This window comes from Eurosta solidaginis, chromosome 4 (assembly GCF_040869045.1).
Source record: "Eurosta solidaginis isolate ZX-2024a chromosome 4, ASM4086904v1, whole genome shotgun sequence".
Taxonomy (NCBI): domain Eukaryota; kingdom Metazoa; phylum Arthropoda; class Insecta; order Diptera; family Tephritidae; genus Eurosta; species Eurosta solidaginis.
In genome coordinates this window covers 57,469,911-57,541,999 of record NC_090322.1, presented here as the reverse complement: position 1 = coordinate 57,541,999, position 72,089 = coordinate 57,469,911, and the positions used below count along the sequence as shown (strand labels likewise).

The window sequence follows — 72,089 nt, the reverse complement described above, 5'->3', positions numbered from 1 at the left end:
ACGACTTACATTTGGTTCTTTCATCCACTCAGTACCATCACGTGCAACAAATTTTTCGCCACTAGCAGATAATTCATTATTTTCTTCTACATCTTCATCGTCTTCTTCATCATCCTCATAATCAGGTAATACTTCTGCGGCACTTTGCGAAACTTCAGCATCGTCATCAGCAATTTCAATGTCATTGAATTGAATTTCTTCTTCATCTACTGAGTCAAAGTCATAGGGAGCGTCATCGTCACAAATTTCATCAAATAAAGATTGTATATATGATTCTCGCTGTTCCTCAGTTAGTCTGCATAATAAAAAAAAATTAGTATATGTTTACATTGTTGCTTATTTTACATTTTTTACCTTCTATATGCTGCTTTTGATATATATTCGTTTCTTCTTGAAGTCATTTCGTATCCAGTTATTTATAGTTTCAGTTATATTTATTTTCACTTATATTTTCACTTCTTACACTTTTGAGCACCAAAACAATAATGAATATATCAACAGGCAGCATTTATAACAACACCTCGTGTGAAAACAACCCTTGCAGCTGCATATAAAATACAAAAACCAGTTATACCAGTGTATTTGCTACCTACGTACCCATCCCTTGCGCGACCTTTTTGCACATATCTTTTGAACCAGGTAGAATATTTCAATGAAATAAAAACCAAAATGTGTATTGGTTGTTACTCTACAAGTATATTATTATAAATTATATTATTTTGTTTTGCATTTATCAGGACAACAACAAAAACAAAAATCCACTGTTGCATGTCCTGACTTTATTTGTCCATATCTCTAGAACCAGTAGGAATATTCGAATGAAACAAAAGACAAAATACTTGTTATATATTAAAATATACATTTCAAAAAATCAGAGAAATCGGTTGAATAAGCATTAAAAAAACCGCAAAATAAGGTCCCGGGTACAAACGTATCCCGGGTGTGTGTTTACGTGGTATTTTCTGGGTGTGTGTTCTAGGGTTAACTTCGCATAACGGCAATCCGTAACGGCATAAACTAATCGAGATAGATATAGACTTCTATATATCAAAATGATCTGGGCGAAAAAAGAAATTCATTTAGCCATGTCCGTCCGTCCGTCCGTCCGTAAACACGATCACTTGAGTAAATTTTGAGGTATCTTGATGAAATTTGGTATGTGAGTTCCTGGGCGCTCGTCTCAGATCGCTATTTAAAAATGAACGAAATTGAACTGCGACCACGCCCACTTTTTCGATATCGAAAATTTCGAAAAACAGAAAAAGTGCGATAATTCATTACCAAAGACGGATAGAGCGATGGATCTTGGTAGGTGGGTTGAACTTATGACGCAGAATTGAAAATAAGTAAAATTTTGGACAATGGGCGTGGCACTGCCCACTTTTAAAAGAAGGTAATTTAGAAGTTTTGCAAGCTGTAATTTGGCAGTCGTTGAAGATATCATGATGAAATTTGGCAGAAACGTTACTCCTATTACTGTTTGTGTTTTAAATAAAAATTTGCAAAATCGGATGACGAACACGCCCACTTTAAAAAAAATTTAAGTCAAATTTTAACAAAAAATTTGAGATCTTTACAGTATATAAGTAAATTGTGCCAACATTCAACTCCAGTAATGATATGGTGCAACAAAAATAAAAGAAATTTTCAAAATGGGCGTGGCTCCGCCCTTTTCCATTTAATTCGTCTAGAATACTTTTAATGCCATAAATTGAACAAAAATTTACCAATCCTTGTGAAATTTGGTAGGGTCATAGAATCTATGACGGTAACTGTTTTCTGTGAAAATGGACGAAATCGGTTGAAGCCACGCCAAGTTTTTATACACAGTCCTTCCGCTCGGCCGTTAACACGATAACTTGAGCAAAAATCGATATATCTTTACTAAACTCTGTTCACGTACTTATCTGAACTCACTTTGTATTGGTTTAAAAAATGGCCGAAATCCGACTGTGACCACGCCCACTTTTTCGATATCGAAAATTACGAAAAATGTAAAAAATGCCATAATTATATACCAGATATGAAAAAAGGGAGGAAACATGGTAATTGGATTGGTTTATTGAGGCAAAATATACCTTTAGAAAAAACTTTGTAAAATGGGTGTGACGCCTACCATATTAAGTAGAAGAAAATGAAAAAGTTATGCAGGGCGAAATCAAAAGCCCTTGGAATCTTGGCAGGAATACTGTTCGTGGTATTACATATATAAATAAATTAGCGGTACCCAACAGATGATGTTCTGGGTCACCCTGGTCCAGATTTTGGTCGACATCTCGAAAACACCTTCACATATAAAATTAAGGGTCACTCCCTTTTAAAACTGTCATTAATACCTTTAATTTGATATCCATAAGGTACAAACACATTCTAGAGTCACCCCTGGTCCACCTTTATGGCGATATCTCGAAAAGGCGTCCACCTATAGAACTAAGGATCACTCTCTTTTAAAATACTCATTATCACCTTTCATTTGATACCCATATCGTACAAACACATTCTAGAGTCACCCCTGGTCCACCTTTATGGCGATATCCCGATATGGCGTCCACCTATAGAACTATGGCCCACTCCCTTTTAAAATACTCTTTAATACCTTCCATTTGATACCCATGTCATATAAACACATTCCAGGGTTACCCTAGGTTCATTTTCCTAAATGGTGATTTTCCCTTATTTTGTCTCGAAAGCTCTCAGCTGAATATGTAATGTTCGGTTATAACCGAACTTAGCCTTCTTTACTTGTTTTAGTTTACATACAAAATAAAGCGAGGAAGTTTTTCCGTTTGTAACGAAAGGTTTGCATTTTTTCGCAGCTACTGAAAAATTTTCAAGCAATACTGAGGCATTGGTTGAAACCCGCTGGATCGCATTTCAAGTCGGAATTCTCATACGACTGCTAAAACATCGAGATATTTTGCATTAAAGAATTAGTAAACACTGAGTTTGGGTTCGGTGCAAACGTAGCACAAGTGTAGGGTTATATTAACCTTAATATATGAGTCTTATCGGGGAAATCCAGAACTTAAGTGTAGGGTAAGTGTAAGCTCAATGTGTGAAGTAGTGGAAGGGAAAGAAACGGCGAAGTTATGAGAAACGAAAACCGAAACCACTAGCGTATTATCGAAGTGTTAACTGTTTGTTACCTACTTTTTATCGGGTTTTTATCAGTTTGTCATGGACAAAGTATAGGCAAGTTTCCAATGATTTGTCGGTTTTTCATGGACGGCCAATAAAATTTTTTTCGACGACTTAACTCTCGGTTTTTATTTGCATTCTGTTTATCGTTCGAATCACTGAAGTGTCGAATAAATATACTCAAATGTTCCGTATACAAAGCAGTATTTATTCAGCACTACTATGGTGGTAAACAATTTAATATATTCGTCTACTTCACTTATTATGTGTTAAAATCAAACTCATTGCCTATTCCTTAGATTGCGCTGCTTATATATCCCCAATTGGTTCCTCTGAACTTTTTCCCACGGTCTGAACTTTACGCGATCGCGAACAGCCTTCGGGAATAGTTCCTTACTTACTCCTCGTTTCTGTATCTCATATTCGCTGTGAATATATATATATGGGGTATTCCATCCCATTTGGAACAATTTTGAACCCGACCCCTTTAGAATTGGCTGAAAGTTTTTCTTCTTTTTCTAGTTTACGAAAGACGTTTTTCAGAATTTTTTCATCCAACTCAAAAAAACTTACGAATTAAAAAAAAAAAAACATACCTTTTTTGTTTCAAAATGCTATAACTTTTTCAAAAATTTACCGTTTGGAATTTTTTTTTTTTCAATTAAATAAAAAAAAAAAAATATCGGCCCACTCCGGGATTAGTGGGGATGATTGCAGAATTGATTGAAATTTTTATGAGAAAAAAAAAAAAATGGCGAAATTCGAAAAATCTCGAAAAACTGAAAAATTACAAAAAAAAAAACTTTAAAATTTTTTTTGTATTTTTTCCGAAAAGTACATTTAAAAACAAATTTAAAAAAAAAAAGATCCCAAACGGTCAATTTTTGAAAAAGTTATATCATTTTGAAAACAAAAACGGTGTGTTTTTTTTTAAATTCATAAGTTTTTTTGAGTTGGACGAAAAAATTTGAAAAAATTCTGAAAAACGTCTTTCGTAAGCTAGAAAAAGAAGAAAAACTTTCAGCCAATTCTAAAGGGGTCGGGTTCAAAATTGGTCGAAAGGGGATGGAATACCCCATATACATGTGCGTGCGTAATTGTACTGCCAGCATTTTTTACCGAGAAAGCCACTAATTAGATAGGCATCTCTGAAGAACTGATCATCGGTGATATTAACGCTATTCCGAATTCATATCAGCTTTCGCGAAGAACTGTTCTCCCAAAGCATAACATCATTTCGATTCGAAAGCGATTCAGTATGTAGAAATTACTATTATATTATTGGAAGTTATTACATCGATAGGATATTTTAAAAATCGGATATCAGATCACTGCAGTGTTTTCAGGCGGAACCGTAATGAAAGCATTCGAAATTTTGAAGGAAGCATGCTTAGGCTATATATTGATAGGGGATGGGCGTTATCAACAAATTTGAATAAGCATTGACGAAAAAATAAAAAATAAATTTTTATTCATTATTCAAGAAAACTTCAGTGATGAATAACATTTTCTCGTTATTCAAAATATTCTAATTGATGATAAACGCCCATTCTTATTTTTGCAAATTTTGAATAAAGAGTTGAGTTATTATTCATTATTTACAAAATATGGAATAACAATAAAATTTTAGTTTTTATTCAGTTATTCAAAAATAAAAAAAATAAACCATCGAGATGCCCTGAAAATATACCCATATGCGTAACCAGTTTGCGTGTAGTTCTGAAGCTTCTTAGGGTAATATTGAGATGATTTTGCGGAGTATTCGCGGGGTTTTTTGGGGGCCGTTTGGGGGCAATTTCTGGGACACCCTGCGGATCCTCCCGGGGTCTATTGGGGTCCATTCCAGGGGCTCCCTCGCGATCCTTCTAGGGTTTTGGGGTTATTTCGGAATGGCTTTTGCGACTCCCTCGGGGTCTTTTGGAGGTCATTTTGGCATGGTTTAGAGGAGTACCTCGGGGTCCTCCCAGGGTCATACCGTGACCTTTTTGGGACTCCCTCGGGGTCATTTGGGGGTCATTCCGGGATGATTTTGGGGACTTCCTCGGGGTCATTCCGGGATGATTTTGGGGACTCTCTCGGGGTCCTCCTGGGGTCATTTCGTGATGGTTTTGGGGAATCCCTCGGGGTCATTTGGGGGTCATTTGGGGGTCATTTGGGGATGGTTTTGGGGACTCCCTCGAGGTCATCTTTGATAATTTCGGGATCAGTTCGGAACCCTTCCGAGATCCTGGAATCCACACGAAATTAATGTGGACCCCTTTTATTTGCAGTAATTTTATATATACATACAAACATATGTACATATATACATTTTACTTAAAATAATAAAAATAAAAAACTGCGAACTAAATAGCAACAGTGGTAGCGATCTTAAAAATTATTTAACACTCAGTACAACACTCAGTATAAGTGAATTAAAGTGGGTTGGTGCCGAAATTCTGTATGTACAAAATTCTAAAAACAAAATTCTGCTTTCAAAATTCTGTATTAAAATGTAATGTTAACAATGTTAAAGATGTCATGCATTCACCGGCTGAGCCATGCACAGTAATTCTGCGTAGAACACTTTTCTGCATAGGCGGCCTTCGGCCGCGCTAATAAAAAATACCCCTGGGCTACGCCATGCCAAGTCCGGGTGTGTGGTATAAACGTGGCTACCGCCGCGGTGATGTCCTTCTGCGTAGTACACCCTTCTGCGTATGACGAAAATCACAAAACTTGAGTAAAGCAGAATTTTTCGCATTAGACATGTAGAATTTTGAAAAAGCAGAATTTTAGAAAGCAGAACTATAGAAAGGAGAATTTTAAAAAGCAGAATTTTAAAACAGCAGAATTTTGCTCAAGCAGAATTTTTTTGCAATTTACAGAATTTTGTCACTCAGAATTTTTTAATACAGAATAATGACACGCTCCCAATTAAAGTTATTCACCATCTATTAATTTTCTGAATGACGGCTTTTCAACTGTGGAAAGGGGACTCATACTTTCGAGCACATAGGTAACAACATTGTCTTCATATTTTTTCTGACGGCTCGAACGGTTCAATTTTTTATAGCACCAGATGTACTGTTCTCCAGCTTTTCCCGTTTTTTCTGCACATATGGCTTATATTGATTTTCATAAGCTTCTGGTTGCACTCTCTAGGAGAAAACATGCAAATTAAAACAAAAATTTTTCGTATTTCGCAGATATCGAAGTTGTGTCACTTGAGACTTTTTTAATGTTATGTAGGTCGTATCATACGGCTATCTTCAGCGGGTGATGGAGACGCAGGATGAGACCGTTATAGTACCTTTAAATTCAGGTGATCGAGTATATTTGTTATTTTTTCGTCTATGCTTAAGATGTCACATTTGTCTTATCTGCAGTGGAACAAGAGGGCAAAAGGGAAAGGATATGGAACTTCTACTGGGGAACTTCTAATATTTTTTTTACCCGAATGGGAACCGAAATATAAAATGGAACCGATAAAAAAATGATTTTATGTGTAATGCCCTGAGCCGCTAAAAAGTAATAAAGATAATACCTGCTGGTACCAACAAACATTCTACTATAAAATTTTAAACTCCTGATTGTAGCTTAGATACTTCTTTACAAATGTGCAATTCCTGGATAACGGACGCGACATTCGCACGTAGGTTTAAATCTGCATAAAAGGGAGCATAAGCAGCGCATTGAATATATATTAAAATATTTAGATAGATAAACATTTTGTGGACTTTAAACATTTAAAATACTTATACATATACGACCATATACATATAATGCGGTTTGTCGCGACAAGAAACAGAAGTAAGTTTTTAATGCTTGTGAAAGTATGCAAACAGTTATACAAAATAAAAAAAAAAAATTCAGTTTTGTTCGTAGAGTAAACCGATATAAACTTATAGGCCATTATTTGAATCAACCTATGAAATCGGGGTTACCGACGTGGTACATTTTAGACGCCAATAAAATATCCTACTTGAATTTTCCAGAAAAAATTTTTTCATTTTTTTTTAAGTCCACATAACTATTTAACATCTGAATGCTGTTTAAATTCCTCGTGCAGGTTTGCTTATAGGAAAAAGTTTTGTTGTTTTTTCTAGGGGACGCGACACTAGGGTAAAGGTAGAATCAATTTATATAGAAAATAACAAACTTACATTAAGATGGCTTATAAAATTTGATGCCGATTTTATTCTACCTCTGATGAGTTTTTCCTGAGGGCACGGTTGGCACTTAGCAATAACTGATAGTGTACAACTGCTAGCTCCAGAAAACTCTGGCACAAAAAATGTTCCATCTAAGTACGCGGTAGAGGAATATGCATCCTCTAATACTTCAATATTTCCCTGGGGTGTAGGCTCAGCAATATTCAAGTCCGACACAATATTGCTGATACTCGATCGCGAATCCTCATCGATTTGTATTGGCGTTGACATTGTAAATATTTTATATTATTATTTAATATATCCACTTGAACAATTTCACTGAAAATCAATATTACAATTAAAATGCCATTTACCCAGTCTGTCCTGTCTTCAAAAAGGAATAACAGTATTCTAATAAGAATATGTACTGTACAGCAAAATACTCGTGTAAACAAGTCGCTCATTTACTTCAATAGTGTCATAACTCAAAAACCATGACTTTTGAGTAAATAAAGTAAAAACGTAATCAATATCATGATGTATGTTGTATAAAAAAAATCTTTGTGGTCCGTTAAAAATTGATCACGTGCTATAAAAATGAAACGATGCTTTTATATGCACAACAAATGGTAGTTAAAATCTTTGAATGGCTCTCCTGAAAAATTTTGTTTTTTCAGTTAAGACACTATTGAAGTAAATGACCGAAGTGTTATCTTCGATTTAACCCAATTATGCCAAATGCTCTACATATAGGACACCTAAATTTTTACATACAAAGCAAGACATGTTTTATTATGTAGCGTTTACTTTATTTACGGATTTTATGTTTGTCAATATATAGCAGTCCAAAGTACGGTAAGTTAGTTTTTTGCGGCAATTTGTGTGATGTCAAATCATAAACTATCAACATTTTCACTGCAAGTTGAATTTTTTCCAATTGTTAACTAAAAATATTATATTATTTTCAACTTTAAATTAACAAGCATGGTTTGCTAATTGCTTGTTTTTGGTGTTGTTTTTATTGTACCGTTCCATAGGGGATCTTCTTACAAGTATAAACCCCACTGTCAATGGGAAGGCCTGTATGAAATAAATTTTTTCCAAAAAATGTTTATAAATCCATAACAACAATGGCTTTCGACTGTTGTTTTTACTAAACATCAATGCAAAGCACTTTTAAAATATTTACGTACTTTCGATGGGCGTATCTGGGTTAATGGCAATGTTGGCTGCCAAATAACGACTGCCATACAATGTTTTCATTTCGGTTCGAAATTCATCAAAAAAAAAAAAAAAAAAAATATCAAATTTGATAAAGGACCATATTTTCTTTACTTTTGGTATAGATAAAATGTCATTAGCATAAAGTTTTCAAGTAGTTTTTTCGCCCGCCATCGTATTGCCTCAATCCATGGTAATTAACAGGATGCTCAATCAAGCAAAGTCCTTTCAACGTTCCCATAGTTTGTTTTTCTCCCAAAGAAAGATAGAGAAATATACCAAAGTCGTGCCGACTTGCTAAAAAATACCAAAATTTACCAAAAAGGACCATCGGGCCAAACGGGGTTGGGAAGGACCATTTTTAGTCCAAATGGACCAAAGTGGCAACCGTTATGCATAGGTTTGCCCAACCGTTCAATAACTCCTGAGAGAGCGCTAAATACCCAGCAGCAAACTTCGAAAACGGTGTCTCCAAGTCATAAATTTGCGGATTACTTTTGGCGACATTTTTAACTGAGCACACATCCAAATTACTCCATATAAGAACTTCAGGTCAAAAGAAACTTTTTTCAAATCAAATTGGAACTTTTTTCAAATCACAAATCAAATTATACACTCAAAAACTACATATTTCAATGTTAAAAGTATGTTACTAAAGTGTATTAAACTACATATATATAACAAAACCCGAATGAAATATCACCCAATCTCGGCTGCCGATTTGAATGCACGACATCCCAGAAAACTTTTAAAACAAGGGACATTTTTCGAAGAATGTCGTACCTCATGACGAAATTAATCCCAAATGACCCCGAGGGATTCCCCAAAAAGATCCCGGAATGACCCCCAAATGACCCCGAGGGAGTCCCCAAAACCATCCCGAAATGACCCCCAAATGACTCTGAGGGAGTCCCGAAAACCAACCCGAAATGACCCCCAAATGACTCCGAGGGATTCCCCAAAACCATCCCGAAATGACCCCGAGGGAGTCCCCAAAACAATTCCGAAATGACCCCGAGGGAAGCCCCAAAAAGATCCCGGAATGACCCCAAAAAGATCCCGGAATGACCCCCGGGAGGACCCCGAGAGATTCACCAAAATCATCCCGGAATGACCACCAAATGACCCCGAGGTCACGGAATGACCCCGGGAGGACCCCGAGGGAGTCGCAAAAGCCATCCCGAAATGACCCCAAAACCCTAGAAGGATCGCGAGGGAGCCCCTGGAATGGACCCCAATAGACCCCGGGAGGATCTCCAGGGTGTCCCAGAAATTACCCTCAAACGGCCCCCAAAAAAACCCCGCTAATACTCCCCAAAATCATCTCAATATTACCCTAAGAATAGGACCCCGAGGGAGTCCCAAAAAACGACCCGAAATGACCCCGAGGGATTCCCCAAAACCATCCCATAAAGACCCCGAGAGAGTCCCCAAAAAGATCCCGGAATGACCCCGAGGGAGTCCCCAAAAAGATCCCGGAATACCCACGAATGTCCCCCAAATGACCCCGAGGGAGTCCCCAAAAAGATCCCGGAATGACCCCCAAATGACCCCGAGGGAGTCCCCAAAACCATTCCGAAATTACCCCGAGGGAGTCCCCAAAACCATCCCGAAATTACCCCCAAATGACCCCGAGGAAGTCCCCAAAATCATCCCGGAATGACCCCCAAATGACCCCGAGGGATTCCGAAAAAGTCACGGCATGACCCCGAGCGACTCCCCCAAACCAGCCAAAATGACCTCCAAAAGACCCCGAGGGAGTCGCAAAAGACATCCCGAAATGATCCCAAAACCCTAGAAGGATCGCGAGGGAGCCCCTGGAATGGACCCCAATAGACCCCGGGAGGATCCCCAGGGTGTCCCAGAAATTACCCCCAAACGGCCCCCAAAAAACCCCGCGAATACTCCCCAAAATCATCTCAAAATTACCCTAAGAAGCTTCAGAACTACACGCGAACTGGTTACGCATATGGGTATATTTTCAGGGCATCTCGATGGTTTATTTTTTTATTTTTGAATAACTGAATAAAAACTAAAATTTTATTGTTATTCCATATTTTGTAAATAATGAATAACAACTCAACTCTTTATTCAAAATTTGCAAAAATAAGAATGGGCATTTATCATCAATTAGAATATTTTGAATAACGAGAAAATGTTATTCATTATTCAAGAAATCCTTGAATAAAAAATAACTTTTTATTCATCAATCAAAAATTTAAAATGATGAATAATTTTTTATTTTTTATTTTTATTTGTTTCATTTCAAAATGACTCATCCCTGATTGATAGTCAGGCGGTGACGGTGAGGAAATGTTCTGGAATGCAAAGAAGCATTGCAGACTTCGCTCAGACCGAACCATACATTTATACTGGGCTCCAGGTCATAAAAGGATCCATCAAGCAGGAAAGGCATGACCGGAAGCGCGGAGCTGCAACATTTCTAAGATCACGTACAAATAATACGACGTTACACTTACAGAGTTGTTCATATCTCTAAGGAGAGAAGACATAAGGCTGACAATCGGCATACTAACTGGAAAATGCCTTCTGTTGTCACATGCTTATAAGTTAGGCCTCATTTGTGACAGCAGATGTAGAAAGTGCGAGCTGCAGGAAGAAACAGTTGAACACGTTTTGTGCTCGTGTCCTACGCTCGCCACGGACAAGGCTCCAGTTATTAGGGGTGGCAGAGCTGCCACCCCTTGAGGCAGCAATTTAGCTAGGTCTTAGAAAACATCTAGTATTTGCCAGGAGAACGGAGTTATTCTATAACATAAGTCCTGGCACCTGATTGGGGAAGTTCTGTTTGGTCGTCAAAAAAATTCTGGTAACAACATGGACATATTAAGTCTATGTGAGATCTTTATTATTGACCGGCCAGTTCGATTTAAGCTAACCAAATAAAAAGTTTGAAATTTTCGTAAAATTTCTTGGAATTTTCGAAAATTTTTCTGAGATTAGTTATCATAGTTTCAGTAAGGAAATTGCATACTCAATCAAATTCAGAAAACCCCCAAGAAAAGTTCGAAATTTTTGTAAAACGAATTTCGAAATGTCTTTATAAACATATTTTAGTTTTATATATTCAATTGGTGTAATATCTAGCGTTCAAGGTCGCCTTCTTCTCTTCATACATCAATTAAGTACTATTGGCACATTTTACGTGACTAACAAACAATTGGCTAAAATCGGAACGAAGCTTTTCTATAAAATATAAACGTTCGACAATTACTATTGACAGTTTGGAAAATGGCCAGTCCGATAAAAGCTCAAATCAGAACTAAAAGCCTTGTATGGCGCACTGCAGTGCATCGCTCAAGCATGCCAAAGCTTCAAATATTTCTGCCATAAAAAATACCCAAAACTTAAACGAAAAATGTCCAAGAGCGATTGTGCATTAATCAATTAAATAGTGTGCCAAATAATATTTCAAAATACTAGTAATAATTTGTTGGTACCATGAGTCAAAATACATACATTCAAATTTATTTTCGTATTCGCAAATTTTATTGAGCATAAAAAACATTAAAAAAAACGTACAATTGTTTTAATATTTGTTTATTACTTTATTGAGTGCTTAAAAAAATGTAATAAAAATCATATTAATTTTGCTGACCTGTCACATTTAACACTTTTAATAGCAAATGAAATTGACTTTCAATCAAATGAAACTTACATTTTTTCCATTTTTACATTTTTTCCATTTTAAACTAAACAACTTTTTTCGAAAGTGAATATGCAATATGATGAACATAGCAAATAAACAACGCATCATATGGCTATTTGTATAACATAAACATTAAGAAACATACACACGCACATATGTATGAGGAGTATTCCACGGTTGGCACCGTACAAATCGAACGACATTATACAGTTTTTAAGCGAATGCTGTGCATGCCTTAAGCATTATTGTTTATATATGAGGCTCTACAAATCAAAACGCAGTAAGCAACTTATAATAAGTTCCTAGATAAATGAGAAAAGTGTCAAGTCTTAAATGGAGGGACATTTTTTATTATTTTTTTCTTCTTAGCCGTTGTGGCAGTGCGTTGCCCTCAAGTGACCCAATAAAACCAGGCTAATAGTATTCATCTGAATTATTTATTTACTAGCAGACATGGCAGACGTTGTTCTGCCTTAACTTTGGTCTATCTGCAAAACTTTTAAGAAGTGTTTCTCTCTTACTCTTCCCTTCCCCCTCTCTCCCTCTTTTCCTTATCCTTTTATTCACTCTTCCCTCTGCCTTTAACTCGCTCCCTCTTCGTATTTTAACTCAATCTTTTCCGCTTCATCTATCTAACTAACTCTAGCTATTCCTCAGTCTATTTCCCTCTTTTCTTTTCTGTCTAGTTCTTCTTTTCTTCTCCATCTCTTATTCCTAGTCCCAGTTCCATCAACAGCCTCAGTCCTAGTCCCGCTCCCAGTTGAAGTTCCATTCCCACTAACAGTCTGTACCTGGCCCATTTCGCGGAAGTGTCTTACTACTAATCGAGGCACAGGGCTACCTATATACCGAAATTCGAGCAAATCGAATCATGAACAGAGTTTGTTCGGACAGTTCGGATCCTGTTATAGTTCCCGGACAGAAACTTCACAGGAACACTCTCTAGGTTTCTGTTAAGCTATCCTGCTAATTTGTATAAAATCGGCGATGTCGTTTCGGAGTCCCTAAGCTACATACAAACATACATATCGGCAGTGTATGGTCGATAAGGATGGCGCTTTTCAAATCTCATATGGAATATTGCATATAGGTATTGCAAAATTGACATGCTTTGTGAAAAAACCATGCCTATTACCGTCGGCTGCCGCCTTGGTGTGATGGTAGCATGCTTCGCCTATCACACCGAAGATCCTGGGTCATGTCCCGGGCAAAGCAACATCAAAATTTTAGAAACAAGGTTTTTCAATTAGAAGACATTTTTTCTAAGCGGGGTCGCCCTTTGGCAGTGTTTAGAAAGCAATCCGAGTGTATTTCTTCCATTAAAAGCTTCTCGGTGAAAACTCATCTTCCTTGCAGATGCCGTTCGGAGTCGTTATAAAATAAGTAGGTCTCCTCCCGCCAATTTGTAGGAAACATTAAAAGAACACGATGCAAATCGGAAAGGAAGCTTGGCATAAAATCTCTTCGGAGGTTATCGCGCCTTACATTTATTTTTATTTTCTTACCGTTATGAGGGCAAAATATAGAGCTTTGTACATTTTCGCATTATTTGGTCGTGTGATTTAGGTGTAAAGCTCCCCGTAAAGACTTCCACATTTATATATAGAGATTATTGATTTTTTTTGTCGAGCAGTTGTTGTTGTTGTACCCGAAGGTTTTGGGGAGTGGTATCGGTGTTGATGGTCCTTTGGCGGATATAGATCCGGTACGTTCAGGTAACAAGTGTCATTAAGGTGCTAGCCCGACCATCTCGAGAACGATTTATATGACCACATTGAATCTTCTAGGCCATCCCACCCCCACATTCTAATTCCATGACGAACTTGGGGTCGCCAGTATTTAAAAGCTTTACATCATCAACATACATCAGAGATTTAGAATATGGAATTGTAGTAGATATATCATTTATGTGTAGCAAAAATAGAATCGGGCCAAGGTGGCACCCGGAAGAAACGTCAATGGTATTGGAGGGCATATTTTCACTCATAGCTCTTTGAGTCCTGTCAAATGATACCTCTGACTTTGTAGCAGTTAGAAAAGGACACACATATAACAATAAATTGGCATCACAAGATTTTTAAGTAAAGACAGATAGTTTGTAATTATTCTGTTTTGGTTCGAATTGTGGGCACTTTGGTGTAAATAGAATTTGCTATTAATAAAATGAAAAGTCTGCTGCCACTATTTTAGCGACCCTGGAAAAATGGTTGGATCACGTGTATCACTGCTGTCATATTAGTATTCAGATATGAAGTACATGACGCAGCTCTAGCTTTGCTTGTGAGTAGTCCATTAAGTCATTTTTAAGGATTTTGTTTGGAAAGTTCTCGCCCGTAGATGTTGCATGGAGTCCTCTGAAGGAGTACTCCGAGATGAAAACAAAGACCCTGGCCTAGAATTATACAAAATTTTTTGTAAAAATAAGGTCAGTTGTGAAGTACTCGCTAAAATCACTTAAAGTCCTACTCGAATTGTAATTAAGGCGTACTCAACAACCCAATCATAGAAACTTAACAAAATTTTCAACTCAAAAAATTTATTTATCATATGATATTATCGCGTTTTGTTATGAACTGGCTAAATTTATCGTTTTTTACTTCTCACAGAGATTATAATATAAGTTTTAGAAAGTGAAGTTAAATCCCATCCATATCTCAAAAAAAATTAAGGGTGCACTTATCGCGATTGAAATTGAGAAATAATTACATAAATTAAAAACACATTACAAAACATGCATCAAAAGAGAGATAAACATTAGCGAAAGAGAATGCCATAACACCGCATCATCTGTTTCCAAATATATAAGCAAGCCTTAGTTAATCTGAACACGCGTTATTGATGATTAGAGATTATGAGCAATGCGGGGTATGACTTTTATCAAAGAATTTAAAAATTGTTACATTTTATCAGTTTTATAACAAACAGATGAGCCACCGATAACCAATTGGTAAAATCGATAACTTCTCGATGTAAACTCGTTAGCTTCCCGATAAATAATCGACAATATTTCAAAACTTAATCCATAACTTTTCGATAACATAACGTAAACTTTATGATAACAAATTGAAAGCTTGTCGATAACTTTCTGCTTACATATAGACAACTGTTCGATAAATAATCAATAACTTTTCGATAATTGTCGTGTGTTTTACATGCATATACATCTGCGTTTGCCACTGAAAAAACGCTCATCGGCAATTAGTCGTAGTACTAGTGCATGGGGAAATAGTGGAGACAGACACTTTTTAGTACGTATTTTATGCGCAGGTTTGTAAGTGCAGATAAAGTTATGCACTTAGCAGTCCGTATAAAGTTTAAGTGCGTATGTATATGCGCGTTAAAAAAAGACAGCCAATACATCGATAACATTTAAATAACAAAACGATAACTTGTCGACGGAATATCAGCAACTCATTCATAACCTCTGTTTTCGATTCCAAATTTACAACACTTCGATATCAAAGCGATGACTATAACACACCGATATCTTATCTACAATAAACTGGTAAAAAATGTATAACACGTAATGCGGCTTCCGTTTTGAGATCGGTTTCAGTTCCGTGTTCGGCTCTGGGATCAATTCTCGTTCTAGGTTCGGTTTTGGGTTCAGTTCCTGCTCCGGCTTCGATTTCGGGTTCGGTTCTTTTTCTTTTCTTTCATTTCCTTCCCGTTCATTGTCTTGCCTTGCCTTGATTTGGTGTCTGATTTCGCTCATATCAACTCTAACACGAACACTGTTCCCACATTACGCTACAGTGTAGTGACTATATTTACGCTTACATTCTGTAGTACTCCATACAGTATTATACCAATAGCACACACTACGCCTACGCTTACATTATGCATATACTCGTATACCTCCAAAGAGGTGTGTTCAAAAATTTATCGCGAATTTTGAATTTTCGCGGGTTACATATATTCGAATTTCGATTTTTTTGTGGCGTTATATTGGTACGCATGTCTCTCACTTATGCCGACAGGCTCGGCCATTTTGAATGATCACTTAATTGTTGACGGCTGCTTTGATTGCACGTGTTTTGGCTCGTCTTCGATTTTTACCTATTCAAAAAAATGGATCAAAGAACCTGTATAAAATTTTTTGTGACAAACCAAAATAAGTGCGCGGATGCATTCCGAATGTTGACTGTGGCATACGGAGAAGCTACCTTGGACCGAAGCAACGTTTATGGGTGGTACAAAATGTTCTCAGAAACCGAGAAGATGTGAACGACGAAGAGCGTGCCGGACGCCCGACCACTTCAACAACAGTCGAAAAAATTAATGAAGTGAAGAAAATGGTATTGGCCAATCGTCGAATCACCGTTGGAGAAGTCGCTGAGGACCTAGACATGTCGATTGGCCCGTGCCATTGGATTTTTGTCAATGATTTGGGCATGAGACGGGTCGCCAAAAACAACACACTAATGATGCCGCAGACACCGTATTCCCCAGATCTGGCCCCTTTGACTTGTTGTTGTTCCCTAAACTGAAGAGGCCGATGAAAGATCGACGCTACGCTACGATTGACGAGATAAAGACGGTATCGAAGGATGGGAGGAACTGAACAAGATAAAAAAAATGATTTTTTGAAGTGCTTCGAAGATTAGAAAACCGTTGGCACAAGTATATAATATCTAATGGGGATTACTTTGAAGGGGACAAAATAGATATTCATGAATAAATAAATAATTTTTGAAAAAACACAAAATGCGCGATACTTGTTGAACTCACCTCGTAACTAGCATACCACTTCTAAAAACTACGCTTAAGCTTACACTAGTAAAATAGTGCAAAATTGCTTACAGAATTAAGTTCAATCACACCTATTACGTCAGCACACTAGAGCTTTTGTGTTATAATAATGTTTTCTGTGCTCACGGCACATTTTCATTATCCAAGCTAAAGGCCCTCAAATGCAGATGTACAAACATTTTTTTTATGTAACACTAACAACAATGAGTAGCTACATTATAATACTTGCATTCATTTGTATCTCTAACGCACCTGAATCAAACTACTGTACATTTTATGGTTTGTCTCACCGGCAAATAAATATTTAAATATGTTTGTGTGTGCTATATAACCACTTAGATATGTACATACAACTCGAATATACTTTCAATTTCAATTTTCATTTACATCTTCGCTTTTTAGCTGCTTCTCCTTACAATCTAGCTGACCTGTTACTCGGCTGAGGTGCACAATTTGCTCTTTGTGTGAGGTTTTTGTTGGTTGTGTTTTTAGCTGCTGATTTCTTGTATGATTGTTTGTTTTTGTTATTAACTGTTTACATATATATCTAATATACAAAATTCTTCTGTCACGCTTTTAGAGGCTGAACTCCTCCGAAACGGATGAACCGATTCTCATGAAATTTTGTGAGCATATTCGGTAGGTCTGAGAATCGGCCAACGTCTACCTTTTTTTTCGCTACGTTCCTAGGGTCTTGAGATCAAAACGTGGACCCGGGTACCCCTAGCATGTGTTTATACAATATGGATATCAAATGAAAGCTGTTGATGAGTGCTATAGTACAGGATAATTGTCATACACCTGGGAGGCTATGGTCTTGAGATATAGCCCAAAACGTGGACTCGGGTACCCCTAGAATGTGTTTATACAATATGGATACCAAATGAAAGCTGTTGACGATTGCTATAGTACAGGATAATTGTCATACACCTGGGAGGCTATGGTCTTGAGATATAGCCCAAAACATGGACTCGAGTACCCCTAGAATGTGTTTATACAATATGGATACCAAATGAAAGCTGCTGATGAGTGATTTAGTACAGGATAATTTTCATACAACTGGGAGGCTAGGGTCTCAAGATATAGCCCAAAACGTGGACCCGGGTACCCCTAGCATGTGTTTATACAAGATGGATATCAAATGAAAGCGGTTGATGAGTGCTATAGTACAGGATAAGTGTCATACACCTGGGAGGCTATTGTCTTGAGATATAGCCCAAAACGTGGACTCGTGTACCCCTAGAATGTGTTTATACAATATGGATACCATATGAAAGCTGTTGACGATTGCTATAGTACAGGATAATTGTCATACACCTGGGAGGCTATGGTCTTGAGATATAGCCCAAAACGTGGACCCGGGTACCCCTAGCATGTGTTTATACAATATGGATATCAAATGAAAGATGTTGATGAGTGCTATAGTACAGGATAATTTTCATACACCTGGGAGGCTATGGTCTTGAGATATAGCCCAAAACATGGACTCGGGTACCCCTACAATGTGTTTATACAATATGGATACCAAATGAAAGCTGTTGACGAGTGCTATAGTACAGGATAATTTTCACACAACTGGGTGACTAGGGTCTCGAGATATAGGCCAAAACGTGGACCCGGTTACCCCTAGAATGTGTTTATACAATATGGATACCAAATGAAAGCTGTTGATGAGTGATTTAGTACAGGATAATTTTCATACAACTGGGAGGCTAGGGTCTCGAGATATAGCCCAAAACGTGGACCCGGGTACCCCTAGCATGTGTTTATACAATATGGATATCAAATGAAAGCTGTTGATGAGTGCTATATTACAGGATAATTGGCATACACCTGGGAGGCTATGGTCTTGAGATATAGCCCAAAACGTGGACTCGGGTACCCCTAGAATGTGTTTATACAATATGGATACCAAATGAAAGCTGCTGACGAGTGCTATAGTACAGTATAATTTTCACACAACTGGGAGGCTATGGTCTTGAGATATAGCCCAAAACGTGGACCCGGTTACCCCTAGAATGTGTTTATACAAATATGGATAACAAATGAAAGCTGTTGATGAGTGATTTAGTAGAGGATAATGTTCATACCCCTGGGTGACTAGGGTCTGGAGATATAGCCCAAAACATGGACTCGGGTACCCCTAGAATGTGTTTATACAATATGGATACCAAATGAAAGCTGCTGATGAGTGATTTAGTACAGGATAATTTTCATACAACTGGGAGGCTAGGGTCTCAAGATATAGCCCAAAACGTGGACCCGGGTACCCCTAGCATGTGTTTATACAATATGGATATCAAATGAAAGCTGTTGATGAGTGCTATAGTACAGGATAATTGTCATACACCTGGGAGGCTATGGTCTTGAGATATAGCCCAAAACGTGGACTCGGGTACCCCTAGAATGTGTTTATACAATATGGATACCAAATGAAAGCTGTTGACGATTGCTATAGTACAGGATAATTGTCATACACCTGGGAGGCTATGGTCTTGAGATATAGCCCAAAACATGGACTCGGGTACCCCTAGAATGTGTTTATACAATATGGATACCAAATGAAAGCTGCTGGTGAGTGATTTAGTACAGGATAATTTTCATACAACTGGGAGGCTAGGGTCTCAAGATATAGCCCAAAACGTGGACCCGGGTACCCCTAGCATGTGTTTATACAATATGGATATCAAATGAAAGCTGTTGATGAGTGCTATAGTACAGGATAAGTGTCATACACCTGGGAGGCTATGGTCTTGAGATATAGCCCAAAACGTGGACTCGTGTACCCCTAGAATGTGTTTATACAATATGGATACCAAATGAAAGCTGTTGACGATTGCTATAGTACAGGATAATTGTCATACACCTGGGAGGCTATGGTCTTGAGATATAGCCCAAAACGTGGACCCGGGTACCCCTAGCATGTATTTATACAATATGGATATCAAATGAAAGCTGTTGATGAGTGCTATAGTACAGGATAATTTTCATACACCTGGGAGGCTATGGTCTTGAGATATAGCCCAAAACATGGACTCGGGTACCCCTAGAATGTGTTTATACAATATGGATACCAAATGAAAGCTGTTGACGAGTGCTATAGTACAGGATAATTTTCACACAACTGGGTGACTAGGGTCTCGAGATATAGGCCAAAACGTGGACCCGGTTACCCCTAGAATGTGTTTATACAATATGGATACCAAATGAAAGCTGTTGATGAGTGATTTAGTACAGGATAATTTTCATACAACTGGGAGGCTAGGGTCTCGAGATATAGCCCAAAACGTGGACCCGGGTACCCCTAGCATGTGTTTATACAATATGGATATCAAATGAAAGCTGTTGATGAGTGCTATATTACAGGATAATTGGCATACACCTGGGAGGCTATGGTCTTGAGATATAGCCCAAAACGTGGACTCGGGTACCCCTAGAATGTGTTTATACAATATGGATACCAAATGAAAGCTGCTGACGAGTGCTATAGTACAGTATAATTTTCACACAACTGGGTGACTAGGGTCTCGAGATATAGGCCAAAACGTGGACCCGGTTACCCCTAGAATGTGTTTATACAAATATGGATAACAAATGAAAGCTGTTGATGAGTGATTTAGTAGAGGATAATGTTCATACCCCTGGGTGACTAGGGTCTGGAGATATAGGCCAAACGTGGGCCCGTAAACGCCTAGACAATGTTTTTACATTGTGGGTATCAAATTGAAGCTGTTGATGAGTGCTTTACTACAGGGTACTTTTCATACCTATTGGTGACTAGGGTCTCGAGATATATGCCAAAACGTGGATCAGGGTAACACTAGGATGTGTTTTTACATTATGGGTATCAAATTGAAGCTGTTGATGTATGCTTTAGTACAGAGTAAGTTTTATGCCGCTGGGTGAGTGGGTCTCAAGACGTAGCCCAAAACGTGGACCCGGATACACCTAGAATGTGTTTTTACATTATGGGAATCAAATTGAATCTGTTGATATATGCTTTAATACAGAGTAAGTTTTACACCGCTGGGTGATTAGTGTCTCGAGATATAGGCCAAAACATGGACCCGGATACCCCTTGAATGTGTTTTTATATTATGGGTATCAAATTGAAGGTGTTGATGTGTGCTATAATACAGAGTAAGTTTTACACCGCTGAGTGATTAGGGTTTCGAGATATAGGCCAAAACATGGACCCGGATACCCCTAGAATGTGTGTGTATTATGGATATCAAATGAAAGCTGTTGCTGAGAGCTCTAAAGTTTTTTGTGATATTTGTGATTTAGTCGCATCAACCTGGAAAAACTGATAAATATGCATGCGAAGCCGAAATAAAGGCAAGAATTAATAATACCCACATACCTATTTACATATGTCCTATTCGATTTGCCTAAAATTTCGTTTATAAATTTGCCTATATTAGTATTTACGATGCTCTTTTCCGGGAAGTATACCAGAGACGGACTGGGATTAGGACTAGGACTGGGACTGAGACTTGGAGTGGGACTGGGACTGAGACTCGGAATGGGACTGAAAAAAAAAATACATACCACCCTCTGGGACTGGCAATAAGAGATGAAGAAGAAGGAGAAAAACTTGAGAGAAGAGAAAAGAGAGAAGGAGACTGAAAAGCAGATAGAATGAGACGAAGATGGTGATGAAGCGAAAAAGACGGAGGGAGGAGTGAATAAAAAGTTTAGGAAAAAGTGTAGAGGAGTAGGGCAGAGTTAGACGGAAAAAGGTTATTAAAATGTATGCAGATAGGCCAAATTTAGGGCAGAACAACGTCTTCCGGGTCTGCTAGTACATATATAAAAATTAAATTCTGTGTGTGTCTGTGTTCCCTATGGAAACGTATTTCCCACACTTCAATCATCACCAAATTGGCTATAGGTTCATTCGAAGGGTTTTCATATTTCATAACTAAGAATTTTAAATTAAAATTTTTTTTTTCAATTTCACGTGCGCCACTGGGTGGTGCGACAAATTTTCTATGTCGGCAAAAGTTACTCATACGCCGTACTTAAGTGCATAACTTTTGTTTGGTCTAGAGCTTACGGTTTCTCGAACATGTTCGAGAAGAGATTTCTTGCAAGTTTCGCCTTCCCGCGAAATTCTCGAATCTCGGATTACTTGTAAGGCTCGCGAGATTCTCGAATCTCGAATTACTCGTAAGGCTCGCGAGCTTCTCGACATAACTTAATCGATTCATTGGCTGTTTTATATAGAGCTTACGATTTCTTCTGGAGCACAAGTCAAAATGTCCGCAAAATCACACGTAAAAACCCCGAAATGTATAGAATATTGCCAATGCAGCGACTGAATTGAGAGTCAAGAAGATCGCGAGTATTACGAGTAATTCGAGATTCGAAAATCTCGTGAGCCTTACGAGAAACTCGAGATTCGAGAATCTCGCTAGAAGCAGTGTTCTTGATGTCTCGTTGAAAAATAAGATACTGCGAACAAAATTATATGTATAATAAATATGTTTTGAGTAAAATGTCATCGAAGCAATATAATCAACAAAAAAGTCACAAGTAAAAAAAAAACAAGTGTATACATACTGTCCATACAGCGATTAAGTAAGAATGTCGAGAAGCTCCCGAGATTTACGAGTACTTCGAGACACGAGAATCTCGCGAGAAGTCGAGTTCTCGATATCTCGGGTCTCGAAAATCCCGCTTGTGTTCAAGAAGAAATCGTAAGCTCTAGTTTGGTCATAACATTGAATTCACAAAAACTAAAGCGATTCCATTCAGTAATTAAAAAGTTTTTATTAAATTTAAGCATTCCATTGTAAAAATAGCTGTCTATATGAGATGATAGACAAAAATTGTCCAGCTAAAATATTTTGATTAAGTTATGAGATTTCGAGTATGAATTGTGTGTGACAAAATAAAATTTGAAAAATAAAGCAAATAATGATAAATTAGAGGAATGAGAGATCTAAGAAAAAAGGAGAGAGGTAGAGGGTGTAAAAAAAGAAGAGGGAGAGATAAGGATATTATAAACGGTAAGAATGAGAAGAATTGGGAGATACGTTTTGAAGGAGATCAATAAAATCTTATTTGTGGCCCGGCCTATGAAAAGGTGGCTTATGACTCAAAAAATAAATTGCGAGAAACAGCTGTTAAAGATAAACAATGCATTTCTTCAGTTTCTTAATAGTTGTTCTCATGCATTATGAACAGTCATGCCCAAAAGGCAACCAAAAAAGGCAAAAGAGATAAGTTCTTGTGTCTATGAAAGCTGCTGACGAGTGCTATAGTACAGTATAATTTTCACACAACTGGGTGACTAGGGTCTCGAGATATAGGCCAAAACGTGGACCCGGTTACCCCTAGAATGTGTTTATACAAATATGGATAACAAATGAAAGCTGTTGATGAGTGATTTAGTAGAGGATAATGTTCATACCCCTGGGTGACTAGGGTCTGGAGATATAGGCCAAACGTGGGCCCGTAAACGCCTAGACAATGTTTTTACATTGTGGGTATCAAATTGAAGCTGTTGATGAGTGCTTTACTACAGGGTACTTTTCATACCTATTGGTGACTAGGGTCTCGAGATATATGCCAAAACGTGGATCAGGGTAACACTAGGATGTGTTTTTACATTATGGGTATCAAATTGAAGCTGTTGATGTATGCTTTAGTACAGAGTAAGTTTTATGCCGCTGGGTGAGTGGGTCTCAAGACGTAGCCCAAAACGTGGACCCGGATACACCTAGAATGTGTTTTTACATTATGGGAATCAAATTGAATCTGTTGATATATGCTTTAATACAGAGTAAGTTTTACACCGCTGGGTGATTAGTGTCTCGAGATATAGGCCAAAACATGGACCCGGATACCCCTTGAATGTGTTTTTATATTATGGGTATCAAATTGAAGGTGTTGATGTGTGCTATAATACAGAGTAAGTTTTACACCGCTGAGTGATTAGGGTTTCGAGATATAGGCCAAAACATGGACCCGGATACCCCTAGAATGTGTGTGTATTATGGATATCAAATGAAAGCTGTTGCTGAGAGCTCTAAAGTTTTTTGTGATATTTGTGATTTAGTCGCATCAACCTGGAAAAACTGATAAATATGCATGCGAAGCCGAAATAAAGGCAAGAATTAATAATACCCACATACCTATTTACATATGTCCTATTCGATTTGCCTAAAATTTCGTTTATAAATTTGCCTATATTAGTATTTACGATGCTCTTTTCCGGGAAGTATACCAGAGACGGACTGGGATTAGGACTAGGACTGGGACTGAGACTTGGAGTGGGACTGGGACTGAGACTCGGAATGGGACTGAAAAAAAAAATACATACCACCCTCTGGGACTGGCAATAAGAGATGAAGAAGAAGGAGAAAAACTTGAGAGAAGAGAAAAGAGAGAAGGAGACTGAAAAGCAGATAGAATGAGACGAAGATGGTGATGAAGCGAAAAAGACGGAGGGAGGAGTGAATAAAAAGTTTAGGAAAAAGTGTAGAGGAGTAGGGCAGAGTTAGACGGAAAAAGGTTATTAAAATGTATGCAGATAGGCCAAATTTAGGGCAGAACAACGTCTTCCGGGTCTGCTAGTACATATATAAAAATTAAATTCTGTGTGTGTCTGTGTTCCCTATGGAAACGTATTTCCCACACTTCAATCATCACCAAATTGGCTATAGGTTCATTCGAAGGGTTTTCATATTTCATAACTAAGAATTTTAAATTAAAATTTTTTTTTTCAATTTCACGTGCGCCACTGGGTGGTGCGACAAATTTTCTATGTCGGCAAAAGTTACTCATACGCCGTACTTAAGTGCATAACTTTTGTTTGGTCTAGAGCTTACGGTTTCTCGAACATGTTCGAGAAGAGATTTCTTGCAAGTTTCGCCTTCCCGCGAAATTCTCGAATCTCGGATTACTTGTAAGGCTCGCGAGATTCTCGAATCTCGAATTACTCGTAAGGCTCGCGAGCTTCTCGACATAACTTAATCGATTCATTGGCTGTTTTATATAGAGCTTACGATTTCTTCTGGAGCACAAGTCAAAATGTCCGCAAAATCACACGTAAAAACCCCGAAATGTATAGAATATTGCCAATGCAGCGACTGAATTGAGAGTCAAGAAGATCGCGAGTATTACGAGTAATTCGAGATTCGAAAATCTCGTGAGCCTTACGAGAAACTCGAGATTCGAGAATCTCGCTAGAAGCAGTGTTCTTGATGTCTCGTTGAAAAATAAGATACTGCGAACAAAATTATATGTATAATAAATATGTTTTGAGTAAAATGTCATCGAAGCAATATAATCAACAAAAAAGTCACAAGTAAAAAAAAAACAAGTGTATACATACTGTCCATACAGCGATTAAGTAAGAATGTCGAGAAGCTCCCGAGATTTACGAGTACTTCGAGACACGAGAATCTCGCGAGAAGTCGAGTTCTCGATATCTCGGGTCTCGAAAATCCCGCTTGTGTTCAAGAAGAAATCGTAAGCTCTAGTTTGGTCATAACATTGAATTCACAAAAACTAAAGCGATTCCATTCAGTAATTAAAAAGTTTTTATTAAATTTAAGCATTCCATTGTAAAAATAGCTGTCTATATGAGATGATAGACAAAAATTGTCCAGCTAAAATATTTTGATTAAGTTATGAGATTTCGAGTATGAATTGTGTGTGACAAAATAAAATTTGAAAAATAAAGCAAATAATGATAAATTAGAGGAATGAGAGATCTAAGAAAAAAGGAGAGAGGTAGAGGGTGTAAAAAAAGAAGAGGGAGAGATAAGGATATTATAAACGGTAAGAATGAGAAGAATTGGGAGATACGTTTTGAAGGAGATCAATAAAATCTTATTTGTGGCCCGGCCTATGAAAAGGTGGCTTATGACTCAAAAAATAAATTGCGAGAAACAGCTGTTAAAGATAAACAATGCATTTCTTCAGTTTCTTAATAGTTGTTCTCATGCATTATGAACAGTCATGCCCAAAAGGCAACCAAAAAAGGCAAAAGAGATAAGTTCTTGTGTCTATATAAAGAGCGATGTTTTTTTCAATGCACAGCACAAACCAGTTTCTGACCGAAAAAAAATCGTGTGAGTGCTCAGATTTAACAGCAATGCTGAACGAGTAGGACGTGTCGCTTGTGAATAATGTCTGTCGAAGAAGAATTTAGCGAGGTTTTTCAAACATATTTCTGTAAAAACGAAGAGAATGATGATGATTCTTTCGGTGATGTTGGTATCAATTACGAGGATGAACTGCAAGCATTGTTTCAAGCTGAAGGTCAAATGGAAGTGGATGAAAATATCATCTCCAGAACACTTCTAACCAAGATAGGACTTTCTAGTTTTCACCACGCGAAAGAGCGTCTCAAAAACTACCGAAACCAGAAAAACGTGGAAAAATTTTTTAGTCATAAGCCACCTTTTCATAGGCCGGGTCACATATACTGATTGCTTGACTTTGCGTAACGGGAAGGAATGCGTTAAAATACACCTTCTTGTTTAGATTAGTATCTGGCCAACCCGAGCAACGCCGTGTACCCTGCTAGTATCTACTAAATATCTTATGCAGAAACTGATACAATTTAAAATAAATGGGCAGATAGAAGCCTTTTTGGGATGTTAAAGCCTATGAAACCTAATATCACATGTTCATTCGCAGGACTACTTTTCCGATCACAAGTCAATTCAAATTTGATAATTCACGTCTTCGTAAAATCTCATTTAGCAGTCCCACGAGTAAAAGCCGGGACCCATACTGCATAAAGCTGGAGGAGCCGATTCCAAAAATACCTAAGATGAACTCAGTTCTACACTTCTACACTGTTATGGTAGATTAGAAGGGCTTGTAAATGGTTTTTGATTTTTCATGTCTACTCAAAACACACAGGCGAAAGCGAAAAAGATATTTAACGGCATTAAAGCTCAAGTACTACAAAGCCAGAAAGCTATCCTCAAACTATGAACTCTACAAAGTATAGTGGGCATACATATATAAATAGCTAGTTCTAACAGAGTTTCTGCCACAGCGGGAACAGCTGTTAAAGCTCTGCTTGACCCAGTTAAATCTTTTTGGGAAACTATGATATCAAAGGAGCGTATATCAATCCTAATAAAGATGTTCTAATGGTTTTTTACCCAGGTGGAACGATTGTAAAAGGGCTTAAATCAATCCTTGAGTTGCATCAAACTGGCACAATCTTAGAGGACGGCTCGATTAGTATTCTTATCGAAAGCGTATAAGGACCCTAATTGGACTAGGCCAAAGCTTGGAGGAGTACCCCTACAAGAAAAATACGTCACAAAATATCTAGGCCCTATACTAAAAACTAAGTTGTCGTGAAAAATTTATGTGAAGAATTGCATATTGTAACGAATTTTGGGGAAATTCCCAATAATTATACACCCTCTGCTAACGTTGGAATCGCTGAATTTTCGAATAAATAACTCCAATAGTCAGTATTGCAAAATTGCCTTTATTAGACTACTGTGGGAGTAGTACTTCACGATTACAATTATACTTCACTAATAGCGTGTTTAAATCAAACTGATTGCTGATTCCTCAGCTTGCGCTGCTTTTATACTCTTGGTTACCTCCTTCGACCATTTCTCCTAAGGTCTAGACGTATCACGAACATGCCTTCTAGAACAGTTGTGTCTAATGCTTGTTTGTTTAGCTATATACATTTATATCTTTAGTTTATGTGTTTCTTCTAGCCATATGCGTGTGTATGTGTGAGTAACAACTTCTGCTCTTAGCTGTCGACTACATATATGTATGTGAAATAATCTCTCCGCTTCAAGCTGCTGGTTATGTGTATGGAATATTCCTCGTTACCTTGTACATAAGTGGGCTGCTTGCTGTTTTTGTTGTTGTAATTATTTACTAACAGCATAGTAATGCTAATATTCGCCACAATATGATCCATTTACCAAGAAAGGCGTGGAAAGAAGCACGGGGCTAAAACGTCTCTAAGATCATGTGCAAATTCTGCGACGCAAGACTCACAAAGTTGTTCATATCTTTAAAGAGAGGGGAATTAAGGCTAGCAATGGGCGTCGTAAGGCTTCTTCAGTAGCGGCAGATGTGGGAGTTGCAAGCTGCAGGAAGAAACGGATAGTTCAAACCTAACCTATTAAGAAAGCCTGTATAGTCCTATAGTTGAGCCATCTCTTTTCTATACACTGCTTGTATTGTGAAGAAAGTGGAAACTGAGCATGGCATGGATCTGGTTGCAATAAGCTGCGTCCTTTGTACAATGCAAAATTTATTAATCACTGAAGGCACAACTGACTCTATGCCCTGATTGATTGCAAATTGAGACTTAACCATTATTCTTAGCAGAGTTCGAAAAAAGTTTAAAAACTTTGACCATAAAACCGCAATTCCTCACCACCACATACAATTTTTGATTTGAGTATAATTCGTCCTATGCCACAACAGAAACAGAAACAAAAAGTATCATATTTAGTTTTTTTTTTTTTTTAATCTTTACCATTGTGTAAAAGCAATATAGCAAGTCTCCCTAATTACCTACATATGATTACATTGATACAAAGTTAACATTAGATACTGTAAAAAAATCTAAAGAAATGTTAATAAGCTTTTAAAATCGCGCCTGAAAAATTCAACACCATTAGGTTAAAACAGAATATAGAATTAGATCTGCCTTCATGGTGAATAAAATGAATTATAACAAAAGGCAACACCTAGAGACCAATTGTAAGGTGAGCAGCGGGACATTCATATGGTTGAGTAGCTATAGGCATCTGCCTTTGCACTGATATGAATGTTGGAGATTCGAGTTCATTCCTCAGCTCCCGAAAAGCTAGCTGATGAAGAAGTGAAATTCAGAAACATATCCTAGTAACCATCGCCGTTTGTAAACTTTAAAATTTTTCTCTAATATCCATAACAAAACCATTGTGTAAAAGCAATAGAGCAAGTCTCGCTAAATTACCTACTTAAAATCTTTAAGCGTTAAATCCAACAAACAAATAACAAAAGCCTACATATTGCGTTAAAGTGTAATTAGAAAAATTAGCACCTGTAATAATTTTGTAATTTTTTTCAAACGAACGCTGGCTACACTAAATTGCAGCCAAAAAACGACTCAGAAACTTCATAGCTTTCCTCAGAAAAAATTGTTTTCGGTTTCAATTTTCCGCTCGTGAAAATCTTACAGTTGCAGCGAACTTTTTTATCTTTTATGAACATGTTATGGAGTAATAACTGTCGAAGGAAGAAGAAGCAGAAGAGATAAAAGCACCGTGGTGAACCAAGAGTGACAGAAGTGTATTTTTTTAGTCTAGGGTTACACCAACTTCGAACTGATAGCCTCATATATATGATGTATGCATGTATTAAGAGGTGATATAAGGTCAATGGCCATAACGCTAATTGACCTTAAATGGCAACAACGTCCAATTTTAAATCGTTTTAATGGTAACAATAACATTGCGACAAATTCTGCTTTTCTGAGACGGTCATAGAGTAAACTCATATTTTATCAAGTGACAATAAGCTCGGTTATTTTGTTTCGCTTATTCACCCCCAAGAATGTAGCAATTGGTGAATTTACAAAAAGAAAAATTGTATAAAGCTACATTAGCCTGTTTTGCTAATCAAAACACAAATAAATAATATTGATAAAAGGGTGAACAACGGAAGCATTGCAAATAAAAGCAGTACTATAAAATCCAGTGTCACTGATCAAGTTCTGCTGAACGAGCCTAAACATATTCCGCCCAATTTCATTAACACATATAGTATATATTGTGGCGAATATTAGCATCACTATGCTGTTAGTAAATAATCACAACAACAAAAACAGCAATCAGCCACACTTATGTACATGTACACATTAAAGCAAGCAGCCACACTTATATACAAGGCAATGAAGAATATTCCATACACATTGCTTGAAGCAGAGAGCTTATGTATTATGTAGTCAGCAGAAGTTGTTACTCACACATACGCACGCATATAGCTAAATAACCAAGTATGAAGCACAACTGCTCCAGAAGGCATGCTCGGGAAAAGTCTTGGCCTCAGGAGAATTATGCGAACGGGGCAACAGAGAGTATAAAGGCCGGGCAAGCTTAGAAATAACTAATCAGTTTGATTTAAACACACTAGTAGTGAAGTATAATTGAATTTGTGAAGTATTACTCCAAAAGTAGACTAAATAAGGACCATTTGCAATACTGAATATTGTAGTTATTTATTCGACAGTTCAGCGATTCGAACGTTAGCAGACGGTGCACAATATCAGGAAATCTCCAGAAATCGTTGCAATATGTACCAAATTTTGTATAAAACAAGTAAAGGTGTCTAAGTTCGGGGGTAACCGAACATTATATACTCAGCGTGAGCTTCAATTGTACATTTGATTTCAGATAAATTACTTTTCTACATAACACGTGGCACCGCCCGTTTAAAAAAAATGTCTCCCCGTTTCTTCTTACAATAAAACTTCATAAGGGAAATATCATTGATTCAAAACTATTTTTTGCTAAGTTATAGCTTATTATTCTAGTCTACGACCCTTTTAAACTTGTTTTATATCTAAGTTGCTGTGGTCTTTAACCGATCCCGTCCATTTTTACTAGAAATATTTTCTGCCATAAGGAAAATATGTGTACCCAATTTTTTTACGAGTTATGGCGCCCGAAGCATAGAAAATTGCTTAGTCATAAAAGCGGTGTTATAAATCCACTTGGGAAATGAAACACCATTGATATAAAGCTCTTTTTTGCAAATATATAGCTTATTTTATATAAAAGTGGGCGTGGTCCTTAACCGATTTCGTTAATTTTAATCAAAGCATTCCTTATAGTAAAGGCAACCTCTCTGCCGAATGTTGTTACGATAGGTTTATCGATTTTTGATTTATGATTAATAATCAGCTGCGACTTGGCGGACATCGGTTTCATCAACCACTGGTTGCTTGAAAATCGATAAACTGCCGATTCACCAGTCTCACCTACCGACATCCACCCATCGACCGATTCGTCACACGAATTTCCGGACATATAGTTCACCAATAACCGGTTGTTTGGAAATCGATCAACCGATTCGTCATCTGCGCCTCGCCAACTCATCAATTATATCCACCAACATTCACCAATCCACCAATTCCAAATCTACGACTAGCCGGACATCGATTCCATCAACCAGCGGTTATTTGGAAATCGATTAACTCCTTCGTCATCTGCGTCTCGTCGTATGACCCGTCCTAACCACCGACATCTACCAATCCACTTTTGCGTCATCTACGACTCGCCACACATCGTTTCCCTCAACCACCGGCTGCTTTAAAATCGATCACCCGCTTCACCGGTTTCGACCATCACACCCGAAGCCCACCAATTGTCTGTCTAACCATTGTAACCCTCTCTACTTATCGATAACTGTAAGATGTCCGTCAACCGATACAGCGTTCGCACGTGTTCCGCCGCCTGTGCACATATTCCACCGGCAACCGGACGCTGAGCATAGATCCTACGCCTGTCACCTCTTCCATCAATCAGCGGTTGGTTACAGTACCCTTTTGTTATAACTATTCGGCACGGTTTGTGTGTATGTACGTCTGAACCAAACACCACCAACAAAATAGTATGTATTCATTTAGAAGGGAAATATATAAAATTCTCGACTCTGGATCGGCGAAGTGCTACCCCAACCTTCGACGAAACCCACCTTAGAAAGTCAAAAATTCAATTGCATTATACTTCAGTTGCTTCCATAAAAGGTTTAAGATTGGATACAGCCGTCTTCGCTTGTTTTCTTTTCCCCTTTTTCTATTACATCAACATTTACTAAGAAATCTCTTGTCTAGCAAAGGGTAAGGTTACAGACTACGGCAGCTGTCTCTTATGTGCGCCGTTGTTGTACTTTAATGTGCAGTACGCTTAGATTGGTAGTGCATTAAGATCGCCATAACGAAACAATGGTAATGACCACTTCCATCACTTGCCAAATTTACTTCATTAAAGTACTTTGGACATTTTTTTTTTCTTTTAAATTTTCAAGGAAATAAGATCTCAGCATAATCACAGTTCATATGATGGATTATAAGAGGTTGATTACTTAGTTGGTAGTGCAGCAAACAAATGTGCATGACTTAATGCATAGATCATTTTTGGTTGTAAATGTGCGAGTAACAGCAATTTCTTGATTCATAATTAATTTAAATATAATATTTGCAATTTCGGGAAGATAAATTACATCATGTCGAGGAAAATGCATTTCTATGAATTGGCAAACTCTGAGTTTATGCGCAATACCGACATCCATACGGCTTGTAAATTGCTCATAAAATATCGCATGTGACCCACTTCGCCAGCGAATAGCACGTCTTCACTAGGCGCATAAATTTACGAGCAATGCAGATTTTCGCAACTTCACTTTTAGTTGTTAGTGCTTTTGTTGTTTTTTATTTTTATAGCCCAGCGGTGTTTTAAGTGCAATAAATGCGTCTATGCACCTAAAAATGTTCAAACAAGACTAAATTGTAGATGCAGCAGACTTTTGACTGATGCCTGATGCAGTAGCTGTTGGTGATCTAGGTAAGCCCGGTGCAGCAATTAACGTCTATAAAACGAGAATGGGCTGCAAACATGAAAACCACCCACACAACACGAATTTCCCTTGTATATCGATTGACTCACCTCGCCAAAACACTGCATTTTTTGAAAAGATGTGGTTGTGTTACCGCGCCCAGTAGCCGGAAACTGACATCTCGACCTTTGGGTTTGGTTTGGCTAAGATGGCCACTTGGAGAAATATTTGTGCATTGCGAGTGCCCTTAGCGAGTTTCGGTTGGCGGCATATTCGTACAACTTGATTACTTCCTAGTGGTCCTCAACCAACCACTCGTAATCTTCGTGGTTGGTCGACAGCAAGTCCGTTGCCCTAATCTCTTATTTATTGATTTTCTTTGAAAGATAGCCCAGCGGTGGTTGTACGGTCTCGTACGCCTCGCTTATGTCGTAACCTTTCCTGGCCGTCTCATCAGCAAATTAATTGCCTTCGATATCACTTTGCCCCGGCACTCAGAAAAGGGGGACGAGGCTCCACACCTCCACACGATAGCCAACTTTGTCACGATGATGGATATCTAATGATCTATACCTGAAAGTCAAAAAACGCCGTGATATGGTCAGTGTCGGTCTTTAGGTCAATTGTGATTCCATTTAATCGTCCCCTTTGACCTTATTCGGCTAATTTCCACATGTTGGATCCTCTTAGTCGTAGAAAGTTCGCACCAATACCTGTACAAGCTTTATAGAGGCATAAAGTGAAACACTACATTTGGCTTTGCTGAGGTGAGCTACTCGCGGCGCCTGACGTCCCTAAATATGGCAACCTTTGCAACTTTCCAAGCTTATACTAATTGTTGTCTAGCGCCTTCCACCAGACAAGAGGCAGTTTCCAGTTGACCACATTGACCTTTCTCATTAAATAGAAGAAAACGGAAAAAACAGGAAAGTTGACATTGAAGTTGTGCAAATAGACCCACCTTCCGTGGATACTCTCAGGATTAGGTACGGAAATCGCTCGAGTATTTTCTTGCAGTCGATTGGCAAGCAAACTACCTAGATACGAGGCACGCACCTTTTAAGAGTGGAGAATAAAAATACTGCATACAACAACCCATGCAACAGTAATGTGGATAGGAATTGGTCACCACAAATTTGAACTTCAAAAGAAAGGACTCTATAATTGAACACATCCCCGATATCGCCACCTAAACTAGAAGCGCTAGTCAAAGCTCATTTGCGTACTTCACGGAGATCTAGTTTTAACTTGGACAACGTGCTATCTGCCGACGTGGTTAGACGAAGCGATGGGGGAGTTAAGTGCCACGAGCTATCTGAGTAAATGCACATCTCACACCTCTTCACCGAGTCCTCCGACAAGAGCCTAGCCACCCTCTTTATACCCAGCACTTCCGCTTGGAAGATGATACCAAAGTTGGGAAAACGGATAGACACCCACACTTTAAGATGCTCACAGAAGACACCCGCACCAACACCGCCGACCCTTGAGGAGTTGTCGGTGTATAGTGAGTTGAGGGAAACTTAACCTTATGACACCTGTCAAAAGTTACTGATGGCGTATGACGGAGCTACATCGGGAAGTCTTCTTAATTGTAACCATACTGCCTCGAGTTCCAATAGTCAGACTCACGAAGTTTTACCGCCGAATAAGTTGCAGTTTCAGGTGAAGGTCCAGAGGAAGCTGGTTTGGAAGCACATGTAGTGCATCAGTTGGACAAGACCTTAGTGCCCTGGCCGAAGGCTGCCCGCTGTACTCTTTGCATCTTTTTAATATTGTACTATTTTTCCATGGCCGGCCCCAGTGCTATAGCTTCATATGTTAGCATGGGTCTGACGGCGGCCGTATGTAGCCACATCACATGTTTGGATTTTAGACCCCAGTTTCTATTGACGATTCTTTTACACGAGTAGAAGGTAAGCCTTTTCCATCCTACGTTCGGTAATAGATTTCCAGCTAAGCTTGATGTCTATCTCGACGCCCAGGAAAAGAACTGTTGCCAAGAACTCTTTTTAAGACTTGATTTGGTTAGGCTTTGAAGGTAATAGTTAAAATAGCTCGTGTGAAAATGTCCACCAGGTGGCACTGGACTCAAATTATAAGTAAAAACTCATGCAGATAAACGGCAAACCAGTTAAAAGAATTCCACCTGCCCATGCTTCACTTTCTTTCCAAACTAAAGCTATTCCAAGCGAGTAATGCTCACATTAATACCCACACTAATTGCTGCTAAATTTCAGATATATAAATAACAAAATTTCAAGTTGTCAAAATAAAAATTAACACTTTTTAACAAACCCCCCCTCACACAAATGAGCCGAGTAGTTTCGGCCGGAATGTAGCGAAACGGGTTGCTCAATTGGATCAAACAAAAGGCAACCCGCGCTACACGAACGAGGAATACATACAAATCTATATCAAATAGTGCAAGTAGGTTTGTGTGGCATCAGCCGCAATCAAGTGGTGGATATGGCGTCATCGATCACTGCATAAAGAAAAAAGTGAAATAAGATAATTCATATAACCAACAACAATGCATGTTGTGAATGTTGATAACAACAACATAGACGAAGCCAAACAAAAATGCCGTCGCAAAATTCCATACCACGCCGCAAAAATGGATTTTCTAGACTTTGAACACAAAACTTTTGTAGCTCGTTTAGCCTTTTTGTTATTGTTGTTGTTCACTACTTTAATGCGTTTTGTTTTGCTTTGTTAACGAAATAAAGAAGGAGAAGAAAAAGCAAAAGAAATGTTTTGAAAAGTGTTGTACACAAAAAAAGCCCAAAGAAAAACTTTGCGCATGTGCAATGCTTCGAACAAAGCATGAAATCCTCGCATCATTGACAAGCAGCAGCCGATACGGAGGGAGCGTTTGAGCTGTCAGCTGGCATCAAACATGCCGTATGAGTATGGACACGGACGGCTTAATGGTTCGATGGCACGCATGCGCAGTAAACTTGGCGACTTTATTGCACTGCCGCATATGGTGGTGCATGTTGTACCGTTAAGACGGCAAGCTGTTGTCAGTTCGAAACGAACAAGCGCGCGTTGGTGATCGAAAACGCGGATAAAATACCGGAATTGTAAGGGAATCTGACTGTTTTTGGAAGAATGTTTTTTTCAATATGTTTTGTAAGTGCCCTTGCGGGAGTGACAGAATGTTTTTGATTTAAAATGATAAAGCGTTTAATAAAAAATGAATCGATTGTTTCAAGCACAACATAAAACGCGCTGATAGTGACTTCTTTTATTTTAATTTTATAAAATTTTTTGGACATGTGACAAAATTTCATTAAATTGAAAATGCTCTTAATCTCATAAGATTAGTTTGTTGAAATAATTTTGTTTTTAATAAACTGCAGCATATATAAAAAAAAAAAAAAAACAAAAATAAATTTGTGCGTCTTGAAAATTCAAAAAAAAAATTTTGTACATTAAAAATAGAAGTTAAATCTCTTCAAAGCCAATGTATGATTTCACATTAGTTCAAAATTTTAAATATATAACTAAATTTTAAAATTGAAAAAAATGTTCTTTAAACAATTGCAAAAATTTTTGTATAAAATTTCGCAAAGCAATAAATTTAAAAAAATTGAGATGCAACATTTATTAAAGAGAGTCCTAAAAATAGAATTTAACCAAATTGTAATTTTTTTTTTGAACAATATGAAAAACAAAATTATTTTTAAACAATGTGATAAAGTAAAACTTCAAATTTTTGTGTAAAATTGGGGGAAAAAATATTCAAATCAAATTGCTTCCATAATATACGAAAATAATTAACTTAAACTTGTATCCAACATTTTAGAAAACGAATTGGAAAATTAAATAACAAATAAGACTTGAGTGGAATTAAAAAAAAAAAAAAAAACAAATTGGAAAATTTCAAAAAACATGAAAGAAGTAATTAACACGGAAACACGGAAATATTAAATCAATTTAAAAGAAAAAAATTGGAAAGTAAAAAAAAAAAACAAATAAAAATTAATTGAAATTAAAATACAAAAATAAATGGAAAATTAAAAATAAATAACAAAAAAATTAAATCAAATTAGAAGAAAAAACTTGGAAAATAAAAAAAATAATAAAATAATAGTTAATTGAAGTTAAAAGAGACATTGTGTTCCAAATATGAACCAAGTTGGAGCACAAATACGATTTTTTTGAATATCCCGATCCTTGCGCAACCTAGCGGCGATTTTTTTTTCTTATAATTCTATTGTCATCGGGTTCTGAACTATATTCCAAGTTTCAAGCTTGTAGCTTATCGGGAAGTGACTTAAATTTTAATTACAAAATTCGTAAACAACGGCCGGCCCGCCGGCTGCTCGCTACACAGAGTCAAGCTAAATAAAACCGTTTAAAAACATAAAAATTGTAAGGTAAGAGTGGAAAAAACTTAATTTCAAACAAAACTCTTTAAACAAAAAAATGTTGTGAACTTAAAAAAAAAACCTGAAAATATAAGTTCAAATTAAAAATAAATGTTGACGCTTCCTAATTTTATTTGATATGCGAAAAATTGTTAAATTAAAGAATAAAAGTAGAACATAAATACTTGGCACTTATTTTGAAACTGCAAATTTTTTTTAATGGAATTTTTTTAATTTCTGCCTGATTGTTAATTGAAACATAGGAACTCTTGAAACAAGAGATCACACAGTAACAAAATAATTAAAATTGTTAATTAAACCTAAATTTATTATAATAAATCCAAAAAATTTTATTTTAACTATAGTAAAGGAATATTTAGTATTATTTTTATTGAAGAACGTTGAAAAAATAATAAAGCAATTAAAATAAAAAAATTTAAGTTTTTTTTTAAATTGATTATTTGTTTGACATTTTTTTACACTTGAATATTTTAAATCATTTTTTTCCTATTTTTAGGAAAAAATAAATTAAAACGTAGGACAAATTTTTATTTAAATATTTAATGGAAAAAAGTTAAAATAATAAATAAAAAATATAAAAAGGATATTTATGTATATAGAAAAAATATTAAAGTTATAAAAGATATAAATAAAAATAAAAACAAGTATTTCATAAAACCAAATACATAAAAAAAGATATTGTATAATCAGTAAAGCTCAAACTAGAATTGTACTTCAAATCTTAATATATAAAAAACACGTTTCCGAGGGGCCCGCGATTTAGAGGTACTATGACATTTTTTTTAATACAGGAGAATCGTTAGTTGTTCCATGTGCAATTTTTATGCCGAATTTCAAAAGCAAAGAAAATCTGCATTTCGCTTTAATATTATAGTGAAGTGTGAAAAATAAAAATCTATATATATAAAAAGAAAGGCTAAAATGTGTGTTAGTTGGTCGCCGGTGTTTGAAGAGATGCGTCGGTCGATTTTGTTCAAACTTTCACACAAGTTGCGTAAACCTCACGCTGTGGTTACTACAGGTACCTACAGGGTCTCGAGATATAGGCCAAAACGTGGGCCAGTGAATGCCTATACAGTGTTTGTACAATATGGATATCAAATGAAAGCTGTTGATGAGTGCTTTGGTACAGAGACGGACTGGGACTGGGACTGGGACTGGAATAAAATACATACCACCCTCTAGCACAGGCAATAAGGGATGCAGAAGGAATTGAGAGAAAATAAAAGAGAGAAGGAGATTGAGAAAGAGATAGAATGAGATGAAGATGGAGATAGATGAAGCGAAAAAGACGGAGGGAGGAGTGAATAAAAGGATTGGGAAAATTGAAGAGGGTGGGAGGGCAGAGTCAGACGGAAAAAGCTTAATAAAATGTATGCAGATAGGCCAAATTTAGGGCAGGACAACGTCTGCCGGGTCTTCTAGTTACTTTATATAATGAAATAAAATTAAATGTACAAAATTGCGGTTCAATTCTGCAAAAAAAAACAAAAAAAAAAAAACAAAAAAAAAAAACAAATATTTCAAACTTTAGTTTACGTTTTTTATAAACAATTTTTTCCGAAAACTTCGTGATTTTGTTAAAATAAAATATTTTCAACCTCACCGTTTGGAAATTTACCTTAGGACTCTCACTTTTTGATGATTGATATTGTGATGATTATGACATTAGCATACACAATAAATCTACACAAAGGTCGCAGTGTTTCCACGCCTAATAATAAGAATGATTTTAGCTTGAAATGGCTATAAATATAGGCGTAGCTAACTACGGCCGTTGTCTGAACATTTCTTTCTTATATTTTAATGAAACAAAATTTGCAGATTAATAAATGTTTATCATAACAATATTAAGCACAAAAATTATTAATAAGAGCTTAAGCTCAAATTCGAACCCAAAATCTCGAGAAATTCTCTAACCAGCGAGCAACAACAAATATTAAATATTTTCAAAATGTTCTATACAGCAAGAAAACATCTAAAAGCAATAAAATTTACATAGAGAAACTGAAAAAATTTTCCATTTGCTAGTGGAAATTTGAAATTTCGCTGCAAACTCAAACCTATTAAACATTGTGACCTACATTGTGCTTATTACAAACATTAACACCATACAACAATTCTCAATCAACCACATTCCGGCTGAAAAAAGTCCATCTTCGGTATTGAACTCGTTTGAGCAACAAAAAAAAAAAATAAATAAATAAAATTAAAATAAACGTGACCAAGTCAACAGGACGAGTTTTGTGTACCAGCTGGTTGTGTTTTTACTCGTTTGTGTGTAATACAGTTAATAATAACAACAACAAGCAACGAAACATATAAACAAAAGTAAAATCAATAAAAGAAGCGCCAATAACTGCAACAACAACAACATCTTTAATAAATAGTAAGTCACCAAAGTTTAACTGAAATTTAATACAAAGTGGCACAAAATTTGCTAAAAATATTTATCAAATTTTCATATGTATGTACATAAGTGCGTCTGAATGTATATTTACATTTTAAATAAATACTGCACTTTTGCAAAATTACGCTTGCGCCAATTGCAACCTCTGCGAAATCCCATGAATGCACGATTTCGTAATTTTTTGCATCGCATTGGCATACGATTTTTCAGAGCGCCTATTTGTTGTTGTCTATGATTTTTGTTTTTGTTCATACTTTACACGTTTAGCATTCCATGCGCTCTACCACTGCACCAGCAATGACAATATTTTTAAATTGAACATTGATCTGTCTCAAATAGAAGAAGAAAAGTGCAAAAATATATACAAATGACTGCGCGAAATTTCTGATTTTATTTTCTTTTCTACAAAATTTTTAATTTTTTTTGCTTTACATTTCAATACTTTGAGCTCCTCCCGTGCGCATATTAAATTTTTGCATATAAAATCATACATCAAGAAGTTCGTTGTGTTCATTTGTCTCTCAGTGTGTAATCGTGCAATGGGTTGAGTTGAAGCAAATATAAATTTCTTTTCTCGATTTAAGTTATGCATTAAACTGCACACATATAAATTTTTCTAACCATAGCGCAGTATTGCCCGCAGACGCAAATGCTTTAGTCTTACACTGAACGCAAGACTTAAGCGACGAACTTGCACAAATTTGCTCTACTAGCACTTACAGTGCCCACTTAGGTTATACTAACTTTGTTTAAACTAAGTTACATGCATTAATTTGCATGCACATAATAAAAAAAGATTAGCAACACGAACTGCAATTGTTGGAAAAAAATCTAATTGAGTTATCGTGTAAAAGTGAAAATGAAAGGCAAATTATTATTGCTGCAATAGCGATAAGTAATCGTAACTAATGTGTGGTAACTAAATAGCAAAGGTGTTGAGAACGTGTTAACATAAAAATTCACAAGATTAAGCTAAGCCGTCCGGCAGGTACCATAGTGCGAAACGGGCGCAACTGCATAAGTATCGCATAATCATTTTATAATGAAAATGTTTGTATTAGTTGTTGTTGTGTTCACAGTGCTTCGCCCCAGTCAATCGATGCAATCGCACACGAATTGTCATCAAAGTCCTCTAACGGGAGTCCAAGGAAATCAGCAGTTTCAACAATGCTGGCCATATTGATGTTGCTGTTAGACACGTAGGATCCACATTTTAATTGAAGACATGGTTTGTGTCATATGGGGACGCATCATAAGCAGGACATACATTACGTATGTCAGGAGTTGATTCCGTATAAGTAAGAATTTAACCTGTTAGAGTTGCAGCAAGCGTTGGATAGTATATATTGCTAACGTGGTTCAGCAGGGCGAACTATCAAAGTGTTCACCGATTCTATGTGAGTTCGGCTTAGTGCCTCTTTATGCTTATCTGGATTAATGGCTGTGTAGGCAGGTGCCGGATCTGATCATAGTGCTTACGGAGATGTTTCCTAATTACTCTTCGATGCGGGGTTAGATCAAGCAGTTGTTTGCTGGGGTGTCAAGGTTTGCGACAATTTAGCAATAACTGTCTGTTTCGCATTTCGTTATACTCTATGTTGAGCTCTTTAGCCTCACTATGTAGATGATGTTCAGGTGTCATAATTAGTATTATTATTACTAGGCCTGGAAGCACTGCGACCTTTGTGCATGACCTTTCAGCCTAATTTTGTGCGTGGAGGCTTTTTATGTAACTAAGTACCTCTTCAGGCTTTGTATTCCATATCACATAGGGATTAAGAGTGCCACCACCTTGATGGGATAGTCTCTGCCTAGCCAGAGCGACGCATTCGCAGAGAATGTGAACCGGCGTTTCATCATCCAGCTCACAGAAACGACAAATTTGGGTATCGGATATATTTAACTTACTTAGGTGTTTTCGTAGACCACAGTGCCCCGTATTGTACCCAGTGAGAGTTCTTAGCTCCTCCCTGCTTAGATTAATGAGTTTCGCTGATACTTTCGTTGCCGAAACTATAAACAGTTTGGCCTGTCTTTGCTCTGGGCTGTCAATCCAGTGACGTCTGAATTGTTTAGTTTCCCAGTTACTTATATTTTCCCTGGTGTGTGCTTTTGTAAGTCCACAAAAGGGCTCTTGACCATAGAATGCTGCTATAGCACCCTGAAAATGTTAAGTAAGAACCAAAGCCAAAACCGATCACTTTATTATCGAAGTGTTAAAGGTTTGTTATCAATGAGCTATCGGTTTGTCATACGTGTGTTATCGACAAGGCATAAACGAGCTTTCGAAGTGTTATACATTTTCTATCGATAGCAAAGGTTACCAATGTTATTTTTTATCGACGATTTATGGGTTTGGCGTCGAAACTGAATCGATTAACTATCCATATCATTAATACCAGACAGTTTTCGAAAAGATATCGATTTGCTACTAAAAATGTATCGGTAGGTTATCGAAAATCGATTGATTTACTTTTAAAGCTGTCGACTATTTATTGAAAAGTGATCAAACAATTACCGAGCTTTTGTCGAAATATTATCGATTTGCTATCAGAGTATTACCAGTATGTTATCGGTATGTTGCCGATTTGTATCGAGAAATTAATGGACCCATCGCTAAAATAGATGACATATCTGTAAAACGATTATTATTTTCAGGAAATCCTAAAACTGTAAGGACCCGAATTCAAACTAAAAATCCGAAAGTATTTGTGTCTGGAAAAGTTGTCGCTGTCGTAGTTTAACTGCAACTTTCTGGGCGAGCTCTAGCAATAATTCCTTCTTTCAGAGCCATAACTGGAAGAGGAATTCACATATCATGACAAATATTCGATTAATACTGGAAAATCGTTTAATATGCCCTAATTTAGATATTACTTAGTGTAAAAACTGAAAATAAACTGCACGATAGAAGCTCTCAGCTGAGTAAATAATGTTCGGTTACTGCCGAACTGATATACTCTTAGCTGTTTTTCCTACATATTGACGTCTCGACGACTTGTAAAACCACTGGCGAGAGGCGATTTCGTTTTAGGGAAATTTTGCTAATTTCATGTTAGTTGTTCCATCTTTAGAGTCGGAGCCCATTGGTTAGTTAGAGTAGCACACTTCTGAGTATTACAACTCTCAAATATCCAATACATTAACGTAAGTGCAAAATTGTAGCATTTTCTCTTAAATATTTGCTTGCTCCAGTGTCAAAGTCATTTACGCATTCGCGTTAAGATAATTTTCCTTAATTTAGAGTTCAAGTTGAAAGTTAAATGCCACGACAGCGATTATTATCGCTAACAACAGAAATTGGTTGTATTTTTAGCTGCGTCATCAAATGGTTTTTCTATTACCAATTGCTGCGCACGTGAGTATAAACAATTGTGAGTATAATCAGGTGTTTATGGGCATTTACATCTGTGCATAGTTTTGTATGTAGACACATGCCAAGGCAATAATTGCAACACATTAAAATTTTTTGGGGCATTTTTGTTTGTTCAAATGCCACGAAGTCGGTTATAGCACTCACCTTCACCTCACTTGTTGTTTGCGTATAATTTCCTATTTAAATATTCACACATATTAGTGTCGACCTTTTGACCGTAAGGGTAATCAGCGTGGTTGGATGTTGGGCCCATCCAAAGGGAGACTCGCTTGAACATAACGCTAGAAACATCAAAATGGAAACATCAAAATATTCCAAGGCATTCATCTACTACTTTTCTAACGCAGTTGGTTGCCATTTAGTCCGCGTGACATGTTGTTTTTGTTGTTGTATTAACGAAGGCAACCATGAGGAACTTGGGGTCGCGAGAGCCTCGGATTTTAATTAAACATAATTCGCCATGGGTAGTTGAGGTTGACAATTGGTTTGGAGAAGCTATATATTGCGATGGCAACCCCTTGAGAGGGTTGCGCTACACAACCCCTTGAATCAATTTGGTATTTTAGTGGCCTCTTACGACAGGCATACCTACCGCGGATATATTCTAAGCCCGCTAACCCGCTGGGGGAGGCGACATCTTAAGTATAAACGAGAATTTATTATGTGCAATATAAAGTAAATATTAATTTCTTTACTCCTTTTTAATTTCATTAATAGGAGATTAGCAACAGAGAGCCTACTGACATCAGTCATCCAAACCTTACAAAGACAATCCCTCAAATGTCGACACACCCTAAAGCAAACGCAGATGTTTATGCACATATTTATAAGTATATGCTCATGTGTTAATAAGTATCGCTTAAATTTCCTGGAGAGGCACTTACGATGGAAAATTTGAAAAAAAAATAAAATAATAATTAAGAGCCCCAAGGAGTGGTTTACCTTGCGTGAAATTACACAAAATAAACAGATTGAACAACATTCCACTCAACTGTTTAACTAAAAGGACAATTTTCCGTAAAGACATTAAGCCTTAAGTCTAAACATTCTGTGCTACATACATGAAGTCCCAAGCTTGGTGGAACGGGAAACTCAGTAATAAAGGTGTTGAATGAATGCCTCACAACCAAAGTGTGACAGCCAAACAGGGATACACTCAAACAATTTAAAAAGACTGTTAGGAAAGCAAATGCTGGCAATCCTTCTGCTCCTCAATAAAAAAAAAAAAAAAAAACTCGGGAGGCGTCGAGTCTGTATAAAGACCACTGCAACGACCGCTTCGTAAAAAGAGATGGCGGACTCGGCAGAGGACTCCCTTAAAACCCTACAAGCTTCCCTGGATGCGTTCATTCACGAAAAAACAAAAATCCCTGTGGGCGCTTTTAGCCCTAGGATAGATTACTGTACTTGATAATAGACAGGAATAAAATAAGCTTCGCAGTCAACCGTTTTTCCTCATTCAAAAGGCCTGGCTTAGATGGCGTTACCGCGGTGGTGCTTTATAAGCTTGGTGACGCAATGGTCCTTAGGCTGGAAGGGGTTTACAGAGCGTGTATTACGCTGACCTACATTCCACAAATCTGAAGGAAAACAAAAGTCATCTTTTTGTCCAAGTGGGATAGACGAACTCACGAAAACGCCAAAGACTACAGACCAATAAGCGTCACATCTTTAATGTTAAGCTTCTTGAGAACCTTTTGGACATCTATATTAGGTCAACAATAACTTATCAAAGGCGCAGCATCCTGGGCAGGTCAACAGAAAACACCCTCCACGAGCTCATTGTTACTGTAGAAAATGTACTCCACTACAAACGTTATACCCTAGCTGCCATCCTAGATACAGTGGGTTCATTCAATAAGACACAAATCAGCGCTATTTTCAAAGCCCTCCAAAGGGCCGGAGTAGACAACCACATTTGCGGTTGGACACAGTCAATGCTGGGGAACAGAACTATACCGGCAGGCATTGGCATGTGACAACGTGGGTGGTGTTCGCTACCCACTATTTTGGGTTGTAGCACTGAACGAGATAACCACTACTCGAGCTTGATGAGAATGGCGTAAAGAATAGCATATGCAGACAACGTTCAACCATATGTATCGCATAGACTACAGGCCCTTATTTCTGATAAAAAACTTTGAGAGGAAAATAGATATGTATATAAAGCTCAACATGAATGAAAAACACCGAGTGCGTACACCAATAGCAATGCGGTAGACACGACACTCCATAGGGTTGCTACAAACATAAATAAAGCCTTGGAATATATACAGGGAGTGAGCTTTGTTATTGCTCCTATAACAACTCGGGGCTTTCAAGAAAGTCATGAAACGGGCGATCGTCTTAACTATTAGTATCATAAAAGCGCATCGGAACCGTAACCAAATCCAGGACCGGAACGGGAACCGAACTCGGTAATGGTAATGAGCTAGGAACCGAGACCGTTCCGGAACCAATTCGAATCCAGAACCGGAAACAAACCCGGAACGGGAACAGAACCATAAACCGGAACCGGACCCGAAACCGGGCCTGAAACGAAACCTAAACCGAAACCGGATCCAGACCCGCAACCAAAACTAGTATGTTATAGGCGTGCTATCGACGAGGTATACACGAGTTATCGAAGTGTTAAAAATTATTTACCGAAAAAGGCTATAAATGAATTATTAATTTATAATAGACGAGTTATCGGTATTGTTTGTCGTATGCTACCGAAAAGTTATGGATTACTTTTCGATAAGTTATCGATATTTTATCGAAAATTTATCGACATCTCATCGAAAAATATGTATTATTTATCGAAAAATTATCGATAAGCTTTAAAAAAAACTATCGATTTGCTATTGAGACGTTATCGATTTGTTGTCGGAGTTTTACCGGTTTGTTACAGGCGTGTCATCGATTTTTTATCAAAGTTATCGATTTGATCGATTTGGCGGCCATCGTGGTGTGATGGTAGCGTGCTCCGCGTATCCCACCGTATGCCCTGGGTCCGCACCCCGGACAAAGCAACATCAAAATTTTAGAAATAAGGTTTTTCAATTAGAACAAAATTTTTCTAAGCGGGGTCGCCCCTCGGCAGTGTCTGGCAAGCGCTCCGGGTGTATTTCTGCAATGAAAAGCTCTCAGTGAAAACTCATCTGCCTTGCAGATGCCGTTCGGAGTCGGCATAAAACATGTAGGTCCCGTCCGGCCAATTTGTAGGGAAAATCAAGAGGAGCACGACGCAAATTGGAAAAGAAGCTCGGCCTGAGATCTCTTCGGAGGTTATCGCGCCTTACATTTATTTATTTTTTTATATCGATTTGATATCAAAAGCTGATAGTTTTTATCGGAATGTTACCAATTAGTTATAAACGACCCATCGGTTCGTTATGAAAGGGATACCGATAAAACTTAACAAAAAGGGCGACGACTGATCTGCAGCCCACCTATATCAAGCCGGTAAAAAACCAATAACATGACGGTGAGAGGTATGCCTGTAGTGAGAGGGGACTAAATTATGCAGGTATTCATGCAGTTGTGTTGCGCAAACCATTTAAGGGGTTGCCAGCGCAATTTATAGCTTTTCCAACACAATTGTCAACCTCACCTACCAGTGATGAGTCGTATTTCTTTAGCTGACGGGGCTCTAGCGAATCCAACTTCGTCATGGAACTAGAGGGTGGGGAGCGGGAAGACCTAGAAGGTTCTCAATGTGATGATATTAAATCGTTACCGAGATAGTTGGGCTTGTACCTTAATGGTACTTGTTACCGAATCTATATCCGGCAAAGGACCGCCAACATCGACAACATTGGCCAAAACTTTCGGGGAGGGGCTACAATATCAACAACAACAAGACAATGATTGGCGATAATAATTCGCAATAAATGCGCGCACTAACGCCCTTTTCCCTTTTTTATATCAAACTCACCATTTTTTATTGTTCTGAGTTGGTTTATGTACACTCGCTGAGTTGATCGCTAGTTCTACAATGTTTGCCAAACTAAAATAATCATAATTTATTTTTTGAATATATTACGAGAAAAAAAATTGGGCCACACTAATGAGCTACTTGACCGAATTCCAAATATGTCATCACATCAACCTAACCCAACCTGTAGCTGTGTTTGCAATATTTAAATAGATCAAATTTAGGTTAAAACATAATAAAGGTGTGTGTATTTAGAAAATTAGCATTCAATTTACTTTATTATAGACATCCGAAAATATTTCAACATTTCCCACTAAACTGCCGCTTACAAGTGTATAAACATAAAAACTGCATACATGTAAGTGTAAGTGAGAATTGTTTTACAGCACGCAATCCGCTACACGCCTCTTTGCCATAGCTACTTTCAAACATACAAACGTGACGATAAATACGCATCGCGCCAATGAACGGCCAAGACGACCTTGACTGAGTAACCAAAACAACAATAAATGTGAGATAACGGGTATGCACACATACACACACACACATACGCGCGGTAAATAAATGCTAATAAAAACTTCAAATAAAAAAAAATTATTTTACTGTCGATGATCGATGACATAACTTTAAGACCGGGGAAGTTTAAGCACAAACACAATTAGGCTCATCGCTGACAGCCAAACTCAATGACGTCATACTAACTGATAATCATTTCATCAAACGTCACTAACCGGTTTATATTGCTCTTTTTTGGTTTTGCCTACAACCACGACTGCCTCTTGGCGTGCGCCTCAAAAAAACCCATTACTAAATTGCTTGCTTTTAATGGTAATTCCAAATGTTTACGAAAACCCCTATTATAATTAACCGCAGACTACAATTGCATTGAAATGGTTTATTTTAAATTTTGAATTGATCTCTTTCAGGCTTTTGTAAAGTTACTTCGATGGTAGGGAATTGGGCAATATACCGAACCAATACAAACGCAAATACACAAAAAAAAGTGCAAATAACAAAAATGAAATGAAAAGGTTGCAAGAAAATGTGTTAAAAGGGGTATGAAAGAGGAGAGCGCGGATGCAAAGTTGCCAAACTTGCTGATAAACCGACCATTGTAAACGAAGCGGTAGCATTTTGTATTGTCACAAATCGAAGTGGGTCAAAAAGCCGGTTCGAATGCATCTACATATGTATTTGCACATATCTGTATGTATGATCCAATATGGCTCTACGTAAACTAAGCTTGAGCTCGTTACAGTTTACATATCGTCGTCATGAAGACTAGCACATTTCAGAATCTTACACGGACCCAACCCAACTCAACGGGAGTCCAAGGCAACTTGCTGTTTTAACAGGGGTGGACTATAATGAGAGGGGTGTTAGTTGGTTCCACAATACAGTTGAAGAGATGGTTGGTGTCATGTGGGGACACATTGCAAGCAGGATAGGTAAGAGTTTAACCCGTTACAGTACCCAGATCGAAGTTCAGCTAGAGTGACGCGCATTTCCCTGGGGATAGTGCGTCCCTCCTCTGCTAGTTTTGGGTATTGTTCTTTAAGTAGAGAGAGTGCCTTAATGGTACTGGTTACCGGAACGCGCCGGATCTAAAAAAAACCATCAACAACGATAAAATAACAGCAAGAACTTAGCCTTAATTCCGAAATGTAACCTACTGTGATTGGTGGCCGCCTTGGTGTGGTGGTAGCGTGCTTACCGCCTACCTAACCGAAGATCCTGCGTTCAGGTCCTGGACAAAGCAACACCAACAGTTTAGAAAGAAAGTTTTTCAATTAGCAACAAATTTTTCTAAGCGTGTTCGCCCTCAAGCAGTGGTTTGGCAAACACTTCGAGTGTATTTTTGCCGTGAAAAACTTCTCAGTGAAAACTCATCTGCCTTCCAGCTGCCGTTCGGAGTTGAACCATGAACGTCCCATCCCGTCAATTTGAAGGAATTTATTTGTTTTTTATATTATTGTGAATTGGTTTATGTTCTGTTGAATATTGTAGACTCCCTGAAGAAGAAACGGACAGCCCCGAAACGTGCGGAAAGAAGAGAAAAACTTGTTCCCCAAATAAAAAGCCTACAGCACCAGGACTTACATATGTTATAGAATAACTGCGTCCTCTTGGCAAACTATTCAATATGATTCAACGTGAGTACGTGTCAATGGAAGACTAAACCGCACGGTGTCAAACACGGATCTAATTGGATAATCAGTGCCCCAACTATCGGCGCTATATTGCCTACCTCAACACCTCGTAGCCGAATCATTGGTACCAAATTAGCTTGTAATTGGGCGTTTCAATCACAAGTTCTTACCTTGGTCTGATATGGAGTCTATACAAGCAAATACAAGAAGTTTTCTAGGAACTAACTTAATTGCTGTCTGGAGATTTGGCAAATCGACCCTAATAGCAGGAGCCTTGACCTCGGGAGCGCAGGGCACGAACACAAGACGTGCTCAACGGTTTTCTACCTGTAGCTTGCACTTCCTACATCTGTTGTTACAGACGGGGCAAAATGTTTAAGCATGTGGCGCCAGAAGGCAGTGTCCAGTTAGTATGCCAACCGTGAGCCTTAAGGCTTCCTTTCTTTAGAGATACGAACAACTTTATGAGTCTAACGTCGTAGAATTTGCACATGATCTTAGAAATTTTGCAGCCCCGCGCTTCTGTTCAAGCTTTTCTTGTTGATGGATAATTAATGCATTTCCCGTATCTTTTTGTCAAATTCAAATAACGAATTAAGTCAGCCGGTACAAAGTCAACACACACACAATAACCTGTTGCCGTACTAGGGCTTGAGAAAAGTCCATGGCATTGAAGGCTGCAAAACCATGTGTAACCCAGCTATATCCCACGTAAAATGCGCACCAATCCCTGAATATCAATGTTACCTCAAAACGTCAATCGAAAAGATTGACGGTGTAATTTGTCTTCGGATCAGATATCCAAACCTTCTCTGGTTACAACTCTCGTCGTAAAGACCGTGAGAGAAGAATTGAAGGTGATCTGGGGAAATGATCGCAAACAGAATGTTGCGTTTATTTCATCCCGACCTTGCCTGCATACGCAGTCCCGCAAAACAAAAAAAAAAACAAAAAATAAAAGATGTTCTGAGTAGGTAGTTCTGGACTTCTTGAAAAGTTGAAAAAATCCGATATACTCTCATTTTTAAACGCTTTTATTTAGCTTGCCTTGAGAGACTGGCTGGCTGGCCGGCACGAATTTTGTAATTGAAATTTAAGTAACTTCCCGATAACCTACAAGCTTGAAATTTGGAATATAGTGCAGAACCCGATGACAATGCAATAATAAGAAAAAACTCCGATAGGTGGCGCAAGGATAGATATTAAAAAAATCGTATTTGTGGTCTGATTTGGCTCATATTTGGAAGACATAATACATGCATGAATAGAAAGCGACCTATGATGTCCGATTTGGCTCATATTTGGAACAAATTTTAGATACAGTCCGGTAGAAGTGACATCAAAATATTTTGGAGTTCGAGGAGGGACAAGCATACGTGGCGCAGAGTCGAGTAAAGTCTTTGGAAGGATTGTGTACTGTAGACTTAGATTGTAACAAATTGTCAGGAAAGAGTCCTTGTAATAAAGGGTCACTAAATGAACTAAATAGAATGAGAAATAATAGGCAATTAAATAAAGACTAAAAACTTGAAAACAAAATAATTTAAAAAAATGTTTAAGTTAAACGGTTTTTATTGAAAACAATACTTACATGAAGTAATAATAATACTAAAAGCTAGAAAATAATTAGGTAGGTCCTAGGTACTAGTCATCATACTCCTCATCAATCTAGGGCGTGGATCAGACAATTAAATAAAAGCGTTGGACGCGTCAAATTTCTATTGATAGTCATATATAAGACCAACTGAACCTTAATAAGGTTATGGCTACGCCTCACATTTTTTAGAAATTTTATTGTAAAAAAAAATTATTCTGAATAGTTTTTCAAAAGTTATCGAGTCTGAAAAAGAGAGAGAAGTTATGCGAAAAGTTTTGTTACAGAGCAGCGAGAACCGACTTTGGCTGTTATTACTTGCTGTTGTTGTTGCTTGCATACAAATAAGTTTACCGCCTAGCATACAATTAATTCAACGAATGCGCCTAAGACACGGCTAGAAACGTAAAAGGCCATGTGAGCAGCGAAAGAATAAATATATTGCATACTTCCAGGCTGCAGAGAATAAAAATGCCCAACAATTATCAGCTATTGTACCGAATAGTTGCCATCGCCGCGGTAAAAGCTACGAAATTAACTTTTTACCGCAAGCAACTTTTGAATGCTGATGGAAAGGTGTAAGATTTTCTTCCCATGCAAATAAACGGAAAAAGTGTATTGAATGTTCATGTATATTATACATACTACCAAGTTGCTCCAATTCTTGGCTGAGCTAACTGGCGCCTATAGACAAAACCAAGACAATTAAAATAGTTCCATATAACAGGACGGGTGCGATAAGTGACTTATAAGAAAGCAGAACTTACGACACGGGTGGTCATGCCTTCGACGTCAATGTCGTCAATGTAAGTTCTGCAGCTAGTATAATTTTCCCCAGCATCAAATTAAAAAAATCGCACGATAGGGGGTCACCCTGTCTGAAACCTCGATTAGTTTTGCATGGCTCGGAGTCGATCTTCCCAGTTCTGACTGAGCTGATGGTGTTATTCAATGTCATTTTGCGCAGCCGTATAAGTTTTGCGGGGAAACCAAATTCAGACACAGCGGCATATAGGCAGCTACTTTTTATAATGTGGGTTTTTACCAAGGTTTGGACAAAGTGGCAATCTGGTCGATGGTAGATTTTCCACGCGTGAAGCCGCATCGATAAGGTCCAATCAGTTGACTCACCGTGGGCCTCCTCGCTGAACAGGATCTATTTTACGATAATTAGAAGTCTTATTCCCCCCTAGTTGGATTATTGCTGATTTTACCTCGCCATTGGCGGGTAGGGCAGCATTAATTCCATCATCATCGATTGTGGACTTATTATTTTCCAAGGGCGCTGTCGCCATTTATGAGGGCGGAGAAGTTTTTCCTCCTAATCTAAGTACTCTGTGGACATCGGTTACCAAGCCACCGTTTTCGTTTCAAGTTTGCCTGGGTTTCTATCTGCTTCTACTTTTTTCGCCTTACTCTTCTCTCTCCATCGTACGAAGTGTTTGTTCGTGATAGCCGGTAACTGATTTTTGATGTGTTGACGTCGTTGCTCACGATATGGAAGAATACCGAATGTAAGCCTGAAAAAAAAATGTTGCGTAATGTGCGAAAACTGTACGCGGTAGGGTTGATATGACAGAATTCAGACAGAAAATCGTGGCAAGGCAAGGAACGGAAATGAAAGGGACAGAACAGAAAAGAAAGGGAAGCAAAGGAACGGATAGGTAAGGAAATGGAAGCAAAGGAATGGAAAGGAAAGGAAATGAAAGGAAAGGAAAGTAAAGGAAAGGAAAAAAGTAAAAGAAAGGAAAAGATAGGGGTGGAATGGAAAGGAAAGAAAAGAAAATAAAAGAAAAGAAAAGAAAAGAAAAGACAAAACGAAGGGAAAGGAAAAGGAAAAAGAAAAGAAAACAAAAAGAAATAAAATAAAGGAAAGGAAAGGAGAAGAAAGCAAGGTAAAGAATGTACAAGGAAATACATAAATGGAGAAAGAGGATAAATAAGCAGTAAGCAACTAAACCGGACGGCATTTTATCACTATTAACGGCTTGTTATCTATTATTTATCGGTTTGTAATCGATGGGTTGTGGGCGTGTCATCCATTTCTTATAGACGAGTTATCGGTTGTTGTAGGTGTGTCATTGACCAGAAGGAGACCAGTTATCGAAACGTAATAAATTTGTCGAGGAGTGATCGGTTTTTTAGCAAAAAATATCAATTTCTTATTTAAAAGTAGACGATTTCTTATTTAAAAGTTATCTATTGTGATCGCCGATTTATCGGTTTTTTGTGGAAGGACACCGATAAAACTTCAAAATAAAACCAATGACAGATCTTTAAACCTTCGATAACATGCAACATACATAACAAACCAATTAGAAGCTGATGACTCATCTTATCCGATAAAAAACCGTTAACTATACGATAATAACTCACTGTTGATAAAAAGCCGACTAAGCTCTTCTCAAAAAACCCGAAGTTTTTAAGATAACTAGAGCTCGCCCAGGGATTGAAGCTAAACAACAGAGGTAACTTTAATTTCAATAAATAAATGATGGACGGACTAGTACCTTAGTGGTGCTTGTTACCGGGACGTACTGGATCTATATCCCGCACCTTCGGGCGCGTCTTTATCGCCACAACAACAACAACAACAACAACGCGTATCTATACTTGGTACTCACGCCTATTTTTCTCGGCAGTTCGAACCATTTAATTTTCAGAACTAAATCGCCTCCACTTCTCTCTCTCTAATTGAAATTGTGCATGCAGCTGTTCATTAAAATTTCAGCGCTTTAAAAATTAAACAAGTCAACATGATTAGCTAATTAGCCTTGCTAACGATTTCAAATATCCGGAAACGGAAGTTCAACCAAATATGCATTCTAATTTACCAAATACAAGAATAAAATAAAAATATATTAATTTGACAATAGCGCGCTGGCGCAAGCGTTTCTTGTTCTGCAGTCAAAATTAATAGCATTTAACTATCTTTTTGTTTCTACTTCAACATGCCGGCTTATTTTCAAGCAAGAACTTTGTACAAGATTAAATATTCTTATCGATTTTTTTGTTAGAATTTGGAACGATGCAGTGGTGCTATTTGGTAATCGGTGTGTTGCGCGAAGATATACACTAAATATTTCTTTACGACTGTGGAATAAATGAATGAGACAAAAAACTTGATTCTTATGCAGAATGTTTCGATAATTTAAAATGGGCGCAAGTTCAAGGTAAATCTCATAAAATTAGAATTTATTGTTGAATGAGAATATTAATTAGAATGAGGAAAGACATAAAAGCTTTGCTTTTAATGGAATAGAACATTTTGCATATTTTATTGTTGAAGTTGGAGAACAAAATTATGCAATGATGTATGAGGAACCGGATTATGTGTGACTTGCAGAATTACCAAATAGGGCCCATGGACAAAAATTGGTTTTGTGAATTTAAATGGTCGGTAATGACAATGCCTAAGTGATACATTCCTAAGTTGTTTTAATATTTTTTTTTTGCAATAAATAACATATTTTTATGACGTGCTATATTAAATCGGCCTACTATTGAAATGTGGTACTTGGTAGAATTTAATGATTTTGTTTGAACCGTTTCGTTGGTTGGTAAATCTGTGATTTCAACGCTTCTGTTTTTTTATCATTCATAAGCGTTTCTATCAACCATTCCTTTTTTAAGTTGACTTGTGACATATATACAAGCCATGGGAATTTGTGAAAATAAAAGCAATGGAAACTTTTTTCATTAAATAATTTATTAGTAATATCTTGTTTTTTTGTTAAACCATTCGTTTTTTCCAAGAAACTGTCCCTTATTGTAAATAAATTTATTAATTTAAATGAGACTTCACACATGGTTGAAATTTTTTTCTTATATGAAACTGTGCGTTGATATGAAACTATTCATTAATAACCTAGAACTTTCTGCTATGAAAAGCCTCTCTCATCTGCCTTATGGATGCCGTTCGGAGTCGACGTAAAATATGTGGGTTCCGTCCCGACAATCTGCAGGAAAAAAAGAAGAGCGACGGAGATTCTAAAGAATATTGGCCTGTAATCTCTTAGGATGTTATCGCGCCTTGTTTTTATTTATTTATGAGACTTCGTACTGTTCAGTACTTACGTGAAACTTCGTATTTGCATGCATTTGCATAGAATGCAGGAACGGAGAACTGTACCACGCCTACATTAAGACAAAGCTATATACAGTTCTCTGCAGATTTTTTATTTTACGAAGAGCGTTTAAAATGTTTTCTTTATAAAAAAAAACCTATGCGCTCTTCGTTTTGAAGAAAATATAAAACATCCTGCGGAAAAAAATTAATACGAACTTGAAGAGACTTACAATTTGTGTTTTGTTAGCCTAAAATTGATTGGGCTAAAAAGTGCATACTCAGAAAAACCCATAAAACTCTGAGAAAATTTCGGAATTTTGTTAAGAAAAATGTTTTTGACGTTGGCTGGCAGATTTTCAGTTACGAAATTCATGGAAGTTTTCTCTTAAATTAACAAAAATAAGAAAAGAACAATTGAATTGGTGAAATTTGATAAAAATTGCCACTGCTATTTTCATATTCGCTGCTGTACATACGCAGGTAGACATGCTAGCAAATGATGGATTTTTACCATTTGATTTAATTTGGGAAGCGATGTAGCGGACTGCTCACGCTGAATGCGTATTTGAATGTTTGGTTTACAGCGAACAAACAAACAAACAGGTTTTTTTTTGTTTTTTTTTTTTTGAGACTTCATTTCCCGATAAAAAAATCGACCTGCAGCGAAAACTGCACACAGGTTTATTATTTGCCAAGCTCTCGAATGAAGAAATTAAAACATTTCGAACGAAATTTGGCGTGGAGTAACTTCATCTTATGCTTCTTATTAGCATGTAAATTTAACGTAGTTGCTGTAACGAATTCTGTTGGTCACTGCTATTTATTCTTCGCGAATCGAATAGCAAATCAAATAAAAGCAAAAACGAAATAAAATTGAGCATTACTAATCAAAAAACTTAAAAGAAATAATCAAAGTGTGATTCGAAACATTTGAATACAAAACGAATTCTATGAAACAGAGAAGCAATAAACACAGAAATTAAAAAAAAACGTGACTGCAAATATTTACTACTTAATACAAAATGCATGCTTAATAAATCAAAAACGGTGATAGATTATGGAAATAATTAGACAAATTATATTTACCAAGCGGCACTAATTGCAATTTGTAAATATATGAGATTGAGCGCGCGTAATTATAGCAGCAAAATGAAGTTCAAGCGAAGCTAAAAATATTAGCAAATTATATAATGTTTTTAGAAATAAGTCAGATTTGATGACTCATTGACGTTAGAGTGCGTATTTTGATGATTTGATATATTTGTATTTGCTTTTTGTTCTTAGAAGAAGGTCAATAACTAACGGAAATGAAAGCTCAATCAAAGATGAGCTACAACAAGTAAACAAGATTTAAGCATGTTAAGGTATTTTACAGCTTAATTCAATAAGTTATATTCTAACGAATATTAGTGACACTAAGTGATACTCACATCACTAGTCTGATGCTAAGTAAATGAAGCCACAACAACAATAAAGCAAGCAGTCACTTGTATCTACATAAGCGAATCAATCATTATGTCTACACATATGTACGCACACGCAGCGGAGAGAGACGCACAAACACATGCATATATCTGAGATACTCTTAAAGGTAGGCAATCATCTGTGGAAGTATCACTCGCATATACACGCGCATATGAGAAGCTATAACGTGCATCTGAGTTATAGCTGGTGAGTTTATAGCTGGTAAACAAATAGTAAATTCTAGAAACGCTTAGAAATATGCAAACGAGGAAACCGAATAGTATAAAAGCAGCGCCAGCTGACGCATGGCAATCAGTTTGATTTAAGCACGTTATCTGTTGAGAAGTAGAAGTGTTATTGTGAAAGTAGTCTAATAAAGACCATGTTGCATTATTGAATATTTGGATTTATTTATTTCGAAGGAAGAAAATGCCGGTACGAACTCACGACAGATTTGGTACAAAAGAAATAAAAACCAACGAATTAGAATAAAGTTATAAAAGTGTATTTAAAAGGATAAATACATATGTAAACAAACAAAGTAAGTATGTGGATTTGTAGGTACAATATGAAGTTAATCACAATAGAAAAACGTATAGATTACCTGTAGGACACGATGATGGGTGGATGCGATTCTGATGAAAGTTATCAAAAGACTCCTCGTTCCAGCCAATCATTAGTTACTGAATTGGGAGAACACCAGCGATTCCCAACCATTGCAAGCCTTTTGGCTTCAACATCGCCATTAAACGATAATTTGAATGTTGTACGTTTTACTAAAACTATTTAGAACAACATGGCGGCCGCCATGATGTGGTGGCAGCGTGCTCCTCCTACCCCACCGAAGATTCTGGGTTCACGCCGCGGGCAAAGCAACATCAATATTTTAGAAACAAGTTTTTCACAGAATGTTTTTATAAGCGAAGTCGCTCCTCGGGAGTGATTTGGCAAGAACTCCGAGTGTATATCTGCCATGAAAAGCTTCTAAGTGAAGACCTATCTGCCTTGTAGATAACGTTCGAAGTCAGCGTAAAACATGTAGGTCCCGTCCTGCCAGTTTGTAGGAAAAAATAAAAGGAGCTCGAAGCAAATCGGAAGAGAAGCTCGGCCTAAAATATCTTCGAAGGTTATCGCGCCTTACATTTTTTATTTCGAACATCAGTACGTAGGGCTTGAATTCATGGAAAATCTGTACCAACAATGATTCGGACGCAGATAGCGTTATTAGTGTGCAGTGAGTGCGTTCGATGAAAGAGAGGTCTGTCAGCCCTGACAAAACCTAACGTTAGGACGAGAACGAGACTGGGATTTTAAGAGAACCCTCTAACAATCCTCAATTTCGTGAGGCAAGAGGTAGCGATCGGCTGAATCCGACAAGCGTGTTTTTAAGATGCAGAAGGGGGAGGGCAAACGCTCCAGTCCCAGAGCCAAGACCGAACAGATTGTAGGTTCGGCTATAAGTGGATCACTTTTTATACAACGCTGTTTTTTTGGTTTTGGCAAGCTAATAAAAAATCCATATTGCTTGATTCAGATTTATCCCCGTCTTGTGAAATGACATCGGCCGCTTGAAGTTGGCTTCTGACATAATCATACACCTATTCTATTGTTATATAGTCTTCATAAGTATGTTCTTATATCGAGGGTTTAAAAGTGTTGAATATTTATGGAGCTGAAATTTCGCCTATAACACAACCATAATGTAGAATCTATCGAAGAAAGAGTTAAGTGCAGTTTCTTTAAATATAAACACATCTACAATGCCTTTTGCAAATGTTGCCACGTGAGCTTTAATAAGACTATGTACCAAGGCACGGACTAACGACAGTGTCACATATTACACTATTTACTTTGTCAAACGGCTTTAAAATTTTAACTAAATTTCTAAACATCCACCATTTAAGGCCAATTTGATCACAAAATATACATATAAGGTACATACTTATATGAAGTACTTGCTGTCAACCAAGAAAGAGTCGGCGTATTCGCGCCTTGGCAGCCACGTCACAAATCACGGCTATAAGTTCGAGACTGTGAAAGATTTCGTCTATTTGGAAACCAGCCAGAAAAAATAATTTCAGCTCAGAGAATAACTCTGGTAAACAAGTGTTACTTTGGACTAAGTAGGCAATTGAAAAGTAAAGTCCTCTCTCGACAAACGAAAATCACGCTCTACAAGACATCTTCAAGTCAGGTGCAAAAAGACTTGAGCTTCCTTGGTGCTCTCAATTGGCGTCAGCTATCGCGACACAGGGAGAGCTGGCGTGACTTGCTACAAAACGGCCAAAATCGTTTGGCGGTTAAGCGCCAATTATTGATGTTGAAGATTCCGAGTTTAAGTTGATTCACGCCGAGCTTAACTCGGTCACCTAGGGATGTCGCCGAATATACTACAAAGATATTAAACGTTTAACCATATATATGACATCCTTAATGTATTGTAACGAATTTAGGGAAACTCCACTTATTTTACACCTTCTACTAAAGTTCATATCGGTAAACTGTTATTTATTTAACCAATATTCAATAATGCAAAATGGTCTTTATTAGACCACTTTAAATGTACTTCACAATAACACTTATACTTCGCAACCAATAGCGTTCGTAAATCATACTGATTACTGACTACTCAGCTTTCGCTGCTTTTATACTCTGTGCCCAAATGTCTAGACGTTTCTTCTGCTAAAATTTTCTACTTGGTTACCTGCCATACGCGTCGCGTGTGTATCTGTAGTTTATAGCCTCTCGCATAGCCATATGCGCGTGTATATGTTAATACTACTGATAACTGTGTGTGAGTTATCTCTTCGTTTCCTTGTATGTATGTGGGTAAACGATGGTTAATGTGTTTATGTAGCTTGCTATAATATTTTAGGTGTTGTGCATTTACTTAGTACCAGCTTAGAGATGGTAATATTCGTCACACTGCCCTCCACCTAAGTCTACACGCTGCCAGCCTCTCCAAATGAACCACTTTCATTTTGTTTCGTGGTTTGCCAATGGTTTGTATGTGGTAAACTACATCGTTGACTCGTTTTATAACTTTGTATGGGCCTTCCAAATTAAAATGCAATTTCGGTGACAAACCTTTTTTCCGTTGTGGGTTGTATAGCAGCACCAAATCTCCTTCCAGAAAACCTTCCGAATTATTGTTCTTGTCGTACCTGTGTTTCATCCTATTACTCATTATCCTGGACCGTTCCCTCACACTATGTTGTTTCGCCAATGAACTACTTCGTAGGGCTTGATCTTGACGGATTGACTTTGCATAATAAGTATCGTGTTGACGTTTCACAACAGTAGTGCGCGCTGGCTTGAAACCATCCTTGCATTCCTTCTGGAAAATTCTTTCGTTCGTTTCAGTGCGTCCATTAGGGTTTGTCAATGCCAGTGTTTTTCTCGCAGATACCTTCGGTTCTGATTTGTTTGGCCCATTCGTTCCATCAACTCTTGGCCAATCTGCTGCCTTTGATTTTTGTCGTTTTTGTCGAATCTCTTTCACCAGTACTCTCTTACTGCTGAACCAAAACTGAAGTTAAGTGGCACATCCTTATTATTATACTGCATAATCCTTCTCTGTATGTCGATCCTGATGTCATAGTCAACTAAGAAATCCACTCCCAATATGACTTCATCAACGATCTCTGCCACAACGAATTTAGGTAGAACCATAACCTCCCCAATTAAGACTTCACATACCACTTCTCCCCGGACTTGGTTATACTCGCCAGTAATCGTACGCAATCTCGCTCCAGGTAATGGCTTTACTCTCCTGTTGACCAAATCAGATCGAATTAAGGAATGAGATGCGCCCGTATCTACGTCAGTACACGCTCCTTGCCATCCACATTTCCTTTGACGGTAAGACTGTTCGATTTCCTTCCAATTTGCGAGATAGGTATCAAAGGACATTCAATAGCTAGGGCAAGTTTTCGATCTTTACATCTGACTCTTTCTCTTCCAGCTTTGCGTTTACGACCAGCCAAGTTGGAACTACCAGGACCGGTGCTGCAATGACGTGCAATGTGACCTGGGTTACCGCACTTGAAATATTTCATAACTCCGGCATTTTTCTGTTGTGCTCCCTTCAGTACTTCCAAAATTGTGCCTACCCAATCTGGCCTTCCTACATCCACACGGCGTGCTTTGAAAGCTGGTTTACTCAATAGTGAGACAGTTTCCTGAGTCAATGCATGTGATACCGTTTCTGCAAATGTTGGCTTTGGGTTGCCATTTATAAAGCTCTGAATCTTTACCCTTTCAGTGTATTCCACGTGTGCGACCGCATTTGCCAAATGAGCCAACCTTTCAACATCCGACGCAAATTCGTGCAAAGTCTCATTCGCCTTTTGGTAACGGTTTTGCAACTCAATTTGGTATATCTGTTTTCTATGCTCGCTTCCGTAACGTCCCTCGACAGCGGCCATCAATGCTTCATAACTGTTCCGCTCGTACTCTGGAATAGTCTGTAAGATTTCAGCTGCAGGCCCTTTCAATGCCACGCACAGTTCAGCAACTTTATCTTCCGCATTCCAGTTGTTCACTGCTGACGTCTTCTCAAATTGAAGCTTGAATACCTGGAAAGGTACGGAGCCGTCAAAAGATGAAGTTTTTACCTTCGGATTGCTCGCTGGATCAGCTGGGCGATTTAGTTGTAACTGCTGCATAAGACCTTTCAACGCTTCTTTCCTCGAGTTGTACAATTTTTGCATCCTACTCTTCCAGTTTCGCAAAGAGCTGCGATGATACCTGTTCCGAAATTTGTGTCGACATTTCAGATATACGTGCCTCTAGCGCTTCCAGTTGAGATGACATATATGTCTTCTGTTCTTCCAATTGAAATGACATTTGCGACGATATTTCTGAAATGCGTGCCTCCTGTGACTCCAGTTGAGATGCCATTGTCGATGTTTGTGCAGATATTGCAACCAATGTCATGTTAAAATCTGTGCTCGTCACTGCCTGCGGTGTTTGGTTTTTTTTCTTCCATTTTCGTTGTTGTCTTGCCGCTGTCAGCATTGATTACTTCAAATACCATAGCTACCCTTAGTCGTCTTTGTAGCGCGGATTAATTGCCAATAATAGCCAATCCGCGGGGTTTCAACTCCTCCTTCAGATGCTGGATATTCAGTTCACTCAACTTTGCCATGTCCAAGTTGTATTCGCAATCTTCGGAATTTATTCAACAATTCCTCTTCTGACACCAATTGTAACGAACTTAGGGAAACTCCACTTATTTTACACCTTCTACTAAAGTTCGTATCGCTAAAATGTTGAATAAATAACTCCAATATTCAATAATGCAAAATGGTCTTTATTAGACTACTTTAAAAGTACTCCACAATAACACTTATACTTCGCACCCAATAGCGTGCTTAAATCAAACTGATTACTGACTACTCAGCTTTCGCTGCTTTTATACTCTGTGCCCAAATGTCTAGACGTTTCTTCTGTAGTTTATAGCCTCTCGCATATCCATATGCGCGTGTATATGTTAGTACTACTTCAACTGATAACTGTGTGTGATCTGCGTGTGAGTTATCTCTTCGTTGCCTTGTATGTATGTGGGTAAATGATGATTAATGTGTTTATGTAGCTTGCTTTAATGTTTTTGTTGTTGTGCATTTACTTAGTACCAGCTTAGAGATGGTAATATTCGTCACAGTATCAATAGTAGCGTGTCTGAAATCCAATTTGCTTGGGGCTATATCCACAGACCAGTAATGATTTCTCCTAAATAAATTTGTTTCCGGCAAACGCTTGGTTAGGTTCAACATCCTCCCGGACCATGAGAGTATGGATCAGTCCGGCTGCTAGGATCCACTCTGAGGATGCCAGCTTGTGGGTGAGATGCAACATATTAAAGGAAGTATCACTGAAAGGCGCTTTTCTGTTTTACTTCGGTTAGGTTAGGTTAAAGTGGCCGGACGTTAAAGACCTCGCATAGACTGAATGTGTTCATAGTGTTACCAAAATTTGTTTTATGACCAAACGGAAAAACCCCAATTAGGTGCCTGGACTTATGTTATAGAATAGCTCCGTCCTCATGGCAAATACTCGAATTCCTCTAGGGCTAATCTTGATAGCTTCGCCGAGATCTGGCAAATCTGCGGGGCCTTGACGTGGCGAGCGCGAGACACGAGTACAGAATTTGCTCAACCATTTCTTCTTGCAGCTCGAACTTCCTACATCTGCTGTCACTGACGAAGCCTAACCTATAAGCATGTGATGCCAGAACTCATCGTCCAGTTAGAATGCCCATCGTAAGCCTAAAGTCTTCTCTATTTAGAGATATGAGCAAATTTGCGAGTCTACCTCGTAGGATTTGGAACCATTGGTATACACGTGTGTAGTTGTTCGACCATTTCCGCGCCCTAGAAGCAAGGTTTTTCAATTACAAACAAATTTTTCTAACGGGGTCGCCCCTCGGCAGTGTTTGGCAAGCACTCTGAGAATATTTCTGCAATGAAAAGCTCTCAGTGAAAATTCATCTGCCTTGCAGATGCCGTTCGGGGTCGGCATGAAAACAAGTAGGTCCCGTCCCGCCAGGTTAGGGCGCCATAGTAAAGTATAGGCTTGGTAATTGCCGTAAATACACAATTACAGAGCGTGAGCGACAGATCTCCAAGTGCACTCCAGCATCCTCTTGCATACATACAGTGCACTGAAGCCCTCTTTGTTACACATGGAGTTTCCACGACAACTTACTATCTTGAATAATTTCTTGATATTTAGTGCTGTTCTTTTTCTTGTAGGGTTACCCTTCCCTGTTTAGGCCTAGTCCAATTCGGGACTTTATATTTTCTAGTAAATATTATAAGATCGGTTTTTCCGCGTTGGCGGTAAGCCCGACTTCAGATGCCTAGACCTATACATCCCGAAGCGCCCGATACATCAGGGAGTTGATTTGCGATTGACATATGCCACTTATGTTAATCTTCGTCAAAAAATCAATCCTATTATCATGTTTCATCAATTAATCAGTATTCGGTAATGATTCATCTAATTTTTCCATGTTTCAATTTCGCCCTTTTAAATAAAAATGTATACTGAGTCTAGATGAGTCCGTGTAGCAGATAAAGCTAACCCAATGCTTAAGTAATCGCTTTAACGTACAATCAGACGAATGCATGGTGTGGCTGTTTATGAAGAGAACGAAAGACTTAAGCAACGAACTTCATAAATGTCATATAGCAGTGAACGATGCAGTTTAACTTCTTTTTAATTTAAATAAATGCTGGATTGCGTTTATAAGGTTAATAAACTTAGTTTAAGCATTCATAACAAAATAACGTACAACTAACGGTTTGCTGATGAGGTGACTTACGCAACAAATGTCACTAAATGAGTAGCTTACATGCGTTCACGCTTCTTCACCTTAAAATTATAAAAGGTTCACGCTAGTCTAACAATTAGCAAGCGATTTAATTCAACAAACAAATATTGCGAAAAATTCGCTTAAGAAGTTTAAGGTATAAAGAGTTAAAACAAATAAAAATGTAAATACAAAGCGAAAAAATTGTGAGTTGAACGCTGTTGTTGTTGTAGCAGTGCTTCGCCCCATCCAATAGGTGGTACCAATCACAAATTGTCATCAATATCCTCTAACGGGAGTCCAAGGAAACTTGCTGTTTCAACAGGGGTGGACCATAATGAGAGGGGTGTTAGAGGCGTTGGTTCCACAATACAATTGAAGAGATGGTTGGTGTCATGTGGGGACACATTGCAAGCAGGACATATAGTATGGATGTCGGTGTTGAATCTGGATAGGTAACAGTTTAACCTGTTACAGTACCCAGATCGAAGTTGAGCTAAAGTGACGCGCGTTTCCCTAGGGAGAGTGCGTAAAGAAAAATACCCAGAACTAGCAGTGGAGGAACTTCTAGTTCTGGATATTTTTCGTTAAGTACTAGATTCGCCGGGCAATTCCCGGCATAGTCCGACGCCTATTTGTGGATATCCCTGAGGACCTCCTTGTGTTTTTTTGCTTCATACGGCTGTCTTCCCAGATGCCGTATTTCCTCATAATGCTTACGGAGATTACCCCTTAAGCCCCTGGGTGGTGTAGTCTCATCAACCAGATATCTGCTGGGTTACCCAGGTTTCTGGGTATTCAACAGAAACTCTTTGGTTAGCATTTCATTTCCCTCCCTAATGGGGAGTACTCTCGCCTCATGATGTAGATGGTGTTCTGGGGACATAAGAAGACAGCCCGTAGCGGTTCTGAGGGCAGTACTTTGACTGGCCTGTATTTTCTTCCAGTGAGTAACCTTTAGCCCTGGCGACCATATTGAACGCTCGAACGAAAGTGTATGTGTATGTATGTACATATATATATTAAGTAAATGAAACAATAATAAAATACTTTATGGGACTGAATAAATCCCTTGTACACCCCCTTTCCTGTAATTGTAACCACAATTAGTGTATTCAAATGCACATATAATTTTTTTAATGTCATAGACATGAGGAGCAATTATTTTTATCGTTCATACTTATATTAAATAAATTTGAAAATTTGTTACGATTGTAAAAGACTGTGTAATTATAATTGATTTTCCTTTGCTTAAATACATATCACGATTGCTTAGTGAAAAGTCATTAGAAAAAATAAACTTCAAATTGTGGTCGTAATAATTAATTGCATATGTAGTAGTGCAATTCTAACTAATGTTAATGGTGTAAGCAGATACGCGCGATGAGTTCAGAACAACTCCTATTCTAAGGTCAAACTTATTTTGCTATCATTAAAAATGTGTTAATGCGGGTTTTTAGCTGCGCATGAATTTATTGAAAAACTTTGTAAACAAAAAATAATAATATGCTGCATCTATACTACCAATTCTCATTCTAGATCTGCGTTCGACTTAGGAAAGAAATGACGTTAGGTTAAACTGGCCGGTCAATAAATACCTCACATAGCCTAAATGTGTACATAGTGCTACCAGAATTTGTTTGAAGACCAAACGTATGAACCGTAATCAGGTGCAGGGTCTTATGTTATAGAATAACTTCATCCTCTTGGCAAATTCTAGAAGTTTTCTAGCATCTAGCTTAATTGCTGCCTCGAGACCTCGCAAATCTTTGTTCCCGTCTTCGGACAACACGTATTCTTATTAGACTATTATCACTCTTTAAGAGTTTAAGAGAAAACAAAAATGTAATAGCTGAGAGGTTAAAAAGTTTCATTGTATACCTTTATACATACTGAGAGTCAATTACGAAGAAAATGGGAAGAATAGCTAGGAAGGAGTAGTTACTTTACTTAAGCCGTGATCAGTTTCCACAGCCTCGCCTACAAACGTAGTAAAGTTTCGCACTGGTAATCAGCTACAAATGCTCAAACGTAAAAAAAAAAACACTATATATAAAAATAAAAGATCATTTTAAAAGTAGTCCTTAATATTAGTTATTAAAATTACGAATATTTTTGAAATAGCCTTGGCAGGAAATTCTGCAACAACCAGATCAGATTATAAATTTTAATTACGTTGGACATAATTTCGTTAGCACTTAAGCTTAACACATATATATATGTACATACAAAAAAATATATATGTATAATATAAATTACATACATATATACATTGAATATGTATATAGGTTGTCCTGTATGGAGAAGAATGTGAATAAACCAGAATAATTTAGTCTAATATGGTTTGGTAAACTTTGAAAAGTGGTCTGAAATTATTTGGTTTTGGGCGTGTTGATGGGGTTTCAATAATCATGAGACCATGGAAGGGTGGGCGAAGGGCAGCTTTAAATAATTGCGAAAGCTGCTAAGCATGGAAGTCTAAGGAAAAATGGAATTTAGGCGGTACTGGTCTGTTGTTTTGCATGTGCGATAGTTTCCTCAGTGTGACATATCTTTTTCTGTATGAACCTTCCCCCCTCATAACAATTTGTCATTAAAATTTTATAGATTATATCGAAAAGTTATAGATTTTGGTATTTGAGTGTTATCGACGTGCAGAACGGCACGAAAGCGACGAGCTTCAGTTGCTGGCTGATTTGAAGATAAGCGAAACTTCCAAAAAATCCGGCGTGTTACGGAAGGTTTCAAGACTGAAGCGTTACTGATAATAGCGATTTGGTAGCTGACGTACAGAGTGTGCTTAAAATGTGGTGGGAACACCATAGAAAGGTCGAATCACATTCCCTCAATTGTGAAGCAGGTTTTGTTTTATTATAATTCCTGGTGCTCAGAACGGGTTGTTCACGACCCCTTAATACTTGAATGGAATTGCATCATGTATCTGATGAGCCAAAGCATAAGAACATGTTACAGCTAGATATTCGTACTTGATATAGAATAGTAATGGAATTCAAGGTGAAGTTGCCATGCACCCGGATGCCATTATCTTTAAAATGGCAGGAGCTTGCATAGACTCCATATCAGACCAAGGTAAGAACTTGTGATTGAACCGCCCCATTACAAGCTAACTTGGTACCAATGATTCGGCAACGAAGTGTTGAGGTAGGCAACATGGAGCCGATAGTTGGGCCACATGCATGACACCGTGGGGTTGAGTCTTCCATTGACCCGTACTCAAGTTAAAGCATATTGAATAATTGTCCATTTGCGCTTACCTCACTCAATCAGGCAGTGGGAGTTTAAGTCGCTGGATTTCATCATATGAAAACAAATTTTTACTACGAGGCTTTTATTACTAAAGGCATTTCCGTATTTATTTGTGTTGCCTCATTAATTCAGGTACACTTACCAACTCTGACTGCTATAACTGTGTAAGTTTGACCACCACTGGTCTCAACAGCAGCCAAAATTATTAAAAAATTGTATCAATCATATTTTTCTTTTAGTTATTTTTTTAGATAAAACTTCAATGAATCTACCAGCAATGGAGAGAAGTTTAAAGATTTCATTCAAGTTTCGCATTTTCTATTTAAAGTTTGCAGAATTTTTTTGTAGCGTATTCAACTTTAGGCTAACAAGTATAAGTTTTAAGTCACTCAAAATTCGCATTGTATTTTGAGAATTTTTTTTCTCGCTTTGTTTTAGATTTACTTGAACTCTTAAACAACCTTCGAAACAAAATTTTCAAAATCAATTCAAATTTCGAGAGCCTGATAAATTTTACTTGGTTAGAACAAGATTGAAAGGGCTACAAAGCTACATACTAAAAAACCCCAAAATAAAATATTCGAAATTTCGGTGCAGATTTTTCAAAGCTCCTCGAATTTTTAGTTTTTTTGAAAACTTTTTTTTGCATAGCTTAAGTTACATAATTCATTGAAGTTTTTATTCAAATAAACGAAAATAAATAAGAGAAGCAAATAATTGATTACAAATTTTAATAAATTTTAGCGATTTTTTCCTGTTCCCACCTGACAGATATTTCTCTTAATACGTCGGGTTAATATCGATTTTTTTCAAAGCCAAATTTGTATATAACACATATCCGATAAAGATCTCTCACCTGAAAGGAAAGCAAAGGAAAAACAAAACATCAATTAAAATTTATAAATTATACAAATTTACACTCAATTACAGAGGAGATATAAAAGATAATAGAAAATTGAATAAATAAATCATTGAGTAGAAAATGACTCCAATTATTATCGATTTTTGTATGTTTGTTTATTGGTGTGTTTAGTTTATACTTATATTTAAGAATTCATGAGTTTAACACCGGCTTATAATAATTGAATTTCAATTATTATGTTTTTTCTAAGAGAAACTGAAAAGAAAGAAACATTTACTGGCATATTGCGATGGACCATTTCGAAAACCGCCAACGTAATCATCATCAGGCAATTTTGTAATGTTATCAAAGGTTTCACCGGGATTCGAACCGTGAATCACATGGTGAAACTGCAGTAGCCTTTAACCACTAGGCCATCTTGCTGGTATTTGTTTTCATGCTTAATTCAGGTTTTCTCATTTTTTTGTTTATAGTATAAAAACAAACCATTTAATAATATTTGTTTACCATTTGTATTCACAATTAATTATTCTTGGATTTTCCATTCACAAATGCTAATCACATAATTTCTGTTTTTTTTTTTTTTGCAGTTCTGCCATTTGACGTCATTTCAACGAAGTCACACACTGCTACAATGAGCAAGCGCAAAAAGCTGCAGCACCGGTTAACGTGATAGCAAAGAGAGAGGGAGAGAGAGAGAGAGAGAGAGGGATCTAACTAAACCATATAGCACAACGTAGAATGCAGCAACAGCAACTCCGAGTTCAACTTAAGCACGCAATCCAAAGAAAATGGTACTAAATCTCCTCTTCATAACAACTGTGATAAAGTCCACTTTTGGTGTGGTCACTACGGGGCTCTGGCTTATACCGCTACTCCTTGCCGCCATTACCTTTTACCGCTACGACAACGTTGATCCAGAATCGAGACCTATAGACCAGCACACCTTGTTTACGGAATACGATTTTATAATTGTTGGCGCTGGTTCGGCTGGTGCGGTGGTGGCAAACCGCCTTACAGAAATACGAAAATGGAAGGTATTACTCATTGAAGCTGGCCCAGACGAAAATGAAATCTCTGATGTACCATCGCTGGCCGCATATCTACAGTTGAGCAAACTCGATTGGCAGTACAAGACACAGCCATCGAATAAGGCGTGTCTCGGCATGAAGAACAATCAATGCAATTGGCCGCGTGGCAAAGTACTCGGTGGCTCCAGTGTGCTTAATTATATGCTTTATGTGCGTGGCAATCGCTACGATTACGATCATTGGGAAGCGTTGGGTAACATCGGTTGGGGCTATGATAATGTACTGCACTACTTTAAGAAATCAGAAGATAACCGTAATCCATATTTGGCGAATAATCCCTATCATACGCAAGGTGGTTTGCTGACTGTGCAAGAATCACCGTGGCATTCGCCGCTAGTGGCCGCCTTTGTTGAAGCTGGACGCGAAATAGGCTATGAAAATCGTGATATAAATGGCGAAAAACAGGCGGGATTCATGATTGCGCAAGGCACTATTCGACGCGGTTCACGTTGCAGCACTGCAAAGGCGTTCTTGCGCCCTATAAGGTTGCGCAAAAATTTTCATCTCACCATGAATTCGCATGTAACGAAAATATTGATTGAGCCCAGCACAATGCGCGCGCACAGCGTGGAGTTTGTCAAAGGCGGTAAAGTATTTCGTATACGCGCGCGGCGTGAGATTATTTTATCAGCAGGTGCCATAAATACGCCACAAATATTAATGCTTTCAGGTATCGGACTGCAAGCGCAGCTAGAGAAACATGGCATACGCGTATTACAAGATCTACCAGTCGGCGAGAATTTGCAAGATCACGTTGGTATGGGTGGTCTGTCATTTTTGGTTGACAAACCAGTTTCTATAATACAAGATCGCTTTAATCCTACAGCGATTACTATGCAATATGTGCTGCGTGAACGCGGTCCAATGACAACGCTTGGCGGCGTGGAAGGTTTAGCATTTGTGCATACGCCCTACTCGAACAGCAGCATCGATTGGCCCGATATACAATTTCACATGGCGCCAGCTTCTATTAATTCCGATAATGGCGCGCGCGTTAAAAAAGTGCTCGGTCTGAAAGAGTCTTTGTATCAAGAAGTCTATAAACCAATTGCTAATAAAGATACTTGGACTATTATGCCTTTGTTGCTGCGTCCACGCTCACGCGGTTGGGTGCGTCTGAGCTCCGCAAATCCTTTTCACTATCCGCTTATAAATGCCAACTACTTCGATGATCCGTTGGATGTGAAAACATTGGTGGAAGGCGGTAAAATCGCGCTGCGTGTCGCCAATGCAAAAGTCTTCAAACAATTCGGTTCGCGCATCTATCAGCGCTCATTACCTAATTGTAAGAAACACCAATTATTTTCGGATGCTTACTTGGAATGTCAAGCGCGCACAATTTCTATGACGATTTATCATCCTTGTGGCACCGCTAAAATGGGACCAGCTTGGGATGCAGAGGCGGTAGTCGATCCACGTTTACGGGTTTATGGCGTACGTGGTTTGCGTGTAATTGATGCGAGTATTATGCCAACCATAAGCAGTGGTAATACAAATGCGCCGGTTATTATGATTGGCGAAAAGGGTGCTGATCTTATTAAAGAGGATTGGCTGCTCAATCCGGAATATCGTGCAGCGGCGCCTAAGAGTTAACAAATCGAAGACTGCTTTGAGGGAGTGCAATGTGCAATGCAGCGGAAATCTTTGGTTGTTTCTCAAGTGTAATGCTGCCAGTGTAATGGTGACTCACTAAATCTGGGGCGTACTACCTAAGCTTTATATTATAGCCCAAGCGGTGCCATTAACAGTTGGTGTTTCTTCTTCAAGAGACACTATCTTAAGTATGAACATACAATTTGGTAGACAAGTTATTTTAGTAATTAAATAGGTTTCATAGAAGCTAAATCGAAACGAGTCATTATTATACCTAGATATTTAATTTTAAAGTAATTCTACTTCACATGATTCCATTTAGTGTAATTGTTTATCGTACATAGGACTAACGCACGTTAATGATCAGAAAGCAAAGAATGATCATGTTTTGGTATACGTGGCGCTTAGAACAGTCCTTAGCCGGATATGAATCTCAAACGTTCCGGTAGGTTAGACACGGCTCACTTTTTGCTCTGTATGACGAAGGTTACGACTACTAAGAAACGTCGAAATGCACCTTCTAAGTGCTGCGTAGTTACAGTACCATTGACGCGCTTAATTTTTCTCTAGCCATGCCTACTTATGACTAGTTCATAATACCCCCACCAGGTTAGGGGGTTTAGAATATACCCGCGGCAGTTATGCCTGTCGTAAGAGGCCACATAAATACCTAAATGTTTCAAAGGGTTGTGTAGCGTAACCCAATTGTCGACTTCATGGGACTAGGGGGTGGGGACGGGATGGCCTAGAAGGTTCAAAGTGGTCATATTAAAGCGTTTCAGATATGGTCGCGGTAGTACCTTAAAGGAGCTTGTTAATGGAACGTACCGGATCTTTATCCGTGAAATTACCATCGATAACACTTCCCAAAACCTTCGGGTTGTGTATTTAGCGCTACAACAAAAACAACAGTAGTTTATAGTGATTAATTTTAATTTATTTAATCTTTATTATTACACTACCACATTTCCGTTAAACATTCTTACATATTTATTTCAAAATGTAAATAATATTTTATTTTATTTAAAATAATAATTTTTTAATTTAATATTCAATTAAATACACTGAGAAAAACGTGTGGGTGTAATGGTTTAATTTTGTTAGCGTACAAGCTTGGATATCGAGGTGAGTACGATTAATAATTTTATGAAATAAACTTAAGTATTTGTCAGAGCTGTAACAATCAATTAGACTTCCAGTGAATGATTGCACGACTAATTTGATTGCATTCTAATTCAATTGTAGTTTTGCGATTGTTAAAATTATAACTTATAATCTATTAACAATTCGACTCGATCCGATTGCAATCAATTCAGATGCTCAAATGAATACTTTGATTGCAACATTTGAAGTTTGAGTGGTTTAGGTGCTGGACATCATCTGCAGCTCTGTTAGTTTGTGCGTATATACTTATACGTTGTTAAGCCTCGGTGCTACACTCTCTAGCAGAGAGCCTTTCCGAGTGTAGGACTCCCTTTTGCTTGCGTTGTGCCACCCCATAAGACCTAACCTCCCAATGCATGCGCATTTTCCGGCAGCTGGTTCCACTTTTTGAGTTAGTTCGGATACTGAAGCAGCTTACGATCGCTCTTTGCTACTTCCGTGTTACCCAGCTAAGCCGCCATCTTCCCGTTTTGCGAGGAGAATATTCCTCACATGTAACTTCCGCTTATGGATGACACTGCGCGCGGATAGATTGCCTAGTGTAACTCCACCCTTCTCTGTTGCTGTGCGAAGTGATCGCATTCAAAAAGATATGGCGTGCGTCGTCTATGACCCTAAAATATAGGTAGTTCAGATTTTCAATCTTACCCATTCTCTGGAGATATTCCCGAAAGTAGTCCTGACAAGTTAAAAACTGTGTGAGGTAAAAAGTGACCACTCCATGTGACCCCGCTTCAACCATGGCTCAAGCTCGGGGATCAGTTCCTTGATCCACTTGCCTACAGCACTAGCCCGTATATGTTTGCCATTAATCGACTTAGGTACCCCACGGTCTGTGCAGGCTCCTTAAAAGTGTGCCAAGAAGGTTGGCATGCTATCTAGCCTCACTCCAAGGTATTTCGTGAAGTTGTGTCTTTTTGTGCCTGCTGTTCTACAACCATCATAT

The 72,089-nt window shown here is 37.8% G+C and overlaps 1 protein-coding gene across 6 annotated transcripts; it reads left to right on the top strand.

Annotated features, from left to right (window-relative positions):
- The first annotated feature begins 35,496 nt into the window (after positions 1 to 35,496).
- Positions 35,497 to 70,945, top strand: LOC137249815 (glucose dehydrogenase [FAD, quinone]). Of its 6 annotated transcripts, XM_067781761.1 has the most exons (5): positions 35,497 to 35,607; positions 36,284 to 36,857; positions 38,837 to 39,258; positions 53,336 to 53,491; positions 67,886 to 70,945. In XM_067781761.1, the coding sequence occupies exon 5, from the start codon at positions 68,087 to 68,089 to the stop codon at positions 69,977 to 69,979; it is 1,893 nt and encodes a 630-aa protein (XP_067637862.1). In that variant the 5' UTR covers positions 35,497 to 35,607; positions 36,284 to 36,857; positions 38,837 to 39,258; positions 53,336 to 53,491; positions 67,886 to 68,086; the 3' UTR covers positions 69,980 to 70,945. The 6 variants fall into 6 exon arrangements, with proteins under 6 accessions (XP_067637862.1, XP_067637858.1, XP_067637859.1 ...); XM_067781757.1 differs by lacking the exon at positions 53,336 to 53,491; XM_067781758.1 differs by lacking the exon at positions 53,336 to 53,491 and having other exon boundaries at positions 38,694 to 39,258.
- Positions 70,946 to 72,089: the final 1,144 nt, after the last annotated feature.

What these genes read in the sequence shown, in the direction of transcription:
- LOC137249815 (XM_067781763.1), top strand. Translation starts at nt 68,087, where the DNA reads ATGGTACTAAATCTCCTCTTCATAACAACTGTGATAAAGTCCACTTTT.